Below are 50,971 nucleotides of genomic sequence, written 5' to 3' on the forward strand. Positions count from 1 at the left end.
GGAAGGTGTTGAATAATTGGTCCATTAAAATCAATTATGCAATATTAGGTAAATATTTTAGTATTTGCAGCCTGCAGGTTTATAAAGAAAGTGTTAGTTATTTTTGTCATGTGAATTACTTTTTTTGAAAGGAACTACTGATAGGAATTTAAAACCCGGGAGACATGAGGCCCCGACGTCTTATTTAAAAACCGGAGAGACATAAGGCCCTGACATCTTATCTGAAACCCGGGAAATTGAAGCTCCTGGCACCTCATCCCATCTATGGGATATTTGAAGCCCCCAATGCTTTTATAATCGGAATGAATTATCTTTCTATTTAAGCCCAAACATGACTGATCGGGACAACGAGTAAGAATCTAGTCCGACTATTTAAGGAATGGGTGGTGATACCCCATAAGAGCCCGTGTAGGACCGAGTGCTTACCGCTTTACCAAAAGTTATAGCTGGTGGTAATGGTGCAACTCAAATCTTTTAAATCGCACAGCAGCTCAAGCATCACGGTTCGATCGCTCTACCAAGCAGGGACAATTATTGCACTCAACAATCTCCCTCCCAATAATTGTACTCATTGCAATCAATGAGAATCGAACCCTGTGACCTTGGCTCTGATACCAATTGTAGGACCGAGTGCTTACCGTTTTACCGAAAGCTATAGCTGGTGGTAATGATGCAACTCAAATCTTTTAAACCGCACAGCAGCTCAAGCACCACGGTTCGATCGCTCTACTAAGTAGGGATAATTATTGCACTCAACAGCCCGGGTCATGGATTACCCGGGAAACTAAAGGGATAGCCCAAATGAGATTCAATATGCAGATTATTTTCTTCATCAGCCGGGCATGGGATCACCCGTGATATTTTTCACTCGGGCAGTCGGGAGCCCAGGCTCTCATACAGGCTCCCGGGAACTATCTAACAGGGCTGTCTCGAGAAGCGCACCATACTCGAGTGTATCGGTATGGGTTACTTTTATTTGTCAGAACAACATGGGTTTGGCGTGTCAGAGAAGTCATCAGAAGCAGGGTATGGGCAGCCGCCCTACCATACTTAGCAGGTGGGCATTGAAAGCAAGGTAATCATGGGATTTTTTCCTATAAATAGTATGCATTAATCTCATTTACAAATTCTGGAACTTTGAATTCTCAAGCACTCACGTATATTCACACATATACAAGCCGTTTCACTTTTTTTCTTCACCTGTTATCTTAAGCATCGTAGTGGATACGCCAGACACTCTTTCCGCGTCCATTCACGAGTTCATCTTCTTGTTTACAGGTCACGATTGAAGCCCAAAGTTACAGAGATATATTTTCCTCACAAGATATATCATTTCCTTACTCATTTTGTTTAAACACTATATCACCATCCGGTGGATCGCCCCAACTTTGCTCACCCGATTTACTCGGATCACATCATTGGCGCAGTCTGTAGAAAATTGGGTCTAAGACGTTGATATGGCTCCTACCAGAAGAGCAAATCAAGATACTTCTCGGGTTCCTGGAGATGATACACTTATCTCAGGATATGGTGGTCCTCCACCCACATGACCTCCACCTGTCATTACTTTGTCCCTGGAAGAGTTGGGTCGGATTATATCCGAGGCAATGGAAATAGACGTAGCCCGGAGAGATGCTTCTCATCAGGCTACGCATGCAGGAGGAAAGCAGGAGGCGGGGGAGGAGGAAGGGGGGAGGGAAGAGAGAGAATCAAATGCTGGGTCCAAGTCCTCGACTGTGGTAGAAGAGTTGCAAGAGTTGAGGCAGAAGATGAGGGTGTTGGAGGGACAGATGGAGGGTAGAACTCATTCCCGGGAAGTTATTAAAGGATGCATGTTTTCAAAAGTCATTGTCAGGGAACCTCTTTCCGGGAATTTTAAGTCTGCCAAAGTTAAAGACTGTGATGGCAATGCAGACCCCGAGGAACATCTGACCAGGTTCGAGAATATGGCCATGTTGCACTGTTATGCTGACAAAATCAAGTGCAAAGTGTTTTTGACAACCTTGGTTGACTCGGCGCAAAGGTGTTTGAGGGACTGGCTCCTCAGAGTATCCATTCTTTTGAGGACTTTCAGAATGTGTTTTTGCACCATTTTAGTAGTAGTAAGAAATACAAAAAGACTGTATTTAGTCTTTTTGAGGTTAAACAAAGCCCGGAGGAGAGTTTGAGGGCTTATATTCGGAGATTTAATAGAGTGGCTTTGGATGTGCCCCTAAGACCAAGACAACTGCATTCACCCATGGGTTGAGGGAGGGTGAATTTTTACGGTCATTAACGAAGAAGACGCTCAGGGGACTTTGAAGATTTGCTGGCCCAGGTAGAAAAGTATATAAATATGGATGAGGCCCCAGAAGCAGAAGAGGGAGTCGGTAAGGAGAGATAGAGGAGACCGGGTAGCTAAGCCAGGAGAGAGGGGGCCGAGAAGGAGTAACCCGGGACCTCGTCATGTGCCCTTGAAGATTATCCGGGACAGGAGGTCCAAGAGTGTAGCAAGGATTTACCTCCATCTCAACAGTATACCACACCTAAGAAGAGGGGGTTTTGTACTATTCATAAAATGTGTTTTCACAACACGGAGGACTGCAAAACGCTCAACAGAGATTTTGTCTCGCCCTCTGTCCAGGGACATAATCAACCCAGCAAGAAGCCGAGGTTCCCCTCCTGGGAAGCTCGGCAGCCTGGTCCCAGTGCTAGGGAAGATTCAAGGAGTGCCCCGAGGGGGAGGAGAGATGCAGAGCCTGAGAGAAAGAAGTCTTCTACCCCTGACTTGGGGGTAATTAAAATTATATCTGGAGGCTCAACTGATGGTGATTCTAATCGGGCTCATAAGTCGAGAAGCAGAAGAGATTTTATGGAGGTGGAAGGGATAAGGAGGAATGAGACAGTGATTAGTTTTGGCCCGGAAGATTTGAAGGGTGTCAATCTTCCCCGCAACGATGTCCTGGTAATTCAAGCCAGGATAGCAAATTATGATATTATGAGGGTCTTCGTGGACTCAGGAAGTTCTGTAAATGTTATTTTCAAGGAGGCTCTTGTGCAAATAGATTTGCAGGGATATCATTTGGAAGCAGTAGACACAAGCATTTTTTGGTTTTGCTGGTCATGCTGTCTATCCAGAAGGAGAGATTGTCATGCCCTTATCTTTGGGCATCGAGGAGCTAAAGAAGACGGTGATGACCACTATCACCATCCGGTGGATTGCCATGACTTTGCTCACCCGATTTACCCGGATCACGTCAAATATGTTGAGTAATTGGTCCATGAAAATCAATTTTGCAATATTAGATAAGTATTCTAGTATTTATCGGTTTATAAAGATAGTGTTAGTTATTTTTGTGAGGTGATTTTTTATTTTTTATTTGGAAAGAAATACAAATAAGAAGGTGATGAGTAATTGGTTCATGAAAATCAATTATGAAATATTATGTAATTATTTTGGTATTTTTGGGTTTATCAAGAGTGTGTGAGTAAAATATTATATTTTTGTAGCGACAAATTTTTTTTTGGACGCGAACTAATGATTGGAAGGTTTTGTTATGCTCTTATTTGGAGCATTGTTTTTCCAAAATTTTCGGAATATTTCATTTTTGGTGTAGAAGTTTTCATTCATCACCATGTTTTTTACTAAATTGGATTTACATTTTTTTATAAAAACAAATATCTTAGTCTTTGGACTATGACTTTGTTATCACATTATGTTGTGAACACTCATTTTTTAGTCTCATTTTCTTGAGTATATATGATTTAAACATTTGTAAGAAATTAATTCCTACCAAAATGTCTGCTTTTGTATCATGAAAACAGATCGGTGGTGTTTTCACCTTGTATCAAGGTGTTTTTCCAGCACCTCTGATTGATATTTTGGTAATCTTAGTCCATTTATATAAGACTAAATTTCGTTTGGAGAAATATCTTCCAGCTATCTGATATAATTTTTCTTTCAATAGATTTTGCCATTAATTTCATTCCATTTTCAAGTCTTTTCCAAGGTTTATGTTCCTCGAGAAACTTTAATCCAAGAACCAATTGAGCATGTTCTTTACCTAAAATTCCTTTGATATGAACTCTCAGTTCACCGATGTTTATCATTCTTAATAAGTTCCATATGTTGTTCCAAATAATATATGGTATTATAAGAAAATTTATTTAGCAGTCTTATAAGATCGAATACTATTTCGACTTCCTGCTCTTTATGGACATATAAGTTTTTCTAATATCGAAAAGATTTTTATTATTGGTTGAATTTCTTGTACATGAGTTTTTCTCCACCTATGACTTGTAATCCAATCTATTTGAAAGATAGTATCTTCTGATATAGTATAAGACTTTGATTTCTATGTAGAATCAGTTTTTCTTGGATCCTGATATTTTTTCATGTATTAAAGGAAGCTCGATTTTTTTTGGTTAAATTACTTGAGAAAATTTTCCTAATATATCTGTAATTTTTACAAACTCATTTCAAATAAACAATTCTAAATGATGTGTAATAGAGAAAGCGTATGAAATTTGAAATCGTTAGCCTCTTTTTCCTTGAAGTTTTGATGTAGTGTCAAGATTCGGCTAAAATCTCGGTCTGCTAGGTTATAGAAAACTCTTGGATAAATTACTCCTACAATTTTCCATGTATTGTGATTTCCTGAGATAGTTCCCACTATTGAATCTTGAAGATTACATGTTCGTTTATCACATATAACAATATCAATAGGTAAATATATTCTTTCTTTGAAAGTATCTTTTATCATGAAATGAAATGCTCCAATATGAATCCATGACATGATTTGTACTACTTCTAGCTTGAGTTTCTATAATTCCTCTTATATTTCTTCAAAAAGAAATTATTGCATCTCCTAATGATTTCCCGTAAGTTCCATGAGTATTGTCATTTTCATTCTGAAAAATTTATAGATTAGATGTTTTCTGTTTTTTATGCATGCCAAGATTTTTAAAGAAATTTTCTACCCGTCCTATAGAGAATTCTTGATATATTTGTAGGTTAGGGTTTTCTGTCACGATCTTTTGTATCATGTTATGAGATATAATTGTCTGGCCAAAGAAGCCAGACAGATCTTTAAGAGTTTCGTGTCAAAGCATTTCTTCTTCAGTCAGATTATGATTTTGTTCCATCGCATTCATCTTGACTTAAGCTTTCTCTTCTTTATATATATTCTCGTATCAAGAAATATCCTCAAATCGATAAACTTGAATTAAATATTTGTAATAAACCACTTTCAATATATGGAGTTGATTCAAAGCGCCTTATTCCATTTCTAATATTTTCTGGATACTTGACAGTCCATCTTTGATGTAATAAGGGTTCTGTACCAATTGATGATCGCATTCCTCCTGAAATCCTATTGTTAGAACTTGATTGTTGTTCTCGGATTTGGATTCTTGTTTGAATATCTTTAAAGTTCAAAGAACTTTTTTTCTTGTTTTTCAAGGACTTTTTCAATTTTTCATGGTACATAGTATAGCTGCTTGCCATAATTTTGTACTGTATTTTGAATTTTCCTAAGATCTCATGAGAATTTAGAAAAATCAGATAATATTTTTAGAAATATTATTTTGAACCATAATTTTTTCTCAGTAATTTGATATATTCCTAATTTTTTGTGTTATCTAATATTAGTTAGATTTTCTTTTACATATATTCCAAAATAATGTATTGTAGGACCGAGTGCTTATCGTTTTAACAAAAGCTATAGCTAGTAGTAATGGTGCAACTCAAATCTTTTAAACCGCACAACAGTTCAAGCACCACGGTTCGATCGCTCTACCAAGCAAGGACAATGATTGCACCCAACAATCTCTCTCCCAATAATTGCACTCCTTGCAATCAATGAGAATCGAACCTGTGACCTTGGCTCTGATACCAATTGTAGGACCGAGTGCTTACCGCTTTACCAAAAGCTATAGCTAGTAGTAATTGCGCAACTCAAATCTTTTAAACCGCACAACAGCTCAAGCATCATGGTTCGATCGTTCTACCAAGCAAGGACAATTATTGCACCCAACATAATGGAATAAAACCTGAAAATTATAAATAACGAATATAGGTTCAGATCCATATTTTTTTTGAAAATATCTCTTCCTCAAACATTTAATTACACAGTAATAATAACATTGTATTTTTGAATTATTTTATCTCGGCTCTGATATTATTTCTGGTGCATAATAAAATCATGGGTATTTTTTTCATTTTTTCTAAGTCGGAAGTGAAAACTAATTATGCCCTAAGGGTTGATTTCTAACTTGAAACTAGGATTTGAGATTTTTCTCCAATTTACTCATGATTTATCCTCTAGATGCCTTAATATTTTTATTAGTAATACTCTATAATAATATAATAAGTTACAAGGTATTGTTGAGATGCAATAATTATCTTGTTATCATTATAACAATTGAACGTAATATTTGAGCTATTGTACGATTTATAATATTGGGGTTGTATCAGTTATCATCACAAATTTTGATAAAACACAAGTGTTCGGTTTTAAATTGGTATAAAAATTTACTTTATTTTTTTCCATTTTCTGGTTTTTGTATGAACGTATTATACCAAAAACTTTGTTCTTATTATTTCAATAGACTTTACTTGATTTTTAAATAAATAAAAAATTTATACTTAGATTGATGGTAAAATAGTACATATCAAAATTAAGAACTTTGCAAATGGATATAAATTTTATGCACATATTTTTCCAAAATCATGTATGAAGAGTCAAAGCTCACTGATGAAAGATGGAGTCTAGAAGAAAAAGACGAGGTGATGGTAACAATGGCTCAGCTTTTAGAAAATAATTTTTCTTTATTTTGTATGTGTATTAAGTGTTTTAAATTCTTTTCACTTGTTGTACAAAAGAAAATTTCATTTCTTTAATGAAATTTATTATTTCAATTCTATCATGTTTAATCGTTTTCATATAATACTTCATAAACTTGCAGCATGGTTTTGTCATCACCAAAAAGAAGAAATTGTTAGAATATTTCGTATACCTTAATTTTGGTGATCAACAAAATAAGAGTATTGATCTGTTACAGAAAACCAGTCACTAATTTGTTTTTCAGGTTTCCGCTCGTCGATGCAAAGTCTAACCGCTTCAGTTCTCTATTCATCAGTAGTTGTAGATCATTAATCTTATGACCGCTCTGTATTAAATACAATATGTTTTTCTCCAACCGTTGGCCAGAAGTATGCAAATTAATAAGATATGTTATTTCCAACCTCTCAGAAAGTACAAGTTTTAGTAAAAGTACATTACCAACTCTCGATGTGACAAAATGTGTAAGGACCGTGTATCGGATTATCGTAAATCTTATATTGATTATCGATAATTCATGAAATTGTCATGTGATTACGTGTATGATGTATATCATGACAATGAAATGAGAAAATATATTGTGATAATGAAAGATTATATTAGAAATTGATTTGTATTTGAAACGTGTGCTGAACCATAACAGAAAAGTGATTCATGTTACGGTTTTTAGCATAATTAACTGAGTATTAGTCCAAATGAAATGAGGCAAATTTCATTGGAAAGCTAATACATTGTACAAAAACTTTCATGTCTTGAGTTTTGTCCAATTCCATTTGGAAATAGGAACAAAATCATCCTGAAGTGTATCGTGTACATTGCAGTTCCTGCACTGACATATTTTGGGAGAATGAGCATAACTCTCGCATCCGATACCCAAATTGAGTGAGGTCGGTGACAAATGAAAGCTGAGATATACAGCTACAACTTTCATGTTGACCACTTTTGCTAATTCGGAACCTAAAATAGCGTTTCGGACAGAGCAAGACGCGCACCCGTGCAGAATTGCGCGCGCGGGCAGAACTATGCACGCATATGCGCGACCAAACTGCGCATATGCGCGAATACCTCTGTAGCACACGTTTTAAGGTTGATAAGAATGAATTGTGTCTTCATTTTTCATACCCCTTTGCTGAAGCTTCGAGAGAGAAAGAGGAAATCAATTTCTTTTGTACGAAATTACCTCGAAACGTTGTCCAAACTTGGAACAAATTATATATACGGAATCCTCGCGTCGAGAGTTTTCTTTTGAGGTAAGTTTCTTCTAGTTTCAAGCACTTTTAATTATTGAAGTGCTGGAATAGCATGTCTTTAAAGTCGATATCCATATATGCGATAGAATAACCGAAAAAGAAACTCGTATTCGAAGTCGGAATTGAATTATGTTATGATTTCGATTTGATATGAATTTTCAAAGTTTCAAAAGATATTTGAAACTTATATTGTTGATTTTGAATGATGTTATTGATTGAAATGAATATGTTATTGATGTAGATATATTATTATACTCATATCTTCAAGCTACATCGACTGGAACGAAGAATTGAGGTATGTTGCGACCGGGTAACAAACGACAGGTATCTGTATTATATGATATATGTTTGAATGATTGGATTTAGAATACTGTCTATATGCCTTATTTGTTGACTTTATGTCGCATACATGACATGCACGTTGAGCTATGATCCTTGGATACCCTGATATGATTGGATTTGATTCTGGGGTTTGTGAACACGATACTATGTTTGGCATTATGCGGCCCTTAAAGGATAGACATTAGTGGCCCCGATGAATTGATTGAGATTTGGGATTTGATGGCGCTTTGTTGACGCTATCGTACGATTATCCCTGATTGAGGTCGGTGTGCCAGCTCGAGCATTGATTTGATAGTGATTCGATTGATTCTGATATATGCTCAGTGGATGGGCATTTGACCTGATACCTCCACGACATACATGCATTGCATATCATATATCATTGTTTAGATATTTGTGGTATATATTGTGGTTGCTTCAGACTGAGCTTTGCTCACCCCATAGGGGGTTGTTGTTGTCTTTGTATGTTGACAATGACTGGTACTCCAGGATACCAGGAGACCGGAGATGGTACTTCTGGAGGGAGTCATGGTTGATTTGAGGTTTAGTGTTTATCCCAGTATATATGTATATGTATCTATATACCGGGGCATGTCCCGAGGATATGATTGTTTGTCTGTATTTGGGTTTGATTATGTGTTGGCATATTTTATGATGTGAGATGAAATACTATTTTTAGTATTCAAACAAGATGTTTTGGGCTCATTGTAAAGAAAATTTAAACTCGTTTTCCGCTGTAATTAATTAACTCTAATCAAATTGCATTGTAATAACGATTAGGAGTTAAGGGCCCCACAAAATATTTCTCAAAGTGACTTAAATAAAACTACTTTTCAGAAGCTTATAGCTACAAGATAATAAGAAAAATGGAAATTTAATGGAATTTATTACAGTGTACAGTGTTGATAGAGACAAGTCTGTTCTGCTGAAAAATGGTACAAGTCATCGTTGGAAAGTATATTCGACCGTTGAAGACTCTCAACTATAAATATGTTGATATAGACTCAAAGAAACTCTCCGTCGATTCATGCTTGTTACAATCTCAATTATCACAAGATTTTTTAGCATTCTTAAGCAAACAAAACATTCAGTACTCATTTAGAACACACTTATCAGAATACATCACATCATCCAAGGATCATTTTGTAATGCTGTATCCAACTCAAACAGTCAAGATTTCGTATTGATGTATCCAACATTCAGTGCTATATACTTATTTGTTAAGAAATTTGGCAAATTTATGAAGAAAAAGCATTATAAATTTAACTCTTATTGTAAAAAAAATCAAGATGATGATAATCAAGCTTGTTTTAACTATGGAAAGCAAGACAATTTTATTATAGATTGCAACAGGCCAAAGGAAGATAATAAGAAGCCATTCGAGAAGAGAAGGTCCAAAGATGAGAAAATATTCAATAAGAAAAAAAGGGACCGGAAAGTTCTTGTTGCTGAGGAAATCAAGAGAAAATGGGCTAATTCATATTCTGAACAATCAAGTTTAGAGACATCTACCAGCGAGAGTGATGATGAGAAGGTCTAATGTCTTATGACAGATTTTGAGCCCGAGACTTCCGATGCTGAGCTGGAAACAACAATTTACATGGTATTTAACTTTGACTCAAATGAATTTACACGCGAGGATATTGTCATGACACTGCATGACATGGTAGATGAGTTTAAGAAACTCTCGAAATTATTTGATGAACCTAAAGCAGAAACTAAACTGCTAACAAATAAGTCAACCAAATCTAGTTGTTCAGAGTGAAAGTAGTTTTATGGTCTGAAAGCAAAAATCAATCTGCTAGCGGCTGAAAATGATGATATGTGGAGAGTGTTCCAAGAAACTTTAAATGAATATAAATGATTGACACTTCTAATAATTTGTGGAACAAATCTTCTTTCTACCTCCATTAAAAAGATGTATGAGTTGCAAAAATTAGTCGGTAATCGAACTGGGATAGGTTTTGGCAACATCAAGAGTAGTGATTTTGAGGTAATAACTCAATTGTGTTTAGACAAAGAAAAATCTAAAATGATAAATTTTTTGAAGTCTAGCAAGATATATGAAATGACAAGCCTGAAGTTCAGCCAAGCCAAAATGTAAATTTTGATAACAGAGGCCAGTGTTGTGGGTGGGTTAGGCTATATCAAACTGGAGATTTATAAGTCCAAGAGGACATGGTTAAAATGCAGACAAAGTCAAGTTGGTTATAATGTCTCGAACTGGTCTGGCAGAAAACCAAGTCCAACCGAACAATGCTCTATGAAAGGAACATCTAACCTTTACCATTGGGGGACAAATTCAAGCTAACAATTTTCAAATATGCACCAAGATAGAGGAATTTCAAGAAAATTTGAATGAAAATATTGACAGCTTCAATTCTCAGTTAGCTTTGGTTCTTGCCTACCTCAACTCATCCCCCAGTGTTTACAAAAATTGAGAAGATAAGAAGTCAACTGACTCCAATCAACCTAAATCTACTGATGCACATAATAATCCTACTGACAAATACTCGAGTCAGATTAGAGGATAGTTCATGAGGAATAGTTTGTGTATATAGTCAGTCAGATATCTATGTTGTATATACTGTTAGCAATAATGAATTCAGTATTGGCACAACTTTGTCAAACACCAAAAATAGAGAAATTGCTTGAATTTTTTAAGTTTTTGACTTAACAAGACTGTTGATTCAACGGATAATTATAGACTCTAACAGAATTCAAGAAGAAAAACTGAATATTCAAAAAATGAAGTTTTCTAAGGAGACCAACTACGGAGCCAGACTGATAAAACATAAGAAATATACTGATAGCCAAATTGATTAAAGGTTTACTGATAAAGTCCAATTGAAAGTTTATCTAAGTCGGACAGTCAGTCCAAATCCAGATATTACCTAAATAATCAATATAATCAGTGACAAATGATCAAGAGCCAAACTGAAATATCGGATGAAGTTTTCTGTAACAACAGTCACAGAAACTTAACAGAATGTCAGGTTTCTGTGCATTATCAGGATATGTCAAAGGACGATGATTTGACAATAACTACATCTGTATTGAAAACTTATATATTATTTTGAAAACATTAATGTTGTATATTAAGCTATAAATATATTAGTTGAAGAAGCTCTGAAGGTTACACATTTAGACCATCTATCTATGAATTTTTGAAAACAAACTGACCTTCTCTGAAGAAGTTTTCTGCGAGCCAAACTGAACAACCCTACACGTTGATAATTTATTAAATGATCAATTTGAGGATCAAATTTGTGTTTAAAATTTTCTTGTGAAATATGTGTAACTGAGAGTAAAAAGTCTTACTGCTCAAATCAGTTTTAGATTAAATTTTACTAAGAGTTTCAGTTATGTGGTATTAAGTAGTACTGAAGTGGGTGATTTTAAATTGCTTGTAATCACCAAAAGCTTTTAGTGCAATCATTCCGTAAGAAATAAATAGTGATGTAGGAGTATTGAAATCTCCGAACATCAAGAAACTACTTTGTGTCTATTTATCTTTCATAAATACTATTTAGTAGAACCCAACTTATCTTTTGTTCGAACATTCTCAGTCAGTCTACTTCCGCATAGTCATTCTGATTGACTTACTGATAACCCAGCCGACAAGAATAAAATTTCATAGTTGATAACCTAACCGAAATATTTTTTGAAATGATTTTACGCATTCCATCTAAATTTATTTATGATCCTAATATATATTTATATTAATATTATTTTTTATATAAAGAATGAGAGAACGAATACAAAAAAGAAAAAAGAAAGATCTAGATAGTGAGAATGAACAAACCCAGTCAAAATCGTGGGAACAACTGTTCTCATTCTTATAGGTCATGGGTGCACCCCATACACGGGAGGATGTTGAGAATGTCAATCTCATTCTTATATTTGTTTTATCACTGTTATATTTAATATAAAATTTTTTATGAGATCGTATCACTGAGCAATTTTGAGAAAAAAATCTTTTACTCAATCTGATCTATGAAAAAAATATTATTTTTAAATTATAAATATAGTTTTAATTCTAAAAATAGATCAGATCGACTTATCTCCTAGAAAACATATATGCAATTTCCACTCCGTTTTATATTCTATAACACTAATGCTTGGTAAGAGATAATGATGTAGGAACAGAATGGATGTTCTCATCTCATTCCATATACACATGTTTAATGGGAAAAGATGATTCTTCTATTCATGGAATGGTCATTACATTCATTTCGAATGAGAATGGTCATTCAACTCCTCACTTTTTAGAATTATAAAATATTTCCCTTATTTAACTTAACTAAATTAAATATATATCTCAATAATAATAATAAATAACATTTATTAAATTTATAAAAATTAAAATGCATAAATAATCAAACAAATCACTATCATTTATAAATATATAATAATAAATACAAATAATAATTATTATAAATTTCTGTGAGTAGCTGTTATTTTGAAATTTGATTTAAAAAAAATATTTGACAATAAAAATTTATTTCATTTCATTTATATTTAATTTTTTTAGTAAAATCATTTAAATAGAATAAATCTCATTCATTTTTGTTATTATTCCGTTCGAACATGACAAAAACTTGTGTAAGACGATTTTACGGGTCGTATTTTGTGATACAGATCTTTTATTTGAGTCATCCATGAGAAAAATATTAATTTTTATGCTAAGAGTATTACTTTTTATTGTGAATATCGGTAGGGTTGATCGTCTCACAGATAAATATTCGTGATATCGTCTTAGAAAAGACCTGCTCTTCGAACATTGATTCAATATCTACTTTATTTCGTTCCAATATACTAATCATGACCTAAAAATCAAAATTAAACAAATTGTAAAATACTCCATCCTGATCTTTGGGATCCACTCGTTTTGCACACGGAGAATCATTCATTATTTCTATCCTTTTTTTCTTTTTCAAAACTAAAAATCAAATCTTTAGAATATTCTATAGCTATTAATCGCCTGTTTCCTTGTTTCTTCCGTGAGTCGGCTGATCGAACCTTGTCTACGTCTATATATATATACACACACACACCACGAGATTATCGTTTTCATCCACTGCAACCGCAAATCAAGAACTGCTACAATTTTCTCGACCTCTCGTATTCCAACAAAATCAAATCACCCTTTTGTGGATTTCATCAATTACCCACTTCGATCAATATCACACAAATCATATCTCCGCCTCGAAATGGAGTATCGGCCATTGAACATCACCGTGATATCGGCTGAGGGATTGAAGGATGTGAATATGTTCTCCAAGATGGACCTTTACGCCGTGGTGTCAATCGAAGGGTACTCCCAATCCAAGAAGAAGACGTTTGTGGACAAGGATTGCGGAACCCACCCCAAATGGAATCACCGCATGGAGATCATCGTCGACGAGCCGTACCTCACGAAGCCGGGCCTTTCTCTCCTCTTTCAGATCAAGGCGGAGAGCACAATCGGCAGCGATAAAGAGGTTGGCTCTGTCACGATCCCACTCGATGATCTGTACAAGAACAATCCATCCGGAGACAAGGTTGTTGAGTACCAGGTGCGCACTTCGTCCGGGAAACCCAAAGGATCGCTGAAGATCTCCTACAGTTTCGGGGAGAAATTCACGCAGCAAACGGAGGCAAAGAAACACACGGAGGAGCCCATGATGGCGTATCCAGCGCCGCCGGGTGCTGGGCCCAGCTACCCGCCGCAGCCTTATCCGGGAATGGGGTATCCTCCGCAGTACCCTCCTACGGCCGGCTATCCTGGGTACCCGCCGCAGGGTGGGTATGGCTACCAAGCTCCGCCGCAGGGTGCGTATGGCTATCAAGCTCCGCCGCAGGGGTACGGGTACCCTGCAGGATACGCTGCGTATCCCCCGGGACAGAACCCAAAGAAGAATAAGATGGGTATGGGGGGAATGGGGGGAGTGGGGATGGGATTAGGTGCTGGATTGCTGGGAGGATTGCTCGTCGGAGAAATGGTGTCGGATATTGGGGACGCAGGGGCATATGCCGATGGATACAGCGACGCCATGGGTGATATGGGCGACTTCTAGATTTAGCCGAACGCCGGGCTTCTTCCATTTTACTTTCTCCGATGTATTAATTTCCTAGGTTTCAAATATATTTATAATAATTAAGGTAATAAAAGTATGCAATCTTGAAGTGCAGTAGTTTTTGTAATTATTTGATTGATTAATTTGTGTATGCTTTGTGTGTTCAAAATAATAGATATAAATTTTGAAATTTAGGTTGAAAAAATTGAACTGAAAATTTAAGAGGAACAATGTATTATTTAGACGATGCTAAAAAATACCAGAAAAGCATGTATAAATAAGACGGGCAAATCTTCCAAAAAACGCAACAAAAATCAAACAAATAACGACCAATTTGTTCTTTCTAAAGGAGGAGACGCAATGGTCCGGTCTGTAACTGTAATCCATCCATGATGAAGAACATATGCATTATCCATATATCCACCGTGGTCGTGGTCTTGGTCGTGAATATGGTGGTGATCACTGCTTGCAGCTTCATCAACTGTCTTTTGCACGTGTATGTGTTCCAGTATGGGCTCTTCCATGTGTAGTTTACTCGGTATTGGTAGAGAAGAAATGAATTCGAAAATATTTTCAGCTTACCTCTTCGGCGTATTGTTCCTACATCAGCAAGTATGTCAAAAAGAAAACATCAGCAATGGCCCCTTCCTCACTCTGAAATTAAGCAGGATAAGCTTGAATACAGTCCAAATTTTCCGGCTCCTGTTGGCTGGGCTTAAATAAGAGAACCCACAATTAACAGCCACTACAGCAGCAAACGCAGTCAAAATTTGTTCATCAACCACTCTACTCAATCTTGAAGATTTGATACTTAATTTCCAGTTCATGACCACAAATATTGCATTAGTGTTTTCAGTTACCAAGCCTCCATCCAGTAAGACACTAAACCATCCTATAAAAGATTAAAGCATATAAATCCAAGGCTCACCCTGGTGAAGAATTATGATCCAGGGGAGATGAAGGTGTAGCTTAGTATAGATGCTAAAGCATTTAAGATCGGTGCGTACCAATCAGTTGGAGAGCAAAGATGAGGTGGCACCCAGAATGAAACAATTGAGGAAGGAGAAGTAATCATCTTCCATGTTCAAGAGACAAGCATTTGTAAAGCAAAAAGACTGAAGGTCTTCTAGCTAGTAAACAAGTTCCTAATCTTAGGCTAGATTCCATTAAGTAATGGCTTTTTTGACTTAACAAGATACCAGCCAAACGAACATGTGTTAGGGATCGATCAATCAACAAGATTTTATGCTACAATCCCCTGAAAAGATAGGTCATAGCAACAAAGCTGCACCAAACACTATTTTAAAACCATTTTCATCTGCTATTTCTGTGTTGATATACAAATAAAAAATATCATAGTCTTATAGTAAGTTGATCCTTTTCAGCACATCCTAACACAAAGTAACATTTGAAATCAGTGTCGCATAAATGTTGGTGAAGCATCATTTTGCATGAAAGTGAGATTTCTTCAACCATTTAGCATGAATTTTGCAAGAATTACTATGGAAATGGAAGTCAACAAACAATACAAAGATGTTTTTTTCCTTGAGCTGTCCAAAGGCTTTGGCATACATGCACAAGCTCATGATGATGTTTTTAACGATGCTGACTATTTTGGTGAGTAATACATGCCAATTCCACTAGATTTTATAAGTCAGGGTGTAATGACTCGAATCTTTATTTGAATGAAGTACTACTAATCAAGACATGATTAAAGAGTTGTCAGTTATGTATTATTAAGAAATTGATTAATTGAGCATCAATATGTTGGGATCCACCGAATTTAAAATGAACCACTCTACTTCAGATTACATTATCACGAGAAATCCAACTAGATGAATGAGATCATAAGACATAGGCTGATAAGATTGAGTTCGGATATTCTGAACCAGTCCAGATGCAGCCTATAAATAGAAGCAGATTTCATTTGTTTCATACAACGTTTTCCCTCGGTTTCTCTCTTTCGAATTCTAGCCATATAATTTAGGTTTTCTAGCCATTTTCTAGGGTAGTTTAGTTTCGGGAAGCTTCGGAGCTAGTGTCGATTCGAGGAGGGATCGGTAAACTGGAACACGCAGATCGAGACGTCATTAGCGGGCTGACAACAGATGCTGGTATAATCCTAAATCTTAAATAGTAATTTAAGGATCGTTAGGAAGGACTTCGAAACATGTGTAGTGATTTTGGATCTTGCTTGATAGTGATTTCAGTATGCTGGTATTGTCTAGGTAAAGACGAGTAAACTTTCTGTCGGACTGTTTTAGTGAGGTACGTGATGTATTGACTGAGATATCCAAGCGTAGTATACACACTTGTATGTTGCATATTTATCTGTTGCATGATACACGTTTTACTGTTTTGATATATTATGCATGACATATCACGTTGGACCTGATATCTTTTATGATACACTTCGTTTGTTGGAGCCGCTTACCCCTGTTCTTTATTTGTGGACGGTTAGGTATAGAGAACTCCAGTGTTTGACGGGACCCGCGGACTCTGATGACCCTGGACATTGGAGATCCACATCTTGAAGATGAGTGGGAGAGCCAAAATATGCCCAGAGCATATCAGAGACTACACACTCAGACGCCTCTAGAGTGAGCATGTGATTTTTGAATTGATCCTTGATATTCGAGCATATTGCATTTCACATACGTCATATCAGTTTGTAAACTCGTACATTCTCATATCGGGTGATTGTCGCTCACGTCCTTGTTTTCATCTTGGACACCTCATTCTACAGGGAAAGTCTTAGGTTGGACGGTTTGGACAGTCAAGGCAGTGGTCAGAGCAATTGGGTTTTCGGTTTTTAATTGTTGTTATCAAGTCTAATTAGCGCACTACTCAGGGATTAAAATAAAGTGATAGAACATGTGAAAACATCACCAATGTTGCCTTTCAAGAGATTGACAATTTTGGTGGTGGAATACATGCTGATTTCATCAAAATTTCAAGTCATGTAAAAAGAAAGAACATCGTGATGCTCCCAAGTTGGTCATGTTAGAGTAGATGTCCTGCAAGCCAACTGTTGGCTAGGGATTTTATTGACTCAGTTGTAATTAACAATCTTTATTTTAATATAATTCATTATTTCATGGTTTGTTATTTCTTTATCTGTATACCCATGTTATCAAACATAGATAAAGCCCTTGATTATACTTTAATACAAATGAATCATAGTTCGATGTTGAAACTCGTTTGTAAACACTGTATGATCTAAATTTGTTCCTAGTCGATTCAGCCGCCTAAAACATGGATAAAGGTCTCTTGAGCTCGAGACTAGCATCTGTGAAGTTCTGTACTGCGTTTTATGGTAAGGACATAGAGATGTCCAAACATGCAGATGGGTAGTCATATGATGATTATACCGAACAACTCTCCCTCGGACTTTCCAAGTGGTTATCATTCATCGAGAGGATAAGTCCGTGGTTATGATTGTACATCATTAGTCCTTACGACCCGGGACAACACTGAGGCTCTATATGGTAGAATTGTACTTTGACTCGTTTACCGGCTCCATGAGAGTCATCAGGTGGCGAGGTTGGATATAGTTGCGACACATATAGGAGCCAGTGCATTGTAGTCGGGGATTCACCGTTCACCTGCGGGTGTGGATATCTTATGTGATCTGATGAAATTATAGTGCGTGGAATCTCTGGCCAGAGTATGGATGTACGTTAGAGAAGGAGTTCTCCAACCGTACATGCGATGCCACTATTTATAGTTATCACACAGTTATCGAATTAATATGCAACCCTCGGTGAACCAATGGTTGCAAATTCGATCGGGATATATGAGATGAAGGGACCGTACTATACGCTAATCATAATCGACTGGTTCTTGCAGGCACTATCAGTGATACCTAGGGAATCATGGGACGATGCTACTAGACGCTCTTACCATGGTTCGATGGGTTTAATCAGAAATATGATTTCTGACATTCTTATGATCAATCGTTGATACATAGAATGTGACAAATAAGGGTAAGCCCGAATAAATGATTATGTCCTGAATCCCAAGGAGTTGTGAACTCACGGCTAGCTGTATCCCTGAACCATTGAGGGTCACACAAGCACTGGATCGTTTGTTTCCGTTGAAAGAATAAATTCAAGAAGTTGAATTTATATTATGACATAGTAAATTCAAGGAGTTGAATTTATGATAATTAAATTTTGGGAGAATAAATTCAAGGAGTTGAATTTATAAAATCTGATAATTTAATGTATTAAACTCAAAAGTTAAGTTTATTAAATATTAAATTTTGGAGGTGATGAAATTCAAGTAGTTGAATTTATAATTTAAATAATAAATTCAAATGTTGAATTTATAATTAATTTAATTTATTAAGCTCAAAAGTTGAGTTTATTAAACATTAAATTAAAGATATTGAGTAGTAGTGCTTAATGGGCTTGTAGGAGTACAAGTCCAACATACTAAATAATTAAAATTTTAATGGACCTTGATTAATTAATTAAATAATAAAGCTCATTAATGTTAATTATGAATGTTAGGTCATGGCTTCATTATAAATAGGTGTAATCAAGCCATAACCCTAGCCTCCACACCTTGGAATTTTCGAAAATTCCTTCTCCTCCAACTCTAAAAATTCGGCCACTCCTCATTGGGAAAAAGTTTGAGCCGTCTCTCAAACTTTGATCTCCAACGTTAAAACTTCTTCCAAATTTTCTAGTGCAATTTGGAAGAGGATCAAACCTTCTAGTCGTGGACCTGATTAGAAGAATAAAGAAAGGATTTTGAAGATCGTTCATAGGGATTCATCAAGAGCTAGATCCGTCTATACCGGATTAGTTGGAGCCAAGTGATTCAATTCACCAAAGGTATAAAATTCTAACGCCCTATGAATGTTTACGATAAAACCATACAAGTGACCAAACAAAAACATATTTTGATTGTCAAAATAAAATAAAAATTTTAAACTTCCGCTGCGTTTGGGGCACGAGAAAACCGAAATCCAACAGGTCAAAATGAAAATTTAAAATAGTTTATAAGTGGTTTTAATGGGCTCCTCAAGCAACTAGGGTTAATTATTTTCGTATAGTGAAAACAAACACAAAGTAGTTGCTACAAGAATTCATCGTGCAGTAACACTTACGCGGCCTAGGCCTGAGGCAGAGCCATGACTAACACAACACAGTATATGTTCACAAGTGTACATTCCTAATGTCACCAGCCAGATGCACGTGAAATATATCACGAAATCTGTTCTGTTTTGCTTTTTTCTTCCAATGCTTTTTATTTGAAGATATTTCATATCATGATATAGTGAGATAACAAACTTGTCAATGCTATACCTTATAGATTCACAAGGAAAAAAACCATCGAGACATTTTATGCTGTGAAATAAATTAAAGCATGTACACCGGACTCTCACCTGGCTCCATCGTCCTCCAGAATGTGTGACAAGTGTAGCCCGAGGAATGGCATCAGCAATATGGTGTCCCTCAGTCGTCCACGAGTCAGACCGCCCACGAGACCAAATCACTCGGATGGGCGTACCTTTAATTCCATCTAGGCTGCTTCTTTCAGACAAATCAAAGCTAAAACTCAGCTTCTGCCCCATACCAACTACTGCTCTTCCCCCATCTATCCCCTTCAATAGAATCCTATGTGCCTCAACCTCTGGTGTGCCAACCGACTTTATACAGCAAGTTGCAACAACTCTCTCAAACACGAACCTAAAACCCAACACTACTTGCCTCACCACAGGCGTTTCCAAAGTCCAAAGTGGCCATGTTGTTCGACTTGGGACACCATCAAGGACCACAACACTTCTAACTAATCCTCGATTTACAGCAATCCAATTGGCACTCATCCCAATGCAGAATCATGCAAGACCAGGTCCAAAGGGGACAATCCAATCGAATCCACCACCTGGTCTAGCACCCTACCCATTATTTCACCACCGAATCCAATAGACTTAATTCTCTCTTTCTTTGAAACACGAATCTCATTGCCCTCAAAGTTCACATACCCTTGTTCAAGCTGATCAAATCCCTAAAACAGGCCCTTCTCCTTTATCTCCGCATAAACCTCCCACATTCTACCGAAAAAGCCATTCCTGTTGGATCAATTTATTTATATGGGCTTATATGTGAATAATTATGTATTGTGGATTGTCTATTAAGTTAAGCCCAAAATAAAGTGATCAATTAATGTTTCGGGTTATTGGGCTTTAATGTATCTAATGGGCTGTGGGCCTTTAATGTGTAGAGACATAAGTGTAATTTCTGTTTTTATGATGGGCTAAAACAGAAATATCAGAAGATATTGATAAACATTATCTATAAATATGGGTCATGGTCCCCATATCTCGCGTTGTCACTTTCACTATTCTCTCCCCCATTAAGAAAATAGTTCTGAAGAGAAACTAAAGGAATCTCTCAAGGAAAGAGCGCGTAGATCTGGAAGATCAAGACACGTTTTAAAGAATTCAGGATTATGGCTTCAGGTACGCTTCCGCTTAAGATTTCAGTCAAATTCTTGATGATTTATCATGATGGATTCTGCGGTTTATGGGTTTTTTCCCAACAAGTGGTATCAGAGCCATTCATGTTTGAATCATTGAGATTTGTTTAAAGTTTTTGGATACTATTTGGATCCAGATCTAAAAAATATAATTTTGTTTAAAATTTTTTTGATATGGCTTCAGATCTGGAAAATATATTGATATGTTTTCAGATCTGAAAATATTTTGATACGGTTTCAGATCTGAAAATTATTTTGGTTTAGATCTGAAAATTTTTGATACGGTTTCAGATCTGAAAATTATTTTGGTTTAGATCTGAAAATTTTTTGATATGGTTTCAGATCTGGAAAATATTTTGGTTGAAAATCAAATCTTTTAAAGTTTCAGTTTTGGTAAAAAAGATTTGGTTGTAAAATTTAAAGATTTGGTATAAGATTTCGATTTTCCTTCCGGTTTTTGTTCAACAAAATATTTTAGAGGAAAATCGAAAATTCGGATTAATTTTTTAAAAAAAAAGAAAAAAAAAGGTACGGATTCGGGTCGGGTCATACGGACCCGGGTCGACCCGAACCGTACGGATTCGGGTCGGGTCGTACGGAATTTCCGAATTTTTTTTTTTTTTTTTGGTTCAGTCTTATTTGGTTTAGGTTAAATATTCATTAATTCAAATAATGATAAGGTTATATGTATTTTAAAATTGATTGATTGAAATAAAATGTCGTCAAAGTGACCTCTTTTATGGAAATTAATTTTATTTTGAAATACAAAAGGATTTTGGGTATATGTGATTTATATGAATATTGATCGGCCCAAAGGAATATTAATATTTAATATAATCACATATACTATTGTGGTGGTAAACATGTGATAGTCGTTCGGTTTTCATGTGAATAATAAATCGGCCCAAAGGAAGGTTGTTATTTGACATGATAATTACTATCAGTGTTTGACTGCTGCGCCAGGATATCACTTACAAGTTAATCTTTTGTCCAAAGATGAAACATTAATGGAGTGCTCGATAATCTGTTTATGGGGGTTTACATTATTTGAATTTATTGATTATTTTATTTGGATATTTGGTTGAGCATGTATATTTGGTTTTTTGTTCTCTGTTCAGATTTGACTCCTGCAAATATTCACTCCAACATAAATTCTATTCCTATGTTAAATGGCTCGAATTTTAAATCGTGGCAAGAGAATTTGTTGATAGTTCTCGGAGTCATGGATTTAGACCTTGCGATAAGGATTGACTCTCATCCCACCATTACGGATAAGAGTACCTCTGATGAAAAGAGGGAGTTTGAAAGGTGGGAGAGATCGAATCGCATGTGTATGATGATCATGAAGAGGGTCATTCCAGAAACATTCAGGGGCACAATGTCTAGCGACATTGCTACGGCTAAGGCTTTCCTTCAAGACCTCGAAAAGAGGTTTGCTAAAAGTGAAAAGTCTGAAATTGGTACACTTTTGGCAAGCCTCGTTTCAATGAGGTACAGGGGTAAGGGCAACATCAGAGAGTACATTATGGAAATGTCTCATCTTGCTTCAAGGTTGAAAGCACTGAAGCTTGACCTCTCTGAGGACTTGCTGGTGCATCTGGTTTTGATATCTCTTCCTCTTCAGTTTAACCAGTTCAAGGTGAGCTATAACTGTCAGAAAGAGACTTGGTGTCTGAATGAGCTCATCTCGCACTGTGTCCAGGAAGAGGAAAGGTTGAAGCAAGACAAGACAGAAAGTGCTCATTATGCCTCTACCTCGAAGGATAAAGGAAAGAAACGAAAGTATAAGGAAGCTGCGGATACACAGCCTCCAAAGAAACAACAGAAGAATACTAGTGATTCTCAAAGTTCTGGTTGTTTTTTCTGTGGCAGTGATGGGCATATGAAGAAGCAGTGCAGTAATTATCACGCTTGGCGTGCTAAGAAAGGTATGCTTCTAAATATGGTTTGTTTTGAGGTTAATTTAACTTCAGTGCCTAGACACACGTGGTGGATAGATTCTGGTGCAACAACTCACATCAGTGTGTCTATGCAGGGTTGCTGGATTGCCGAAAACCAAGTGATGCTGAAAGATTCATCTATGTTGGTGACGGCAACAAAGTTGAAGTTGAGGCAATAGGAAAATTTAGATTATTGTTAAAGACTGGAATATATTTGGATCTTTATGAAACATTTGTTGTGCCGTCTTTTAGACGGAATTTGATTTCCATTTCTGCATTGGACAAATTTGGTTATTCTTGTTCTTTTGGAAATGGAATATTCAGTTTGTTTCTCGATTCAAAATTGGTTGGTTCTGGTTCTTTATCAGGGTACGATAATCTCTATTCTTTGGATGTTATTGCTTCATTTAATGAATCCCTGCAAACAAGTAGAGGCACTAAAAGAAAATTAACCAGTGAGAATTCAGCTGCGTTATGGCACAAAAGATTGGGTCATATCTCTGAAAAGAGAATAAGGAGACTCGTGTCAGACGAAATTCTCGAACCTTTAGATTACACAGATTTTAATAATTGTGTTAATTGTATAAAGGGAAAACAAACCAACAAAAGGAGATTTGAAGCCAACAGGTGTTCAGGCGTCTTAGAACTTATACATACTGATATTTGTGGACCATTCCCTTCGGCTTCTTGGAATGGTCAACAGTATTTTATAACGTTTACAAATGATTTTTCAAGATATGGCTTCATTTATCTCATTCATGAAAAGGCACAGTCATTGGATGTGTTCAAAAACTATAAAGCTGAAGTTGAAAATCAACTTGGCTTAAAGATTAAAAGCGTTAGATCTGACCGTGGTGGTGAATACTATGGTAGATATGACGGTTCAGGTGAACAACGTCCAGGACCTTTTGCTAGATTCCTGGAGGAATGCAGGTATCGTCCCACAGTACACTATGCCGGGTTCGTCCACTATGAATGGTGTTGCTGAAAGACGAAACAGAACGCTTAAAGACATGGTGAGGAGTATGATCAGTTATTCTACCTTACCAGAATCACTCTGGGGAGAAGCACTAAAGACCGCAGCATATATCCTTAACAGAGTTCCAACTAAGGCAGCGACCAAAACCCCTTATGAGCTTTGGACGGGTAAAAAGCCCAGTCTTAAGCATCTGCACGTTTGTGGATGTCCAGCTGAGGCAAGGCCTTACAAGCCTAATGAAAAGAAACTGGACTCAAGGACGGTTAGTTGTTATTTTATTGGATACTCTGAAAGATCCAGGGGGTACAAGTTTTATGATCCCACGAGTAAGTCGATTTTTGAGTCAGGAAATGCCAGGTTCTTTGAGGATGTTGAGTTTGCGGGGGGAGATAAAGTAAGGGATATTGTCTTTGAAGAGGAATATGTAAATATTCCCACAGGTGTCTTGGACATTGGTCAGGATCATATTCCCCACTTTGACCAAGACACAATACAGGAAGACAATATTAGAGATCCTCTCATTCCAGATGAACAAACTCAAGCACCTCCAGAACCTATGCCATTAAGGAGATCCACTAGAGAGCGGAGAAATGCAGTGTCAGATGATTACATTGTATTTCTTCAAGAACATGAGGCAGACATTGGATTGATGGAGGATGATCCTATTAACTTCCGTCAAGCCATGGAAAGTTCTAACTCTCAAAAGTGGAATGATGCCATGAATGAGGAGATAAAGTCCATGAAGGACAATGACGTATGGGATCTTGTCCCATTGCCTAAAGGTACGAAGCCCATTGGTTGCAAATGGATATTTAAAACCAAGAGGGATTCGAAAGGCAATATAGAAAGATATAAGGCTCGTCTTGTCGCTAAAGGCTTTACATAGAAAGAAGGCATTGATTATAAAGAGACTTTCTCTCCGGTTTCTTCGAAAGACTCTTTAAGGATTATAATGGCTTTGGTGGCGCATTTCGATCTTGAGCTTCATCAGATGGATGTAAAGACTGCGTTTCTAAATGGTGATATTGATGAAACGATTTATATGGTGCAGCCAGAAAATTTTGTGTCCAAAGACACAAATAATATGGTTTGCAAATTAAAGAAATCCATCTATGGGCTCAAGCAAGCATCTCGACGATGGTATTTCAAATTTCATCAAGTGATCATCTCGTTTGGTTTTGAGATGAATTTGGTCGATGATTGTGTGTACCATAACTTCAGTGGGAGTAAGCATATTTTTCTGGTTTTATATGTTGATGACATTCTGCTCGCTAGCAACGATATAGAGTTGTTGCATGAAACCAAGAGATTTCTAGCAAAGAATTTTGAGATGAAGGATCTTGGTGATGCATCTTTTGTACTGGGTATTCAGATACATCGGGATCGTTCTCGGGGTATTCTTGGATTATCTCAAAAAGGCTATATCGAGAAAGTTCTCAAGCGATACGGGATGCAAGATTGTAAACGAACAGATACCCCTGTGGCTAAGGGAGACAAATTTAGTCTCAAACAATGCCCAAAGAATGATTTTGAGGAAAAAGAAATGCAGAAGGTTCCCTATGCATCTGCAGTGGGGAGTCTGATGTATGCTCAGGTTTATACACGTCCAGATATTGCGTACGTGACAGGAATGTTGGGACGATATTTAAGTAATCCAGGAGTGGAACATTGGAAAGCAGTCAAAAGGGTTTTAGGGTACCTACAGAGAACAAAAGATTACATGCTCATATATCGGAGGTTGGATCAGCTTGAGATCATTGGATATACTGACTCCGATTTTGCTGGATGCCAAGATAGTATGAAATCTACGTCGGGCTACATCTATCTCCTTGCTGGAGGTGCCATTTCCTGGAAGAGTGCTAAACAGTCACTTATAGCCTCTTCCACCATGGCACCTGAGTTTGTAGCGTGTTATGAGGCATCCAATCATGGAATATGGCTGCAAAGTTTTGTCACGGGACTGCGCGTTGTTGATGGCATTGAAAGGCCACTAAGATTACATTGTGACAATATATCAGCAGTTATGTATTCCAATAACAACAGGAGCTCGACGAAGTCAAAACACATTGACATCAAGTTTCTGGTTGTTAAAGAAAGAATTCAGAGTGGAAAGCTGTCTATTGAGCATATCGGTACAAACTCCATGGTTGCGGATCCGCTTACTAAGGGACTACCACCCAAACAGTTTCATGAGCATACTGCTAGTATGGGTGTTATGTCAATTGAGGAAATCCAGTTTTAGTGGGAGTTTGTTATTTTAAATGCTTTTCAATTGTAGACATTTTCAGTTACAGTTATGTAAATTTATTTTCTGCGGAAATAAATTTCAAGTTAAGTCACACTCTGATTATTATTTAAAGTTTGATCTTAATAAAGTTAAAGGGAGGATCAGTTGGAAATAGGCATGTTACGGTCACATTGCATGAAATTTCCATGCTACACATCCACTTCACGATCCATGTCATTCAGTTGTGTTGGCATATGTGACCATTGATGGGTCTAGTTACCTTGAGTGTAGCGAAGACTGCTTTGATCCTATGTTGATGTGATTGATGGACCGGATTGGTTATAGATACATTTCGGAATGACAACAATTTTGAGCTCATAAGGTTATTTTCACAAACATAATTATAAAGTTGCACATATAGCCCAAGTGGGAGATTGTTGGATCAATTTATTTATATGGGCTTATATGTGAATAATTATGTATTATGGATTGTCTATTAAGTTAAGCCCAAAATAAAGTGATCAATTAATGTTTCGGGTTATTGGGCTTTAATGTATCTAATGGGCTGTGGGCCTTTAATGTGTAGAGACATAAGTGTAATTTCTGTTTTTATGATGGGCTAAAACAGAAATATCAGAAGATATTGATAAACATTATCTATAAATATGGGTCATGGTCCCCAGATCTCGCGTTGTCACTTTCACTATTCTCTCCCCCGTTAAGAAAATAGTTCTGAAGAGAAACTAAAGGATTCTCTCAAGAAAAGAGCGCGTAGATCTGGAAGATCAAGACACGTTTTAAAGAATTCAGGATTATGGCTTCAGGTACGCTTCCGCTTAAGATTTCAGTCAAATTCTTGATGATTTATCATAATGGATTATGCGGTTTATGGGTTTTTTCCCAACAATTCCCTCCCACATTCTCCTCAACCACAACAAAAGATTTATCCGAGAACCCTGAGCCTGGAAGATCGAGAGCCATGGCGTGGACATTTCTAAGACCTAAAAACTTAACAACTTCACGAAAAGCAAAAGAGCTGCAGCCTATGCCATGTACATTAAAAACATGGCTGTCCGAGTTAGTGGGTTCCTGCTGAATGGAAAAGACTTCAACTTGGGGGTGATTAGGGGCTGTTTGTACCTTGATGCTGCGACCACTGGAATAGTGGAGACGAAGATCGGGGGGAAGATTGAGGAACCAAGTCTTGGGATCTTGAGAGGATAGAAAAGAGTTAAGGACGCAGACTAGAGTAATGACGGAGGTGAAAAGAGTGAAATAGAACCAGAACTGAAATGGATTCCTGGAAGGGGTGTGTGTCGACGGTGGCCGTGATGGCGGCGGCGGCTCTGGCTGATGCTCAATCCTCTGCTTAGGCTTTGAAGAGTCGGGTTCTTCGGTTATGACCGCCACCGGGAACTGACTTTCTTCTTCCATGTTTTTCGGTCCTTTCAACTGTCCAAACTTGGGAAAGTAGTCGTTGATGCCCAAAATTGTCTTTTAACCCAAAAAAAAATAAAAAACAAATAAAAATAAAAATAAAAATAAAAATTTATTATATTTGTATATATTTTAAATCTATAATCAATCTCCAAATTTTTTATTCGAACTGAGCAAAATATCAGTTTAATAGAAATAACTAATCCAACCTAATTAATTTGAAAATTCAGTTTAATTCGTTCGAAACTTCGGTTTTAATTTTTAAAAATATTGGTTAGTTTTGTTTGGTTTCAATTTTTGGTATAAAAGTTCAATCAAAACAAACAAATCGATCTTTTATTAAAATCAAAATATTATTAAAAATTTTTGTGAAGTTTATCAAGTCGTAAATATTATGAATTTTTATAAATTTTATTGGATAATTAGAAGTAGACTTTAAATATATATATATATATATATATATATATATAGTAAATTTATTTGATTCAATTTCATGTTATATTTAAAGGCAAAAACCTATGTGAGACGACCTCACGGGTCGTATTTTGTGAGACAGATCTCTTATTTGAGTCATTCATGAAAAAATATTACTTTTTATGCTAAGAGTATTACTTTTTATTGTAAATATCGGTATAATTAACTCGTCTCACAGATAAAGATTTGTGAGACCGTCTCACAAGAGACCTACTCATTTTTTAATTCTAAAATTTTGGTGAGTTCGTTTTCATAACTCAAAATTAACGGATAACAACTGCATCATAACTCCAAATGGATTTTTAATTTGAAACAAGATGTTTGGTTATAATCTTGAATGAAAAATATTACGTTGTATTCAAATAACTTGGATAAAGTATGTTATCAAATTCTTGAAAATAAGGAAAATATTACTTTGATAGAAATATTTGAAGAAATATTTAAGTATTACAAGTTTCAATTTCTTTTTTTAACAAAAAAAAATCCACAAACTGACTATAAAATTTACAATATTTTTGGTCCACAACATAGTGTATATATGAATAAGTTGTGAGCTTTGATCTTTCTACCTTCTTTTTACTTTCTTTCTTCCCATTATTGGATATTTTTTATTTGTTTTTTGAATGACACGAGATAATTCAATTGATCTGAGAAAAGAGCTATGTGTAATTTTAGAAAATTAATAATGAATAAGATTTTTGTAAATATTTTTTAAAAAGTTTTATCCAAGTATATTTTTTAAAAAACAATTAACTGGTTTTTTTTCATATTTTTATAACTAAAAAAGTACGGGTTAAATGATAAAAAAATATAAATCACAAAAATTGACTTGTAAGACCGTCTCACAAAATTTTGTTATAATCCAATTTACAAGCCACTTTCTTCTCTTCTACATATAAGTACGATATTGATCCACTTTGCCCTATCACTCAGTTTGTGTCCTTTTTGCATCCCGATATAGTATTATTAATTTGAAAATTTATTATGTAAGTACAATGATAAATAGGAGATAAATATCTAAACTTAATAAATTCAACTTTATCCTAATTCCTTATACCTAAAAAAACTTTGTTTTCACTCTTTAATACATTAAAAAAACAAAAATACCCTTAATAATCTTACAATGTTAATGATTGATTTTTCTGGGATAAAATGGTATCATTTATTATTATTATGTAATTAAATGTTTGAGGAAGAGAATTTACTCAAATAACATGAACTTGAACACAGGTTCGAGATTAATTATTTACAGAATTTATTCCAAATTTTCGGAATATTTAAAGCAGGAAGAACTAACCAATGTTAGATATCAAGAAAACAGGAGAACTTATCAGTCCTAAGGTAAACTTATGATTCAAAATAACATGTTCCTAGAAATTGTACTGAATTCCTCTAAACTTTCCGGATATCTTAGAGAAATTCAAAAGACAATACAAAATTATGACAATATGATGTATTATGTACCACAAAATGTGGAGAAAATATTGAAAACCAAGAAGAAATTCTTGGAATATTAAAAGATATTCGAATAAGAATTCAAACCTTGAACAACAACCAAGTTCTAGTAGAAGAGCTTCAGAAGGAAGGTTACCAACATTATTTAGCACTGAACCTTTATTATATCAAAGAGAAAAAGCCAAATTGATGCCAAAACTTTTAACTGAAGAAGAAAAGTTGATCAATCTAATCAAAACAATCTCAGAAAAAAATTAATCTGATGACAATTTTAGAAAAGATTGATCAAGATGATCTCCAAGACCTTGCAGAATCTTTTATAGATCTCAATGTTATAGATCTAAAGATGAATACAACTGAGGGTGAACAACCCACTATAACATGGTCATCTTCGCAGGAACCACCAAGAGAAAGTGTGGGATCTCAGTATATAAATATTAGAGAATCAAAACCAGACTTTTATACTAGCAGAGAATGACACCAGCAGGAACAATGTCAAGGAAGAATCAAATTCCTTTGCACCAAACACTCTATGGAATATCTGTTTTAGAACACGCACATCCTTATGAGGTTATGTTTGACCTAGATGTATTAGACTTCAAAAATAGAGAAGATCTCATAGATGATTGAACATCTGCTATGAGAATCGCAGCAGGTACACTTGATCTCAATAGAGAATGATTCATTAAACTTTTAGAAATGAGTCTTATGGGATCCGTTAAAATTGCTTGGGACATGACTTTGGTAGAAACCAAAGAATCAGTCCTAGCCGGATAATCTTTTAGCGAGATAGCGTGAAAAATGACTATCTTTTTTAAAGCACAATTTATAAGGGTGTATTATTTTAACAGTCAAAATACAGATAAGAAAAAGAAATATACTTAAGCTCTGTATAGTGTTGAGTTACATGACATATGTTTAGTGGATGAATAAATTATGTTATTCACTAAATATAGATGAAATTCAGGGGTCGAAGAAGATATAGCAATTCAACTTTTCTTCGCCAAAATACCAAGTCGTTGGAGAAAAATGCTAATAAGGGAATATGTCACTGACAATCTAGATACATTAGCACAAAGAGCTTATTTTCTCAAAAGAAAATGGGTAGAATGGTGTCATCTGACAGCATTACAAAATAATTACAAACGATTGAGGGGTATTAACAAACGTATTCTTTTGTGTTGTAAAGAAAATGATCTTCCAACAATAATTGGAAGTAAACCACAAAGACATAGGAGGAAAAGTTTTATAACTCATCTTATGCCAGAAGTGGAAGAAGTTCTTGGAAACCAAGAACAGTTTGGTCTAGATAAAAGGCCAGATCTTACAAATCTGGGCAAATAAATGGACCATCAAGAAGTATGATATCATCTCAAGCATCAAATACATCTCGAAGCACATGAAGAACACCTACAAAGAAAACTTTCAACAGAGCTTACACTCGAACTAATGAAAGTTTTAAGGATTGTAACTGCTGGACATGTGGAGCAAGAGGTCATATCTCAACCAATTGTCCATAAAATGAAAAAAAGGGTATTAAACGCTTCGATCCAACATCTGATATTGAAGAAACAGTATATTATCAAGATCTTATTCAAGTATATCTATTTGAGGATATTGCCTTAGACGAAAGTATATATGAAGAAGATGAAGTTTTAAGTGAGGAAGGATATAATGGAACAAAATCAGAATCTCATTGAAGACGAGGTGTTTCGACACGAAACACATGAAGATTTGTCTGGTTTCTTTAGCCAGAAAACAATATCCCATAACATGGTCCAAAAGATTATGAGAGAAAATCATAGTCTTCAGAGGTATCAGGGATTCTCTGCAGGACATATAGAAACCATAAGGGAAATGTTAATTCAGATGGAACTTACATGAAATAGAATGGAGATGCAACTAATTCTTTCCAAAAAATTGAGGAATTACAAAAACTCAAGATAGAAGTAGCACGAACCATGTCATGGATTCATATCGGAGCAATCTAGATTATGATAAAAGCTACTTTTAAAGAATGAATAGATTCACCTATTGATATCGCTATATGCGATAAACGAATGTGTAACCTTCAAGATTCAGTACTTGGAACAATCTCAGGATATCTTTGTGCAGGAAAAATTGTAGAAGTAATTTATCCAAAAATTGTCTACAACCTGGCAGATCGAGATTTCAGCCGAGTTTGACGTTACATCAGAACTTCAAAGAAAAAAGGCTGATGAAAGAGGGTAATAGACCGTATTCTATTACATATCAAATTGCATATGCTCTATCTAATACACACCATTCAGAATTGTTTATTACAAATGAGTTTATTGAAATATCTAAGATATTTGGAAAAGTGGCTAATGAAATTTATCCAGAGTTGAGTTTCCCTTAATACAGGAAACATATATCCAAATACAAGACAAACCGATTCTACAGAGGAATCAAAGTCTTAGATTGAAATTAAGAAAAAAATCTTTTCAAAGAGATAGAATTACGAGCTATAGGTGGGAAAAAACACCTGTCCAAGAAACCCAAAAGTACTAAAAAGCTTTTCGACAATGGAAAGCTTAGACGTCCAGAAGGGTGGAAGGAAATAGAAATAATATTTGATATTACAAACAAAGGAATCAATTTCCTTGTAATACCACATATTATTTAGAACAACCTATGATATGAACTTACTAAGGAATGATCAATATGAACAAATTGGAGTTCATATAAAAAGAATTCCAAGAAAAGAACCAAATCGACTGGTTCTTGTGCTAGAGTTTCTTGAGGAATATAAATCTCGAAAACGTTTAGAATACGAAATTGAGTTTATGGCCGAGGGTAAAATGTGAAAATTCAATGACCACAAGCTCATTCTCGATATACATTCCAGTAGGAATGTTATACGAACAGTATAAAACAGAATATTTTGCTGCTTATATTGATGCAGATGATGGAATCTGTAGAGCGAAAAGAAGAGTTTTTCCAAATAAAATTACGAAACAACTATAGAAAATTATTTATCTCGGCATATTAATTATGTCAAATGCGTTTATCTAATGTGACAACATTCATTTTTCATTTCGCGTCTCAAGATAATCTTCTCTGTTTATGAACATTTGTGATAACACTCGAATATTTCTTCCAAACTTTGACTCTATGTATTATTTTCTTTTTATCGAATTGAAATGTAATTTCGAATTTAAATGTACCAAACTTTGAAATCCTCATCCCGATAATTCCAAAATATTCTCAATAGGGAATGCGATGAAAAAACCCGAATATATATCTCGCACTATAAAATCATCATTACAAAAATGAGTGAATCTAAAAAATCAATTTGAGTACTACAAAATTGCATAAATATGAAATTCAACTCTTTTTATTCGGTTAGTTATCTAACAAGTTGGATAAAATTTTGGGGAGTTGTATATGTGGACTTAAACAATCATCCGTTCTTGAACTAGCTTTTGGGGTTGTGTTATGTCAAAATCTCAGTTTTAACAATGCATCAGAGCTCATGTTCTACCATTATATATTGGACTACTCATAGTTGAGTCACACTTTGTCTTGTAAATTTCAATCTTCAGATGTTTATTCTTGGACGTGAGATGGTGTGTTAGTTGTCCGCATCAGTTGGATAAAATATCTAAAATTTGCATATATAACAATCCTCCATTTGAGCTAATTTTTAAGATTGATTTAAATATGAATCTATATATTTTAACACATTGTTTTTTTAATTCGATTTCCGAGAAACACGAGCATCAATTTACAATAAGAAGCTTTAGAATTATATAAAATTTGTCGAGAAACCTTCGTGACAATGGTGAGGGCCAAACCCTATCGGTATGTTTGGACAAGTAAAAAATTGGATTTAGATTTGGATTTGGATATGGAATTGGATTTTAAATTCATGAATTTGGATTTCAATTTGATTTTTAATAAAATTTTTAAATGTAATTTGAAATTTGTTTTAACTATTAAAACTAATTTATTGTATTTTTAAAATTTATTGAATTGCTAATTTTTTAAAATGAATTGTTTATTAACAATATTTATATAAATATTTCTATTTTTTATTTAAAAAATATTTTTGAACATATAAAAAATATTTTTAATCGTGCAATTTTTTAATAAATGCAAAAATCATGAAATATAAATTTATCAAATTTTGATAAATAAAGTTTTATTATTAAAACAACAAATTTTTTAAATAAAAATGTCTTATTTATAGAATTTTTTAATATAAAATATTGAAAATTGATTTTGAAATAATTTTCTCAAAAATATATAATATAAATGTTTGTGAATTGATAATATGTATTTATGGGTAAATAATATTTTATAAATTTTGAGAAGAATATTTAAAATTTATGAGTAAGTTATAAAAAATGATTAGTAAAAAATATTTTATTTCTTTTTATATCTCAAATTTAATTAAATCTCATGAAATTTTACCTATTTTTGTAAAGATTCCATCTAATTAAATCAAATCCCATCAAATTCAAGGTTCAAAGTTCAATGTTAAATTAGGTTTAGTTAATTAAATTATGTTTAGCTAGATGAATCCCGGAATTTCAAGAAGGTATGAAGATTAGGTTTAGTTAAATTAAATTAGGGTTAGTTAGATGAATCCCGGAATTTCAAGAAGATAGGAAGAATAAATGTATTGGCTTTCAAGTCTTGAATTTTATACATTTAAAAAAGCAGAGAAATCGAACCACTTTTGAAATATAATAATAATTGTCAGTGAGCGGTGTTGTGTGATTCCCACAATATTTTCCTTTTCGCATTTCCTCCGCTCCGGGACACCGAGTTTTGGCCTTCAAAATATGTTCTTGCTAGAAAGAATTAGGGTTCAGGGATACGTGGATTAGGGTCTTTTTTTTTAATTGGGAGGGCTTGATATAAGCGGCAGACGAGGGATGGAGGATGACGAAGAAGCTGCACATGGAGGTGCGGCGGCCGCTGCTCCTGATAATCTTCAGACATCAATCATTGAAAACGAAGAGTTTCAAGAATCCAAGGATACGGAAGTCAGAACGAAGTAGAGGGTGGTGAAAATGGAGAAGGTAATGTGCAAGGTTCTCCCCAGGTCGCTGAACATGTGAATGGGAATTCTGAAGTTCTGGAAGACGGGGCTGAGGGAAAAGTTCCATTCATCGTAGAAGCAGAACCCGGGAAGCTGGAAGAAGAATCAACGGAGCTGGTTCCGGGGATTTTGTCATCTGCAGAGAATGCATCTGGGGATGAGGAACTGAGCGATGATTTGACTCCAAGAAGAAATCTCAGGGAAGAGGAGGAAACGGAATACGTGAAAGAGGAGGAGGTTCCGACCAAGAACGAGAATGAGGAACTAAATGGTGTATTTTCGAATACAAAGGTGCGGCAGTCGGTGGAGACAGAGTTGTATGAACCCCAACTTAATGGAACATACGAAACTGGACTTGGAACCTCTTCTAAACATTTCCTATTGGATGCGAATGATGTTACAGGGAATGAATCGGGAACAGAAGAGGACCAGGTTGCTTTTATGAAGGAGCTCGAAACTTTCCATAGAGAAAGGTGCTTGGAGTTTAAGCCTCCAAAATTCTATCAAGAGCCATTGAATTGCCTCAAGTAAGTATGCTGTAGTCGTTTTTGCAGCACATGAAGATTTTTAAATATCCAATTTTTTATTACATTCCATTTGAAACAGGTTGTGGAGAGCGGTGATAAGACTCGGTGGCTATGAACAGGTTTTCCTGGGATTGCTTGTTCTTATTGTTTGTTCTATGAAATAATCCTTCACAAAGAGTTGACTTAAATGAAGTTATTTCCTAAGCATGTTCCTTTCTATATCCTCTGTTCGATTATTGGTGTTTGGGAACTTAACAGCAAAACGTTTTAGCGCAAGCTTGAACACGCCCCTGCTTTAACAGCTCCCGACGTCCTCTTAATTTTTTCTTGTCACTTGTCCAGCAGATTTTGTTTCCTTGATATAATGCTTAAGAATGCTAGTACTACGTGGGAATGCCTCAACACCGTCAGCCTAGTTGGGGTCGTGTTTAGGAGAAGCTTTTTTTATTTATTCTATTTTAGGGTGTTGGTTATGAGACGAGCTATAGTAGTGGGTATTAGCGCATTTTAATGCTTTGATACCACTCCACAGTCAAGGATTCAAGGTTGGTCTATGACCTTGTGTCTCCCTTAGAATTGATATGGTTAAAGCCACCGAACAGAAGGAAACATACATTTTTGTAAGGCAAAAATTTTTACCGGTTCATCTGGACCTTGCTAAAGCTGGTAAACCAAGCTAAGCTATGAGTTCATCGCATATCTCGAAAAAATGAGAGTACCTTTTCATTTATAGCCATGTATTTTCAACTACTAACACACTCTTGTGTCCCTATCTAGTTTGAACTTATGCTTCGAAGAAGAGGGATTGTTTCTTTAAAGAATAATGTTTGCATATACTGTAATAAAAAACAATGTTTATACTATATAGCAAGGTTCTAAAATTCGCTAGGCGCTAGTCGGGCGCTAGACCAGCGCCTAACGCCTAGGCCGCCTAGGCGGGGACTAGGCGCCGCTAATCGGATTCTACGGTTTCAACATAATAAATCACATACTAGAACTTCAACACAATAACATCAAATTTAAAATGCGTTCAAAATAGTATCAATGACAGCAGATATGAAATTTAGAAACAATGATTCAGAATTGAATAGAATAAGTTATGGTTTAAACTTAGCCTATCCAAAGATAGCATCGGGGGAAGGAAAATACGAGAAAGAAAATACCAATGCTAAATAATTGAATAGAATAATTTAAGGTTTAAACTTAACTTAGCCGAGAAGGGAAAAAATGAGAAGGAAAATACCAATGCTAATAACTTACATGCTTTTCTGCAAATATCAAGGACTTTCACACTCACCTGAAACGAGGAGATTGAGATAACGATAAAACCAGAGGAAGTTGCTTGATAAAACGGTACCAGAATCAGTGATGAAAATTCTTCAAATCTGTTTCATGTACTTGAGGTAGCAAAGGCAGATATATCAAGAAATGCAAGAAACCAAAAGAAAAAAGAGGTAAAAGAAAGACATCGATGTTGCTTCACAAGAAGGGAGATGTAAATATTTCCCATCAGACTTCTCGATTTCTTTGGTGCTGCGTTAGATTTAAGGCAACATCTTTTCAACTTTTAATTTTTTAATTGGGCTTTAAAATAACAATTTTTTTCAAAACAAATCAGGCCTATTTAAGGGTGTCCAGGCCCGCCTAGGCCCGCCCAGGAGCGCCCAGGCGCCTAGGATGGCCGCCTAGCACCTTATCGGTACCGCCTAGCGCCTAGGGCGCATTTTAGAACAGTGCTATATAAAATTTTGAATACTTTAACAATAAACTGATATTGAATGTGAATTAATATTCTACAAGGATGACAGAACCAATCTTGAGCCTTCTCCTTGTTTCATTTCTTTGATATTGACGAATCAACCTCTCTATTCTGCTTCCTTAAATAATTGATCCTTCTTCCAAGGATGTTTATAGTTTTCATCTCAATTGATATGCCATTGCAATTGTATTGACAAAGGAATGAATTTATTATGCCCCCCGCAATCTTGACCAACTCGAAGCCTTAAAGCATACCACAGGTGTTCAGTCAAATACAAACCCAATCATATAAGTGATTGGTATCAAGGCAACTTAGTTGCTAAATGTTATACGCATGCATGCTGTAGATTATTTTGAGATTCTGCCCTGTTGATGGACTAAATACAGTTTGAGTCTTTATCCCTCCATTGTCATAAATAAGGAGTGGACCATGTTTCAACTAGATGCAAAGGATGTCTTCTTATTTGATGAGTTGTTGGAAGTGTATATGGATATACTAGAAGCATACATGATATATTGCTCAAGGTAACAAGATGTCGAGATGGTTTACAGACTTAAGAAACATATATCTGTTTGAAATAAAGTTAACCTGATGATGCGTGCTCGATCTTCGAACTGCAATTGATGTTATTCTGTTTTGATTTGTCGTAATTTATATGGGATGCTAATTACTGTAGGTTGATAACCTCATTAACGGTTATGCTTGGTTGTGTATGAAAAACAATCGTATGAAGAATTAGAGGCTTTGATTAAGGGATCATTGATTTATAGCTATATCTATACTACTTTTTTGAATGCCGTGTTGTTCTCTTTAGCTTTAGTAAATATATTTTGTTTAAAGATTAATTGATTAGTACTATGATGCGAACCTTTGTAGCCTTCATCTCGTTTCTCAATTTGTAGGTGACTTCATTGAAGTCGTGGCGTCAAGTTGGAGAATCCTTTAGGCCTCCCAAGTGAGTATAATCCTTTTATTTATATTCTATGATTAAACCCGATTGTTTAGTGTACTTGGGACCACTTATATGCCCATTACTGCACTCCCATGGACCGTGTTATAATCTACACATTTCTGCAGTTTCTTTCTTTCTTTGAACTGGACACCTATACTGATCTAAATATTGTTTGCTACTTTAAACAGGACCTGCACCACTGTTTCTTGGACGTTTCGAGGTTTCTATGAGAAGGTTATAATCACAAGTTTCTTTCATGATTTATCAACATAAAGTAGTTTTTTTATGTAGTGGGAGTTATTCTTTCTTTTTGTTTTGGCATTGCATGTGTGTCTGTATATAATGGGTTAAGCAGTCCCTTGGAATGGTGTAATGAAGTGTCATTTGTTCTTTTGTTTGTGATGAAAAGGAGCTTCATACGTGTACTCATGTTTGTCGTCGTTTGAGTATTTCTGAAATTGCTATTGCTAGATGTGGACAGAAGATGTGAACCTTCTTTTTTGTCAGTTTTTTCCCTATTCCAAATAACTGAATGACTTCACGAAGTCAATGCACCATTTTTAAATTGTTGCTTGTAAGAAAATTCTTGCTTGCCTATGTATGATTGTATATGAGTGACTGTGAACAAGTGACCTGTATGATAAGTCTTGCCATCTCTCTACTTGCAAAAACGAGCATTCTAGGAAGCATTAAAGAATGCTAAACATATGTATGGTGGCTTATTAGGGATGATAAGTGTTATTTTTTAACATCTCCAGCAGGTTGAGCTGTAAGCCTAGGTAGTCGTTGAATATTATAGAGGTCTAGGTAGTAGGGCGTTAATGTCTTTTTTTTTGTTCGACCTTTTTTCCTGTATCTGGAAGCAGCCATGTCATGTTCCTCTTCATGCTGCTTCCGAGAAAAAAATTTCTCATCAGAGTTGTTTTTTCTTTTCACAATGATCAGGAAATGGACTCAATAGTGTTTTATGGCTGTTTCGCTGTGACATTTGGTGTGGGCTCCGGCTTGCAATAAATTCATTATATTCAACTTGCAGTAGCGGAATCGTGTACAATCCTTTAATTTATAAAAGATAACAAAAATATGAATTCAGGGGAAGAGTCACAGTCTTGCTAAGTCAACATTTCTATTTTCCCAATTTTCATCATGTAGCTAGAATTACAATAAACAGAAAGAAAATAGAGGTTGAGTCTCAGTGAGCGAATAAATTGGGCATATATATAGTTAACAAATCAAACGATAATATATGAGTGCATAAATTCAATATGAGATGACATGTATCAGTGATAACGTATCGTTATGAAAATATCTTGTCAAGTGACATGTACTGACTGTTCAGGACTTTGAAGTGAATAACGTATGCTATAGAGGTGACTGCCACCAACATTCGGTATAACATTTTTCTCCACATACTCAAGTAGAATCCATACAATCATCATTTACGAGCAAAAGTGAACTCACATTTCCGGACCAAAATTACGTTGTTCAGATGAATCATATACCATATTTAAACATGTTGTTCATTGGACTTAGATTTCCGTGTCGAAGCCATGTTGTCCAGTGGACTAGCAATCCGGTACATAAACCGTTGTCCAGGCTCAATTGAATCAGTCATTCAATCAATAGTAGCCGATCGGTAACCAGTCAAGAACAAATAAATCCAGATATTCAAATATGCATATTACAATATGACCAATTATTTGTGATATTCACAACATGATGCAATATATGAATAAATCAGTACCTTATAAAATTTACTGTAAATTTCAGTCCAAATGTCGAACTGTATCATTGAAGAAACCGGTAGGAAAAATCTCACCTTGATAACTTACTAATTCACCTTAGTTGTCGATCCCAAGCCAAGATAATTCCTATAAATATCATTTGGGAGATTTACAATGGTAGGACCGTAGCAGGTATTGGAATTTTTTAAAACTCATTTTTGTACGAAAACTTGCACCGAGAAGTTTTGGTTAAAATAAAAATTCACAACAATTAAATTACTAGTTCAAAAATCACCAAACTTTCCAGGAAGGCTTCAAAATAGGACAGAAGCGATCAGATGGCATAATAATGGCCATCGGAGTGGCGTGTGTAATTCACGCGCCACCTTGCCGACGCGTGGCCAGGCTCAGCCATCACGTGCGGCCAGAAAGTTTTGTGGGAGCTTGTGTCGACCATACCTTCAACTTTTGTTCGTAAAGTATTTTGAAATTCCAAACTGATCGCGCCCAGATTTCGAAAAACCTAGATGATAATCAAGCTTGTTTTGTCCGTCTAAAAACAGTACTTCCGGTCATCATCGGAACCATCAGCCGGAATATATGTAAACTAGAAAATATTTTTCACAAGTTTTATGCTGTAACCGATATAAAATCTGTTCAAGAAGAATGAGAAATAAGGAGCACAACCTAGTAACCTGGATTGATTTTTCTGGAAAATGTCCGGAAATGTTGTTCTTCACGGTTTCAATCGATTTTCGAAATTTTGGTTGATGATTTTGATACACCTTCTTCTCAGAAGTGTTTCTTGGTGGAAAAAGGGTGGTGTAAATTTTTGGGGATGATTTACTAATTTTTCCTATTTTCGTCCTATTTTTCAAAATTTTTGCTCCTTACTATTTCTCTCTAAAACCTACGAAATTCAAAGGATTTTTGTGATGAATTACGTAAGATGAAACCTATTTATAATGGAGAATGAAGGGAAGTGAGTCATCTACCTATTGTCAAGTGTTGACTTATCTCGGCTGACACATTTTCCATCAAATTATTGACACATTGTCCATTAAATTAGTGAAACTTAATTATCTATTTAATTTAGTTATTAATAGACAATTTTGAATTAGTTAATATTTTATTGAGTTTTATTTAATTTTTTTATATTATATATATTGTGTTTATTTATTTACTTAAGTTGTATTATTATCATATTTTATATGTTTGTAGTGTACAATTTAAATTTTATTTGTAGAATAATAAAAAAAATTTATTTGTAGAATAATAAGATTAACTTGTTAATATTATTTAGATGCATTTTTATTTATTTCATTCTCTACTCTTTTAGACATGAAGTAGATTAATGTGAAAGACAAATTATTTATATACGTCAAACTTTTGTTAGAATAAAATTTTTATTGATTTATTTATTTATTATTATTATTTATTTAAATTCATTAATTAAATTTCGACATTTTTGGGTGTTACATTTGGGATCCAATTCCTGAGTTGTTACTTTAGCAACTTGCTAAGCTTGAAGTTGGTAATGTTTGATTTGCCATGGAAAAAATCTCCTTACAATTTTCTTTATACATCATAAAGTACAATATTCTATGACATTTGGTCGTCGTGCATATCATTTATTTCATTTTTTCTTTGAATCTTGATTTTTTGCTGGTACTGTTAGTTTTTACTTATTGGTCACTGCCTGCATCATGGACGATCGTAAACGACAGTTCGATGTGTATCGTGGGTTATCCATGGTCATAGAAAATCTTTTTTTTCTTGCGGAATGTAGAGCTGATAATTTTTCTTGCAGGCGCTGTTGGAGTATGAAAAGTACAAAATGCGTAACGGTGAGCTACCCTTCACTGATGCTACTTTACCGGATCCTGTTTCTGGGAATCAGGTGATTCACTATGTTTTTCCTTATTGCACTTCTGATAACGGTGAAAGTAGCTCAGATTCATATTCTTATGTTGTACTTGTGAGCTACTTACTGGATCCTGTTTCTGCGAATTAGGGGATTCTTTATTTTTTTTCTCTTTTTCGACTTTTGCTAATTGTGATAGTAGTTCAGACTCCTTTTCATTTATTGTACTTGTGATGCAAGTTGAATTCCATGCTATAACATCTCTTTTCAAAGCAATATTTAACAAGTTTTGTGATATTCCTGGATCGTAATACTTTTAAGATTGAACAGTTTCCGATGCAAAAAACTGTGTTATAAATGTTGGTGATCCAATAATGCAGGTGGATCTTAACCATGCTTCAGGATCAGGTGGTGGTGGTGGTAGGGCAAGAAGGGATGCTGCTGCTCGTGCTATGCAGGGATGGCATTCCCAGCGCCTTCTTGGCAATGGTGAGGTTGGAGATCCAATCATTAAGGTATAACTCACAGTTAATTTCATTTTTGCCTGTCCTCTCCATCTGTGCCTGGTCACTTAAACAATTAGATTGTATTAATTGGTGGGGACAAATTTAATTAACCACAATTGAGATTTCTATCTTTTGTTTCTCTATTATAGTTCCAATATTGAATATTTTTTTTGACAGGATAAGAACCCAATTACATCGTTGAAGAATGAAAAACACTTGAGAAATATTGGTAAGTCTTGCTACCGTAACTGGACTGCTCGTTTTTTGACTTTATTTTCATATTTTGGATTTTACGTCATTGGTGTTTGTCATTGCCCAAGGTATTCTGAAGCGAAAGGGATCATCTCCTGTTGAGCAAGCAGTCAAAGTTGCACGTTTAGCATCAAAAACACAGTTAAGTTCTTGTAATTTGAAGTCTTATGTGGTTCTGGATATAACTTTTGACACCTTAGACAAATTATATCTTTCTGGTGGTAGAATTGCCTCGGCGATGTTAAAGATTTCAATTTTGGTTCAGGATGATGTAGAACTTATGCAAAATTCTTTTCATCCTGCATTCATCTCTACTTTTGTCGGTGGGGATTGTTCGGCAGGACTTTTTTCTTTTCTTTTCGGAAGAATATCTCATGTTCTTATCCTGAGGGGTTTAATGTCTCCACCTCTGTCACCCTCTCTTTACCTTTACCACCCAGCCATTAGACCCACCCTATTTCCCCAACTGTCAACTACTTCAAAGTTTGCTCCTAGAACTGGTGCCACCTTTCCTAATCTGTACCACTTTTGCTTGTACCAATCAACAAGACCCCCTTCCCCTAGATTTCCACCACCCACTCATTATCCGTGGCTGCTAAATTATTCATATCCCCTTTCCAACCTTGTCGCATATTGTTTTCACTTATAATAACCGATGATTGGGATGGTCTCAGCCATTCCAATGAATCCAAAGATCAGTATTCCCACAAATATAAGATATTATTGAACTTCCAATTTAACTCAATTGTTTCCCTTCCCTCAATTATTTTCCTACTTAGTAGGTATTTGCTGGAGAATGTCGAGTTGCTCTTTTGTGAAAGGTTGGGGTTCATGGGGCTGATTCTCTGTTACAGCTGCATTTGCTCGTCTTTCTCTAGCCGGTTTCCAGTCAGCGGGTTTCCCATGGATTTTCTAATAGTATCCACTATGTGGTTGGGTTTTCGGCATTTTTCACACCATGGGCGTTCCTGTTTGAATTTCCCGCTGTTGTTAAAGAGTTGTGAAGACTGTGCAGCACCTGAGAGATCATTATGCGGAAATGAGGGCCTGTGCGCAGTAAGTGCTGAAACATCTGTGGTAGAAATATGTTGTTGAGATCCTAGCATGACTTTCCTGCGACTTTCTTCATGACGCACTTCCGAGAATACTGCACGGAGAGAAGGTAGTGGTTTGGTCCCCAATATACGACCACGCACGTCATCCAGTGTGCTATGAAGGCCCAGTAAGAATTTGAAGACTCGTTTTTGTTCAACTATTGCCCGATAACATTTTTCATCATCTGGGCATTTCCATTCGTAGACTTCAAAGAGGTCGAGTTGCTGCCAATGTCGAGTAAGGGCAGTGAAATAAGTCGTGACAGAGGAGTCTCCCTGTCGGAGGTCATGAAGGGTGCTTTCAATGCCGAATAGTTCAGATGTGTTGTCTTTGGAAGAATAGGTGTCGTGAGCCGCATCCCATATCTCTCTCGCAGTTCGGTATAAGAGAAAGTTTGCACCGATTTCTGTCGTCATCGAGTTGATTAGCCACGACATAATCATATTATTCTCTGAATTCCACACCTTGAATTTCGGATCTGTTGCAACGGGGCATATCGCTGCGCTAGAGATAAACTCATCTTTCCCTTTTCCTCGAATGAACATAAGAACGGATTGCGACCATTGCTGGAAGTTTTCTCTGTGTAATTTGTGGTTCGTTATGGGAAGGGAAGAGGTTTCGGCCACTGTTGATGTGATCGGTGTGGCCTCGGAAGTGGAAGGAACGGATGGTGAAGCCATGGCTCTTTCTCGTTGGCTCTGATACCATGTAGTTTGAGAGAATAGCAGAGAAAGGGAAATGCTTCACTTGTATTATTCCACATAAAAAATAATGGTTAGATACAATGAATTTATAGACTCTTAAGTTAACTAAATTCCTAACTCTAAGGGATAACTAGATACTGATAATTCTAATCCTAAATATTCAAATATAAAAGATAATGTAACAAGATCTTATCAATCTAGATAAGCTGATGATAATCCTATCAATCTTGATAATGATAATCCAATATTCTACAGTCACCTCATCACTTGGATACATACCCTGCCCAACTAACTTGCTGGTTTTGAATGTATAAGTTCTGTATGCCTTCGTTTCCATTCACTTATGAAGTTCAGTGTTATGGACAGACGGGAGATGATGGTTGTGGATGTTGGTGTCTCGGCTGATTGGGTGAAGGTCAACGTGCAAAGAACTGTGCGTTTTTCCTACCATTCCTTATAAATACTGGTGTTTTTGCTATTTCATAGAGATTTAACACGTTAAAGTTATTGCCTTTTGCAGAAAGATTGCTTTGAAGTCTATGCTTTAGTTCCTGGGTTTTTGCGTGAGGAGGCAAGTAACAGGCTTATGTCCGTTTCTTATTCTTTTGGTTATCAGCTATCGTTGTTCTACCTTATGGACACAATAATTAGGATTATGGAAGCTAGGCTAAGGAACAATTTACTGGCGTTGAGTTTAGTTTAACTGTAGACAAATTTGCCAAGTGCTTTTATTGGTTTGCTTTGTTTTTGTCGTATTTGAGCATTGCTTGACCAGGCAGCTAGCTTCATCTTTATATGATCTAAGAACTTATTATTAAGGTCTAATTCTTTTTCTATGGCAGGTGCGTGTACAGTCGGATCCTGCAGGGCGTTTGGTTATATCTGGGCAACCAGAAGAGCAGGATAATCCATGGGGTGTCACTCCATTTAAAAAGGTTATGATATGTCATTCAAGTTTTATATTATTAGATCTATTTTGGTGTGAATACTAGGAATATGGAAATTTTGTCTTGCATCCATTTATTGCAAAAAAGTAAGGGCGTGATATTTTTTTACTTGTGATCTCTAAGCTCGTCTAAGTGGCACTGTCATAAATTTTGGTGTCAGAGAGAACTGGTAGGCCGGGCCTAGTGCATAACATGGTTTGGTATCTGCTTGTCCTGTTCATGGTTTTAAGCATGGGCTGGTGATATGCTTCCAGACCGAACTTATTCCTTAATTAAACCGAGCAAAATTATATAGACGTCGAACTGACCTGTCCACATTTTCATAGAAATTTTGCCAACCCAATTTAACTGTCATAAAACCCGAACTGACTGAAAAAAATAACCAAAATAATCAAACTAATTAAATCAAACATATGATTCAAAAACACTAAAAAATCATCAACATTCTATAAGATCAGTCATTGATTGCAGAATCAAATTATCGAACTAATTACATTCCATCACTTAGCTTAGGAGATTGAAATTTTACTCACCTCTGGCAAGAGCTATAAGACATTGGTATTTTCTTCCAATTTATCATTGTTTTGTTTCTTCATGGTAATAAATTATTTTGAGTGGGTTTGCCTTGTTTACATTGTTGATAGCCTGTGCAATTTGATTTGAATGTGGCTTACTCGTCTGTGTTCCCAGGTTGTCACCTTACCGAGTATAATAGATCCTCATCTGACATCCGCCGTGGTGACCTTGCATGGGCAGCTATTTGTGCGAGTACCATTTGAGCAATCAGAAGCTTGGGAAACGATATTGTCGTAGATAATTTTAATTCCACATTTGCAGTGGATGTTCTCTTGTCCGAGTAGTGACGACTACCTTTAGGTTTCTGTATCAGAATATATTTATAATTATCAAAATAAATATTTTGATTCTACATATATTGTTGAATCCCTTTGTTTAATTTTATTTTCTTTTGGTAATCTCACTTAAAGGTAAGGCCTTTGTGACTTTTAGGACTTCCCCACCCGCTTTTTCTCCTATTCTTGAAACTGGAAAGTTTCCTGTTAAGGTGTCGTTTCCCTGCAGTATCAATTTTCCACTTTGCTGTGTGAAATGAACCCCATTCATGCGAAACTACATGTAAATTCAGTATGTTGAAATTTGAACAACAATTAAGAATTTTAATGTGGTGATTATCCATTTCAAGAATATCATCATTTTTTTCCTGAAGAAAATGGTTTTTATTGTAAATATGTGAATTTATGTGAAAATATGCGAGATTGATGATATAAAATGGGATTGTGATGCTTGTTTTTATTTCCAGGAATCGAAAGAGAGACCACACCACATCGTACCAATACGACAGAATACTCTCACGCTTGGGAAAAACAACACTACAAATAATGGAGTAGTTCAGTTTATTAAAACGGAAAACAGTCGAACAACAATATTTTGGAACTTTCCTTGAAATTTAAATACCGAATACAGTGTAAAACTAAAAGAATAAGGATAAAGAAAAGTAGATGAACCCTTTGTTTTCTAGGCCTAGTATTCCCCTGTATATACAAAGATTTCCATTATATGTATACCTCGTGCTTCTTGCAAGTATAAAAAGTACAGAAGGAAAAAGAGTGTAATCCAGTATGGGTTAACACTAACATTATTATTATTGTCTGAATCGAAATGCTAACCAGAAATTACATCTTGGACACATCTTTACTTGACCTGTTGTATTTCATATGGCTCTTGACGAGTTGCCCGGCAGCGATAGCCGACATGAGAGACAGCTCGCCAGCAAGAACTGAACCAGCTACAATGGTAGCTAGCAACCTGGAGTTTGATCCTGGTGCCTCCTTACTGGCGCCCTTTACTCCAAGCAGGTTCAGGCAGGCCGACTGAGACCCCAATTGAGTCCCACCCCCAACTGTGCCAACCTATATAGGAACATGACAAATATATTTAATGAAAGAACAATGGTAATCAGTCAAACATAATTTCTGGTTATGTTGCCATTGGGAAATTGTGAAGGAAGCTAGTTGTTTGGACTCTATTCTGATTTTATCGCTTATATTGGTGCTGTTGTCAAGAACTAGCTGATAAATATGATGGAGGAATATCAGCGGAATAGTAGATGTGATCCATGTTTTATGGGCAAGATTTCTATATATATATATATATATATATATAAAACTCATGTCCACAGCGGGTCCCCTTTATATATATATGTATTGTGTGTGTGTGTGTGTGTGTGTGTGAAATTATGAATGTCAGATAAATTCGGTAGGCCCTCCTAAAATCGCTAGTTTTGCACGAATGTCTAGCCAACAACCATTAACATCCAACTTGAAATGGAAAGAAATAAAGTTCACCTCAATAGAAGGCATCGTAACAGAGATATGAAGGTCCCCTTCCATCGTTGACTGCTTCCATCATGGTAATGCAGTGAGAACTCTCAATATTCTGGGCAGGATCTTGGCCCGTGGCGATGTAGACAGCGGACACAATATTGCTGGCATGAGCATTGAAGCCACCGAGAGCTCCAGCCATGGCAGAACCAGTGAGGTTCTTGAGCATATTGAGCTCCACCAAGGAAGGAACGTCGGTCTTGAGAACCTTCTTCACTACATCTTCCTTGATAATAGCCTCACAAACAACTGACTTGCCCCGGCCTTCGATCCAATTCACTGCAGCCGGTTTCTTGTCGGAACAGTAGTTTCCTGTTCAGGTAACGTAAATATGATGAATTAGTTTGTGGCGATGAGTAAAGAAAAAGCAAGATGATTCTTTTAAGCGATAGAAATTACCAGATATGCCAATAACATCCATGTCTGGGAAGTCGTTGCCGAGGAAGTCTATGACGTTCTGCACTCCCTTGAAAACCATGTTCATCCCCATGGCATCCCCCGTGCTGCAGGAGAACCTGATGTACAGATTCTTGCCAGCAATTGCACACTTGATGCTCTGAAGCCTAGCAAATAGGCTGGATCTATTGAAAACAAGGGATAAGGCCTCGAAATTGTGGGAATCCTCGAGGAAGAACTTCAACTCAGCAGCCCGCTTTGCGGTGCCGAATCTAACGACAGGAGCCCTGGTCATGCCATCCCTCAAAAGGACACTGGTGGCACCACCAGAGGCATGGATGGCCTTGCATCCCCGGTTGGTGCTGGCCACCAGGCAACCCTCCGTTGTGGCCATTGGAACCGAGTACTCCCTTCCGTCCAACAAGAGCGGCCCAGCGATGCCAACGGGGATCTGCACGTAACCCACAGGCATTTCGCAGCACTGGCCAAGTATGGCATCGTAATCAAAGCCTTCGAGAGGCAGCCCCGCCAGGGATTTTCCTGTGGTGCGCTGCAGGGATTCTCGGCGGATAGCAGCGGCTCGGCGGCAATCGCCCAGCTTGGATTCCAAAGAGTATGATGGGGTCTTGCCCTCCACCACAGACTTGATTATCTCCTCGTCCTCCACAGGCGTACTAGGAGACAATTGAGGATCGCTAATCTTGCAATGATCGGCCACTCCACAAGGAGCGGCACGAGAATCATCCTTGAGCACCCTCATATCAAAATCCTCTTCATCCAAAATGTCGTCGTGGGAAGCGCGAGGAATAAGAAGGGACTGCACAAAGCCAATGCCGAAGAATCCCAGTAAATAAATGAAGGAGGCTACGAACGTGACGATGGCCGCGATCTCGGAGAGGGTGACCACATGGAGCGGCGTGGAGTTTCTGATCTTCTCGCGCCATCGGAGAAGCAGATAATAAACGACGGAGAAGAAAAGGGCGAAGAAGACACTGTTGGTCAGATACAAGGGGAGCGGAAGAGCATCGGTGGCCTTCACTACTTCCGAATCCTTATCATTTCTAAGAATCTGCGGCTGGTGAAGGCCACCCTTGATATTCCGCCGGCGAGCCTCCATTTTCTTCAAGAAAAAATCAAATCACAATCGAAATTTCACGTGAATAATGTAATGAAATTGGATCAAGATTCGACCTTTTCACCCTTTCTCGGCGAAGGGAGAAAAGGGAAAAGGATTGGTGGTGAATTGCAGCTTTCTTCTGAAGATTGAATTTATAGGGTGGATGTGGATGGCGGGAGGGCTACACATTGCATTTGTGTTTGTACCTACCCAATGTCGGTAAATTCCACTTTCTTAATATTAAATATTAATATCGGTTGCCAAAAGATGTTCCTCAAATTTTTTTACATTTAAGTTGAAACGGCACAAAACAAAGGGAAATAGCATATACTATAATGGCAATCATGCTTCCCAAGGTCTGAAATGGAATAAAGGTGGGATTTTGTATGATTTTGAACACAAATATCCGTTGAAAATCAGGCCACGTGTATTTTTATTCGTGACACATATGAACTATACTCATATCTACAATAAAAAATAATATTTTTTTCATGGATGAATCAAATAGAATATTCTTCTCACAAAATAAAATTATTTTGTTGTGATTGTAATGAGATTAACTATTTTTTTAAAAAAATTTCGGTATAGATGATATTATACCGATACCGTACCGAAATTGCGGTATACCGAATTTTTTTGGTAAGAACGGTATGTAATTTATGTCATACCGAAATTTCGGTATACCGACATGACGGTATACCGAAATTTGGTATCGATATTCATTTTTCGGTAACAAAAAATTTCGATATAGTATACAATATTATTAAAAAAATCAGTATGTCGTACCGAACCCGGCCTACTAGTACTACTATTGGTGGTGTTATTATTATTTCAAGGAATTGTTGGAGTTGGAGGTAAGGTGCAATTGACTGAATAAATTTGACTGAAGAAATGAGAAACACGGAAAGCAATATGCGCTTTGTGCCGATAGAGTCAGTGGTTATATTTCAATGAATGCAAGTGGAATTTAACCAACCAACGGGGCTTCGCTTGCCAACGATTTCTATCATTTCACACTTTTTATTTTGTTATATGATTAAGTTTGTATAGAGTTACACGGTAATTTTAAGCTATAAATTATCGATGAAGACGAATGAAATGACTAATTATTATAATTTAATTGTCACGTGTGTAAACCTTAAAGTACGTTTGCATGTTTGACATCATTATTGTTTATTTTAATTGTTGAAATAACTGAAAATGGCATTTGATAATGATATACAATGTCAACATCTTATAAAAAAAATTGATAAATTTTATAATCTAATAACAATGATATAACTTAAATAAATTTGATCGTGGTTTAAATTATATTTTTGATCTTTCTCAGAGTTTTGAACGAACTATATAATAAAAAAAAGCTTATCAAAGTTTTTTTTTTTTAAATCTAACATCATGTGATCCGGGTAAATCGGGTGAGCGAGAGTCGGGGCGATCCATCGGATGATGATTATGTTTAAGAAAAATGAGTAAGGAAAAGATATATCTTGTTAGAAGAATATATCTCTGTAACTTTGGGCTTTTATCGTGACCTGCAAAAAATGAAATGAACTCGTGATTGGGCGCCGGAAGAGTGTCCGGCGTATCCTTTTCGGTGCTTAAGTCAGCAGGTGAAGAAAAAAGGTGAAATGACTTGTATATGTGTGAATATACGTGACTGCTTGAGAATTCAATGTTCCAGAATATGTAAATGAGAAATATATCTGCTATTTATAGGAAGAAATACCGTGATTACCTTGTTTCCAGTGCTCACCTGCTAAGAATGGTAGGACGACTGCCCATACCCTGTGCTTCGATGGCTTCTCTGATACGCCAAACACATGTTGTTCTGACAGATAAAATAGCCCATATCGACACACTCGAGTGTGGTGCGCTTCTTGAGGCAGCCCAGGTAGATAGTTCTCCGGGAGCTTTTACGAGAGCCCGGGCTCTTGATTATCCGGAGAAAGAATATCCCGGAAATTACCCTGCACAGCTGCTAAGGAAAATACTCTGAATATATACTCTGATTTGTGCTATCATAACATATTCATTCTAATTTTATCTTAATGCCCGATAAATCAAAAGCTAACGGATAAACTTTCCCACGTTGTCTTCAAAACAGTAAAATAAATTTATTGCATTTTTTTTCATTATTTTGCATTAACTTATATTTGATCATAACGTAATCGATTAAGAATATTTT

General features: G+C 36.0%; 3 protein-coding genes and 1 pseudogene across 3 annotated transcripts; 2 read left to right on the forward strand and 2 right to left on the reverse strand.

Moving 5' to 3' along the window:
* The first annotated feature begins 13,401 nt into the window (after nucleotides 1-13,401).
* On the forward strand, nucleotides 13,402-14,586 carry LOC142518054 (protein SRC2 homolog). Its single transcript, XM_075620667.1, has one exon. The coding sequence runs from the start codon at nucleotides 13,627-13,629 to the stop codon at nucleotides 14,470-14,472; it is 846 nt and encodes a 281-aa protein (XP_075476782.1). The 5' UTR covers nucleotides 13,402-13,626; the 3' UTR covers nucleotides 14,473-14,586.
* LOC142519794 (protein AUXIN RESPONSE 4-like) lies at nucleotides 14,245-27,541 on the reverse strand (annotated as a pseudogene).
* Nucleotides 27,542-34,454: 6,913 nt separating this feature from the next.
* Nucleotides 34,455-45,802, forward strand: LOC142519795 (AT-rich interactive domain-containing protein 6-like; the record flags this gene model as incomplete). The annotated part of the gene is made up of 12 exons (XM_075622820.1): nucleotides 34,455-35,071; nucleotides 35,151-35,190; nucleotides 37,733-37,785; nucleotides 37,971-38,016; nucleotides 41,317-41,406; nucleotides 41,751-41,885; nucleotides 42,054-42,105; nucleotides 42,197-42,269; nucleotides 44,294-44,360; nucleotides 44,448-44,498; nucleotides 44,770-44,862; nucleotides 45,565-45,802. Coding segments are annotated over 12 exons (1,440 nt in total), but the record flags the coding sequence as incomplete, so codon positions are not given.
* Nucleotides 45,803-46,263: 461 nt separating this feature from the next.
* Nucleotides 46,264-48,925, reverse strand: LOC142518307 (3-hydroxy-3-methylglutaryl-coenzyme A reductase-like). The gene is given in 4 exon segments (XM_075621071.1): nucleotides 46,264-46,802; nucleotides 47,238-47,273; nucleotides 47,275-47,585; nucleotides 47,673-48,925. Coding segments are annotated over 4 exon segments (1,698 nt in total). The 5' UTR covers nucleotides 48,787-48,925; the 3' UTR covers nucleotides 46,264-46,565.
* Nucleotides 48,926-50,971: the final 2,046 nt, after the last annotated feature.

This window comes from Primulina tabacum, chromosome 11 (genome assembly GCF_025594145.1).
Source record: "Primulina tabacum isolate GXHZ01 chromosome 11, ASM2559414v2, whole genome shotgun sequence".
Taxonomy (NCBI): Eukaryota; Viridiplantae; Streptophyta; class Magnoliopsida; order Lamiales; family Gesneriaceae; genus Primulina; species Primulina tabacum.

What these genes read in the sequence shown, in the direction of transcription:
- LOC142518054 (XM_075620667.1), top strand. Translation starts at nt 13,627, where the DNA reads ATGGAGTATCGGCCATTGAACATCACCGTGATATCGGCTGAGGGATTG.